Source organism: Chionomys nivalis, chromosome 9, assembly GCF_950005125.1.
Source record: "Chionomys nivalis chromosome 9, mChiNiv1.1, whole genome shotgun sequence".
Classification (NCBI taxonomy): domain Eukaryota; kingdom Metazoa; phylum Chordata; class Mammalia; order Rodentia; family Cricetidae; genus Chionomys; species Chionomys nivalis.
Genome location: NC_080094.1, coordinates 19,987,536 through 20,048,483, shown reverse-complemented (window position 1 = coordinate 20,048,483; position 60,948 = coordinate 19,987,536). Strand labels below are relative to the sequence as shown.

Sequence of the window (60,948 nt, the reverse complement as noted above, 5' to 3'; positions counted from 1 at the left end):
ACAGTGTTGCCAAACTCAGCTTTTTACCTCCCGAGCCGTCTCCCAGCCCATAAACACGTTTTTACTATAAGGTTTTAAAGTTATTCTAGGACTCACTGGAAGTGGACGAATGTGTACTTTTTTAATTCCTTAATTTTATTCCCTGGCAAGGCAACGGTAACTCTACTCTTCATTTGGCGGATCAGATTTAAGGAGGAGACTACAAAGGAAAATGATGAAGAGCCATTTGGACACAAAAGTAAATATTTAGTAAGACGGAAAAGAAACCACAGCAAATTGTTGGAGCCCTCTAAGCCGTGGATTCCTTTCTCCTGAAGTTTCTGAAGCTGTTTCCCAGGAGCACTTTCTCTTGCTGGGCCCACACAGACGCGCAGAGGTCCCAGCTGAGGTACCCTCTGCTCCCTAGGAAGTTATCTCCCCCACTCCCCTTCCAGCCTCCCCACCCAGCGGACAGGCTACCCCCCCTACCTCCAGCAGCCCAGCTGCCACACTCCCTGCTTGTCCCTGACCCATCCCCCTCAGGCCCTCTCCACAGCAGCTCCCTTGCTCCTGCCTGAGTCCGCCCAGTGTGTGTAATGTACATTATACCAACAAATATAGGTCACGTGCTGTTTGAGCTTACAGAGAAGCTGCCTCTGGAGGTGGGGTTCCCCCGTGTCTCAAAAAAAAAAAGTCCCCTAAGGCTCTTTGTCTGGGGATGGGCTGGCCACCCTAACTCTGTGACATGGAGTGAAAGGACACAGTAAAGCAGTCGGAGAATAAAAACACGTGTCCTTAAAAACAGACGGTAACTGTTTTTAGCGGACATTGCTGTGTTTATCACACAATACAGAAGCTCAGTTGATAACCCATCCTCAGCCCATCTCTGCCGGATGTTGTAGACACTCAGTCTGATGGTCTTGTCGTTTTGTTTTTGTTTTTTGTGTTTTGTTTTGTTTTGTTGAGGCAGGGTTTCAGTGAGTTATCCTAGCTGTCCTTGAACTCATAATATAGACCAGGCTGGCCTCGAACTCTCAGAGACCTGCCTGCCTCTGCTGGGATTAAACGTGTTTGTTCTTTTACGTGGAAGCCGTACCTGAGGGGACACTATGCTCTGCTTATGACTCTCTCTTTTGAGAACTGAAGTTGCCTGCCTCAGTCCAGCCAGCTTCCTGAGTCCATTTCGGCTGGATGTTTCAAACACCCAATCTAATTATGTTTTGGTCTCTCTCTCTCTCTCTCTCTCTCTCTCTCTCTCTCTCTCTCTCATTTTGGCTTGCTATCTACTTAACAAGTTCACTCATTCAAAATTTAAAACGTGACTAGCGTGGATTAGTCTCAGAACCACACAAAACAGTGTGGCAGGTGATGGCAGCTGGGAAGCTGGGACCAGTGACTGTGGGCCACCTTGTCTGGCTGATGCTCTGGGCTATACCATCTATTTCTAACCTGTGTGACCGTGAGCCTGTGCAGTGACCTCCCAGCCTCTCTTTGATCTGTTCTACTGCAGGACAGGGCTGTCAGGACCAGGACCTCATGCATGCATGACATTTAAACGAAGCTTGGCTCTTAGGCCACCTGGCCAGTGGGCTCCTGGGATCCATCTGCTTCCACCCCCAATGCTGGGGTTACCTAGGTGTTGGGGATTCAAACTCAGGTCCTCATGCCTACAGAATGGCTCTTACCCACTGAGCCATTTTCCCAGCCTCAGCTTGGATCTTAGCCACATCTCCACTCTTCTCAGCCCAAGTCCCTCTTCTTGGCTCATCTCGTTTCTCCCTGGAGTCTGCTCAGACACTCCATAGGGTAGTCTTGCCTTGGTGACCTTCTGTCCCTAAAGCCTAGTATAGCACCTATCTGTATTAACTCTGATCCATCCATGGGTCTCCAAGCTATAGCTTCCAAGATGCTCTGAACCCTGCCCCACCCCTCTGCCCACCCTGCTCCCGCTGGGCCCAGCAGTCCCTCTGCATTCCCTGTTGCAGGAGCTGATTAAACAAAGGAGCCCTGCCCCTGGACCTATACTGATCCCATCGGTGTGTGTCTTGGTCAGAGTTCCTGCTGCCCTCTGTGTTCTTGACCCTCGGTGATTCGTAAGGCCTCTCCTTTCTGTAATCTCAGTCCAAGATTGGTTAATAGGCAGTGTCCAGGTGTTCCATTATAACAGAGGCCCAGAGGGGCAAGTTACTTCCTCATAGTCACACAGCAAGAGAGTGCTGGGAAAAGCACTCTCAGAATTCCTCAGTGGCGCCATCTCACCTTGGATCCCTTCTAGGGAACTTAGCCAGCTAGCCATGTGGGGTCACTCAGCTCTTCCAAGAAGGGCAGGCTCAGCTTTTGTTCTTTTTCTTTAATGAACATGCTCTGATCCCACCTATGTCTCAGTTTCCCGGCCATAAAAATGGTAATCTTAGCAAAAGAAGGCGAACCACTGTTCTGGCTGACCTAGCAGGCATTTTCCCTTGGTCTGTCTGTCTGTCTGTCCATTCCAGAATCACTCCACAGGAATGGATGTTGAACTGATGAAGCTAGACTCCCTGCTCTTGCCTCTGTCTGTCTTTACTTTCTTTTTTTAGAGGCAGGGCCTCACCACGTGGCCCAGGCTAGCCTCACCATGCAGCCTAGGCTGACCTCAAACTCATCCTCCTCCTGCCATAGCCCCAGTGCTGGGACTGCAGGCCTGTACCACACTGCTCAATACTTCCTGACCTAGGGCAGTGACTCAGGACACTATCTCGAGGTGGCTCGTTGGCCCTTTGTGAAGTGTGCAGGTTAAGGGTGACCTGCAGGTGGCCAGAGCAGAAGTAGTGGTGAGAGATTAGGTCTGACTTTACCCTGGAGCACAATGAGACAGGTAACATGCTCCGGCATTGATGGCACTGCTCCCTCCCCCCTCCCTCACTTCACAGCAGCAAAAACAAAGACCCAGGGAGGGGATGAGATTTTCACTGATAGTGCCCAGGTGGAGTCCCTGAGACTGAGCCCAGGCCCCTGCTCTGAGCTCAACCCTTTTCTGCCCCAGGCTCATATTATCTGGACAGCTTTACTGAGATAGAACTCGCGTGCTTTCCAAGTCACCCGTTTAAAGTACACAGCTCGATGGCTCCAGTCCAGACAGCTGCATCCATCGGTACAGGTTACAATGTTTCCATTACCGCTTTGGTTCCTCAAGCCCCAGGCAGCCACCCATCGGCTGCATCTACTCCCTGTGAGCGGACCGTGCATTCCGCTAGCGTTCATTTCTGTTTTCTTTCACTTACATGATGTGCGCATCCTTGCTGATACAACATGTTTATCTGTCTCTTAATTAATGGGCGGGCATCCGGGTTGCTTCCACTTTGTGTCTCCTATGAATGATGCGACTGTGGACAAGACCGAACAACTTTCTGGGTTCATGCATGTTTTCATTTCTCTTGAATAAATACCTGCAGGTGGAATTTCTGGGGTGTGGGGTAACTCCATATTTATCTGTCTGGTCTTTTCCATCCTGGCTTTCTCAGCCCCTGGGGCTGCTGATGACGAAACAATATGTGGATAAACTCAGGACTGGATAAACTTCCAGGTTCGGGAAACAAGCCTACTCCTTCCCTGCACTCTCCACGTCCTCTCTCCTCCTCTTTGGGCCTTTCTTCAGAGAGTTGTGGGCCAGCCGGATCCCAACTCCTTTCTGCTTGCTGGGGCTTGGGTGAGTCTGTGAACTGTGACTCCGTTGCTCTGGTTGGCGGCTGTGGATTCGTGTGTAAAACAAGATGGTGTTTCGTGTCTGCAGTTTCTCTCAGCGCCCACTGAGAGTCAGGCCCTGCTCCTCAAGGCTGGACATGCCGTCCGTTGGGCACAGCTTCTCATCTGGATGGACTATTTCTTTATCTCTCTTGTCAAGAACCCACGGGCTGCCTGGGGTTCCTAGGCCCTGTGTACTTGCTCAGGCCTGAGCTCAGGAGGAAGCAGGGAGCCCCTAAATAACACCCCTGGCCTGATAATCGATACTCCTGGCATACACAACTTGTCTTTTCTCTCCTCCTCCACTCCCTATCCCCCAACCCCCCCATCCCCGGTGGCTTCCCTTTCCTTGTCTTCCAGAGAAAACATACCTTTTGGAACCTAATAATTAACTGTAGACTGAACCTTTACCAGGAAAAGAACCAAAAAGACTCCAGTCACGCACCTCCCTAATCAGTAACTTTTCTTTAGACCTGCTGAACCCAGAGTACCCAGTGGCCTGCAGATAAAGGCAGCTTGGGAGAAAGGCCGACCCCACCCCCAGCCGATCTGCCTCCACAGCCCTCTGTCTGGACAGGCACAGCGCTCGTGCCTGGAGATGCTTTCTGAACAAATCTTTTCTTTGTCCCAGCCGCATGTTCTCCAGCCGCTGGCTTTTTTGGGTGTCCCTGTAGTTCCAGCTTGGAGGAGGCACTGGCTTGGCCCCCTCTCTTTTGGACTGCATCATTCTAGGCTTGGCTGGAGGCTGAGGGGTGAGCTGGCAGACATCCTAGGCAAATAAGAGCAGCTGGAAAGGAAAGAGGCCCCTGGGGTAGAAGGACGGACCTGACCCCCACACGGCAGAGCTGCCAGGCCCGTATGAAGGCCTCCATCCCAGGAGTCCTGGCTCCTGGTCAGCATAGAGAATGCTGGGAGGAACAGGCCTTCGTGCCACGCTCTGTGCTGGGCATAGCTGCTTGTGTAGACTAAGGCTCAGTTTTGCAACCTGCCAGCTGTGTAACTCGGGGCAAATTGCTTAACTTCTCTGTCCCTCCATTTCTGTATCTACAAATAGGTGAAATAGCACAACCTCCAGGGTTTCTAAAGTCCCAGAGGAAGATTTGGGAGTGTGCCACATCAACACATTTGAGACAGTCTGCCTCTCCACGGAAGACCCACAACAGGAGCCAACCTGTGTGTGTCCTGTGCTAACACCTCTGTTTCTCTAGGCTCTCACTGCAACTTTCTCTAAGTAGACAAAAGACCTGTTGTGTGAGAGTGTGTGTGTGTGTGTGTGTGTGTGTGTGAGAGAGAGAGAGAGAGAGAGAGAAGAAAGAGAGAGAAAGAGACTGTATGTGTATGAGAGAGATTGTGTGTATATGGGAGACTGTGTGTGTGTGTGTGTGTGTGTGTGTGTATACGTGCACATGGAGGCCAGAGGTCAAGGTCAGGTTTCTTCCTCAATGTCTCTCCAGCTTACTTTTCAAGACAGGGTCTGTCACTGAACCCAGAGATCACCGATTTAGCTAGCCTGGCTGACCCTGAGATCCACTTGTCTCACCTGTTCAGCTTTGTCCTCCAGGACTGGGACTGCGAACTTGGGTGCTGTGCACCCAGCTTCTATGTGTGTGCTAAGGATCCAGACTCAAGTCCGCACGCTTGTGCGGTAGGCATTTTCCTAGCCGAGCCATGGCTCCAACTGTGGCTGTACTTTCAGAGCACGAGGAACAAGCAACAAGTAGAAGTGTTTATTGGGGAGACGGGGCTGGGTAAGCAAGAGAGGGGGCGCAAGTCAGCTGAGCTAGGTACAGCAGAGCTGGCTGGGGCAGCTTGGCCTCTCCGCATTAGGGATTAGGGGTGAGCAGGCAGGCAGGCAGGCAACCAGAGTTGGTGGCCTTGACTTCCCCTGGAAGCCTCTTGCTGTGAGTCTGCCCCTGCCCTGGATCACCCAGAACACAGGCAGGTGTAGAAATGGCTGCTCACAGCTCTGGCGGCCACCTGCATAAACATCTATCCAAGGCAGAAGCATCTGGCACAGCCTGGGAAGGCCTCAGAGAGGGGACCTCGGTGAGGCCAGGTTTCACAAGCCCAGTAAGAGTCCTCCGTAACGGAGTCAATGTCAGTAGGTCCCACCCAGCCCATCCTTCCCTTGCTTGACCACCGCTGCTTTCCAGGGGACTTTCCCAGAGTCCTTTGCCAGCTAGTCTCTGGTAAGGATCTGCCAGCAGGAAACATGAAGAAGGATTAGCTAGACCAGCCTGCTTCTGTAGTAATCCCTCAACAGTGAGACAGCCTTTGCCACTCAGGGCTTCCAGATTCCTGGGCCTTCAGTGCCTTCCAGGCCTTTCGGAACCCTTTTCCATGGGAGAAGACAGTTGTATATATTATATTAACTTATTATTCATTTATTTATTATTTATTGTGTGTATGCGTCCGCATGTGGAGATCAGAAGACAGCTTTCAGGAGTCTCCCCTTCCACCACGTGGGCTCAGTCACCAGGCTTGGTGGCAGGTACTTTGTCCTGTTGAGCCATCTCACTGGCCCTGTCTCTGACTTCTAGCATGTCACTTACTGAGACAATGCCTGAGCCACCCTAGCCAGCACAGGAATATAGTGTTCAGAAACTTGGCACCCAGGAAAGGTGATGTTGGGGTTTAATTTGCTTTTTGTGTGCGCGTGCATGTTTATATAGGTGTGCAGGCATGTGTTTGTGTGTGCGCGTGCGTGCATGTCTATACCAAATGCCAATCCTAGGTGTCATTTCTCAGGCACTGTTCATCTTGTTTTTGAGATAGTCTCTGGTTGGCCTGGAGCTCACTTAGTAGGCTAAACTGTTTAGCCACTGAACTGGGAGGGTTTATGGATGGGCACCACCATGCAATGGTTTGTTACCCTAGCATACAACCAAAGGTGACCTTCGTGTTAAGCCAAACAGTTGACTCCTGACACAGGGAACCACATGCAGAAACTAAGAGGTGCACGAGAGGGAAGGACATTGGGGAACACAGGAAGTCCTGGCTCTGTTAGTGGGAGGGCTTTGTGGGTAGAGCCTTGAGTGCCAGCAAACTGTGCGTCCGGGTTAAAGCGTGGGTGATGAAGCGTGGGCACAGGTGTGAGTGAGCCTCTCCACCCACCCCCTCAAAAGCTCCCAAAGGATAAGGGCAGACCTTGTTTGAATGTGAAAAATAGATCTTTATTTCAGTGCTCACACATGCTTCAAAAGCATGCCTACTCCTGCCTGGAACCCGAAGTTCGCAGGAACCAACGGAAGCAGAGCTGTGTGGGAATGGGGCAGATACATGGCTCATGGTGCAATTCTCTGTGCAAAGCGGAACGTGTTAAAGGCATCTGTGTGATTCTTCTCAAGCTCCTCTCTGGGATTTCAGGGGGTCCCAGAGCCTCTGACCTTTTTACCCCGAGACCCCCTCCACCTCTGAAGTCTTCCAGCTTGAGGGCCCAGCCATGGGGAGGTAGTAGGGGATGGTGACCCATAGGCTCCCATGCTTTTCTGTAGACAAGTGCTGTGTCTGGGGGTGCTGGCTGAGGAGGAAGGGCTGGTCGGTAGAGGCGTGGCCCTGGTGGGAAGTGACCAGCATGGACAGTTAAGGCTCCTCCTGTGAAGTCTAGTCTAGGCACCGTGAAGGCAGCTTCTGGGTAGTCCTGAGACTGCATCTGAGGGATCCAGACATAGGTGAGAAGCAGGATGGCCTGGATACAGGTCTGGGGCTGCTGTCTCCTTCCCAGAGTGTCCTGGGCCTGGGTAGCAGGTTTCAGAAGCAGAGGGACAAGAGACTCTGGAGATGGGACCGCCAATCATTGCTCTGGTGAAGGAACATCAAGGCCAGAAGAGGAGGGCAAAGTGTGGTCCTCCTTGGGGCTCAAACCTAGGCTCTGACTCCCAGCTCCCCAGCCTCTCTGCCTCTCCTTACCTCCTCACCCCAACTGTGTTCTTCCAGACTGGTCCCATATGACCTCTCTGACTCACTCAGGTCAGGGCTGATGTCACAGCGAGAGTACTAGAGTCCAAGTCAGATGGCGCAGGCCCTGTTTCCAGGCTCGCCCACTAGCCCTGTAAGTGGTGGCCAGCCTACTGGCACAGCGCAGCATGGGCAGCCTCAGTTTTCACCCTGCAGTTTCTCATGGACATTGAACAGGCTGGTGACCCTGTGAGAACCTGAGGTGTCTAGCACAGAATAGTTCCCTTTGGGGGGGGGGGACTGGGAGTAAGAGACCAATGGCCAGGGCAGCTGGGTTCCTTCATTGAGCCAGTGGACTCGCCATCCCTTTGTGCTTGCTCTGAGGATCTAGGGACAGTCCAAACAACACAGGGTGCTGACAATGGCTCTCCTCTTCCCCTAGCTCTGGTCTGCCAAGGCCAGGGTTCCGACTGTGTTGGCACAGAACATTCCTCACAGCTAAGGGGACAGATGGGGAACAAGACCAGAGGACGGGATGGATTAGGAGTACATTTCCTCCCAAAGAGCCCCAGGCAGCCATGTCAGCCTGAAGGGGTGAAGTTGCTCATTATCTCGGGATTAAGACCAGGTTGAATTGAGGGCTGGCAGCAGGTGGGGTGGAGCTGGGTAAAGGGGTCCCTTAGGCTGGGCCAATGATGACGTTCCGGTAACCCTTCACAGACTTCAGCTTGTCACACTGGAAGTTCACCACCAGCTTGTGGAGGCCAACTTCTGTCGGGAACAGGTCGATCCTCACCTTGACCACTTCTCCTGCTGGCACAGGGTCTGAGCTGAAGAAAGAAAGAAACAAAGAGAGTGAGAAGACAGGCCTGGCTGCCACATGAAGCGTGGGGCAGCAGTGAAGATACACAAGACTTAGGCCAGAGCCTCAGCGAAGGAGGACTAGGGCCAGAATTCATCACGGGTCCTGCTCATGGCCTCTGCAGGGCCTACAGAGTCGGTAAGGAGTTCCACACCTCATAGAGTGGTGTGTGTGTGTGTGTGTATGTGTGTGTGCATGTTTTTGAGTGTGTACACAAGTTTGGGTGTGTTTGAGACAATAAGTATATATGTTCATGTGTGCACAAGTATCTATAGGCATACGCAAGAATGTTGCTTGTGGATGGGCAATCATATGTGGTGAATAGATGTGCCCCATGTGCTGATAGTGGGGGGGAGGGGTAACACAGACCTGTTCAGTGGCTTCAGGAGAAATAATACATCGTGTGCATTGTGCATGTGCATTGTGCATGCGCTTAACTTGTTTTGACTGTGTGAGTTACATGGCACCAGAAAAGAAAAACAGCATGTGTGTGTACATTTACACATAGACATATGTGCGGGCATCAAGTTCTGTGAGGACTCTGGAGAGATGGCATACTGTGACCAATGGTGTCTCAGGTCAGGTGTGTGCTGGTGTGGCCGGCAGTTGGCACACTGTGAGAGTTGAAAGGCTGCCTGTGGGTACTCTGGCTTGGGGTTTAGGGTGAATGGGACGCAGGTGAGCAGGAGATGAGTGGAGTGGGCTACAGCCTGGGCTGGGTCCAAGGGCCTTGCCTCCTGGCTCCTCCAGCCTCCTCCTCTCCAAGACTTGGGTTCCCAGCACTTACACTTCCACAGACTTCTGCTCCTTGGTCAGGCCAGCCCCCTCCACGGTGAAGATGCAGTCATTCAGGGACTCAGAGAGTGGGTTTCTCAGGGACACCTCAGCCACCAGTTTGCGGTTCTGCTTGGGCTCCCCCAATATCTGGAAAGAAAAGAGATGAAAGTTAGAGCAGGGATTCAGGCTGGATGCCTATGGAATACATCCCAGTGTTTGCTAAATGAAGCTGCTCTCAGCTCTGACACTCCCAGAAGAAATCTTGGTGCCTGTTTCCTATCTGCAGAACACAGGTGATGGCTGCTCCCCAGGTCTCTTCCAGAGGCTTTACTGAGGCTCCCCCATGAACCTGAGGATGTGTGAAGGATCTTCTGTTTCCCAGAATTTGAAGTTGAGAGGTCAGGACTGGAGCTTACTGACCCTGCTCTTCTCTACTGTGTGATACTGGGCCCTCTCTGAGCTCTGCAAAAGTTACCAGTTCTTCAGAACAGGTGAGCTAAGGTGTGTAGTACTCGGCAGACCCTGGCCCATGACTACAAGGTACTCTAGTACAACTGAGTCTGGGGCTCAGGGGTACCTCAGAAGAGGGCTTGGAGGAAGATGGTGGTGATGGTGCAGTCGGCTTTTACCAAGTCTCCAAACATGCAGGGCACACCCTAGCTATTTCCTGTGGCCTTACTTGGATTCTCACAGCATCTAAGTACCAGCATTGACCGGGTCCCATAGAGGAATGAACTGGGGGGCTCAAAGGGTGAATTAGCACCTTTGGCACCACCCAGGCCCAAGCTGGGTCACCATGCTTGTCACCCTTCTCTGGCCTTAGCAGTATCACTGATCTTTTAAGGATACCTGGGTCTTAGATCCCAACAGTCCCCTGACCTCAGGGCTCTAGAAGCCCTTCCCAGAAGCTCCAGTCCTGCATTCTCTTATCTTTATGATACTCTCCTTTTATGAGGATCCTGAAACACAGAAGGGCTCCAGGCTGCAGGGAAGCAGGGGTATGCACGGGTGCAGGCTGCCTTCTCCCCAACCCTGGACTGTTCTGGGGCCCTGTCCACTCCTTACCCGGATCTTGATTTCCGGATTCTCCAGGTAGATGTCTCTCTCTGCCAGCAGGTAGCTGCTGGAAGCTGGCTCGACGAGGAGACCCCGCACCTTGATGAGGTTTGATTCTGTCAGGTACTCATTGTACTTCTCGTAGAGGATGCGAAGGGGGATGCTATTCTCTGTGATGAGGGAGAGAGGGGTGATGTGATGTGTGAGTTGTGAGGGCTGGATCCAACCAACTGCCGAGATTACGGACATGCACCACCACACCGGGACAGAAGCCAGAGTCTGTCTCATGCACGCCAAGCAAACACTCAGTCACTGAATTGTGTTCCCAGTTTGCCTCTGTTCCTTCTAGCTGATGACACATCAAGTGTCCACCTTCTGGGACCTATTAATAGTATCTGGGCAGTACGGGTATTTAGGAGGCTAGGAAGGGTTTCCAGAATGGGACAGGGAGGCACCTCGCTGCTGCAGGGGGTAGACAACAGCTAGCCACCAGACACCATGCCTCTCCCAATGCCTCCCATTTTACCTTCTTGACAACCCAAGCGTGGCTGTGTTTGGATCATCACCTGGCTTACACGCAAGGAAACCAAGGCTTGGGCAAGTAAAATGGTATTGTCATGCATCATCACACAGCTGAACATGCCACCCAGGCACCTGAATCAAAGCCCAAACATCACCTGTCCCCTGAAGGTGAACTCACTCCCCACTGGGCCCACAGCCTTGACCCATTTTACAGATGAAGACATGCCTCCGCCAGGAAGCACTCACCAACTGGCTGTGTGAGCCCAGGAAGATGACCACCCTGTCTTTCCCTCTGTTCCTGGGGTCACTAGCATATGCAGGGCAGAGCTCTGACCTTAACAATGGCACACAACCAAGGGACTGAGGGTGAGCTTAATCTCACTTTTTTTCAGGCAAGAAAATGGAGGCCTGAGGGCAATAGGATTCTGTAGGATGAAGGAAGGTTTGGAGAAAGGAGCCCAGAGCTGGGATCTACTGGCTTGCACAACCCATTCTGTCTCCTCATCTACTAAGACCCTGAGCAAATAAACCCCTTTTGCTACCAATTCATCATCGATACCATCACTATCAGCAGCATCACCATCTACATCAGCAACATCAGCACTACCACCACCACCTTCATCACCATCATCACCACCATCATCATCACCACCATCATCATCACCATCACCACTATCACCATCACCACTATCACCATTACCACCATCATCATCATCACCACCATCACCACTATCACCATCACCACCATCATCATCACCATCATCATCACCACCATCATCATCACCATCACCACTATCACCATCACCACCATCACCACCATCATCATCACCACCACCACCATCATCATCACTATCACCACCATCATCATCACCATCATCACCACCATCATCACCACCATCATCATCATCACCACCATCACCATCACCACCATCACCATCACCACTATCACCATCACCATCACCACTATCACCATCACCACCATCATCATCACCACAATCACTGCTACCACCATAATCACCATCATGATCATAATCACCACCACCACCATCATTACTATCATCTTTTGCTAAGAGGAGATCTTCAACATTATTTATAGCAAACTAACATAATAAATATAAATACAAGCCAACAAAGTCTTGCTTACTGCACTCTGGCAGAACATTCACGCCATAGGGGCTAGGGCTAATTGATAATGAGGGACTTGCTAGGCCTGGGAAGCCAAGGACAAATTAACACTGCTCAGCTCCTACCAGGGGACGGCTGCTCGGGTCAGCTGGAGGACTGACAAAGCTGGGAGGCAGTGGCCTGCTCATTGTTGGCTCAAGCAGCAGGTGGTGCAGGCTTTAGAAAACTAGGCAGTGGGTGGCCTTCCCAGGTGCATTGTCCCCAGAGGGACCTATTCCAGCCCAATGACATGATTGGGGATCCAAGCCCTGTGCCCATGAGGACAAAAATGTGGAATGAACAGCCCAACCCTGGGGGCAAAATAGAAAGAGGAAACACTGGACATTAGGAAGATGTGGCCATAATTGTTGGCTTTGCTAGAAGGCCAGGCCAGGCCAGGGCATGTCCTGGAGAGCCAGTGTTCACAGATCAGTGACCAGGCCTCAGCCTCAGTCCTCCCTTGGACATTATGCCCTGTTCTAGAAGGCCCCCTGGGGATGGTCAGTGAGGCACACTGACTGCTTTCCTGACCTACTGGTGGCTGAGGAAGGAGAGAGAGAGAGCAGGGTGGAGGAGGGGGAGAGCAACTGGGCTGCAGCCAGGCTGGGACAACTGGACTCCATTCAACTGTCCTGGGCCTGGTTTCCTGTCCATTAGCACATGGAAGTCCCCAGATCATATCATCAAAGAGCAATAAGCGTCAGCAACTGCTAAAGAGGGAGAAGAATCGGCCAGGTGCTCCTTGGATTTGGAAGCCCCACAGGCCATGTTGGACTAGCTGTGACTTCCACCCAGAGCCCAGCACACAGAGCCCCTGCCCTGTCCTCCTGTTCCCTGGGCTGTCCCTCATGGATTCCTGGCAGGCAGAACATCCTCAACTGCCCGGTGGGCCCGGCCGGAGCTCCTGCAGCACAATGCAGGCGCTCTGATGTTATCTGTGGGGCAGAGGTGATTCCGCAGCTGGGAGTAAGGTCTTGGCCGGGGTTCATCACTGCCTCCTCCCTCAGGGTAGCTCATAAAAGGCTCAAGTGAGTGGTACCACCTGCAGTGCCTCAAAATGGGGGCCTGTGGCCTAAATGGGAAGAGAACTGCCCAGGGCAACAGCACAGGTGGATATGGGTATCCAGGCTACCTTACATGGCCGTGGTGAAGAAGCCCTGCCCTTTACTTGGGATCCAATCAGAGAGGTGTCACTTGTGTTCTTCCCATGCCATCAAGGCTCACAGAGATACCCTGAGCTGATACTGCCTCGTGTCACCCTAGGGGTAACGAAAGACCCAGCCTCTCAGTCGCTCTGGGTCTCATACTGAAGCAGAAGCTTGGCACCAGGTCCTGGCCACAGTGACTCTACGTCTGCACTGAGTCCCCGAAGCTGTCCATCAGGTGATGGGCGTGGTCACCTGGCCAGTCTGTACATCATGTGCTGTGAAGGTGGCAGAGGCAAAGGCCCCGCAGGTCCAGCTGGCTTCAGAATGCATCTTTCCGTAGTGTCAGTTGCTGGGACCCTGGCCCGGGCTAAGGGGATTTTCCAGGCCTGGGAGTCAAGAGCTGGTCCCAAACACAGGCCTGTCTGTCCAGGAAAGCTGGCCTTGACAGTGCTGGCTAAAGAGCCGGGAGTGGGAGCAGGGAGAGTAACAGCTTGGCCGCCCCTTCTCCAGGTCACACTGCTCTCCATGATCAAGTATTGATGGTCCAACAGTACACGAAGTCGACACTGGCCAATGGTGAATGGGCTATGGAGCGGGACTGTGTCCTGGCACTGTGCTAGCTAGGTGTGTGACCTCAGGGTCCAGAACAATTTTAGGAGAGCACTGAGGAAGGGAATTGGCTGTGGAACACAGTGTCTGGGAAAGCCAGCAGGGTTGTGGGAAGATGCCATGAAATAAAACAGGCTCGAACCCCTGGCTTGACTACTGTGTGCCTCCATCTCTTCATCGAGAAAATGGGTGCAGGGACGGAATCTACATCTGCCCCCCTCCACATCACTATTTTTTCTTGAGACAAGATTTCACTATGTGGCCCAGGTTGGCCTCAGATTCTCAATCTTCCTGCCTCAGCCACCAGAGATCTGGGATTGCAGGAGTGCTCTGTCATGCTGGCCCCCACTTCTCTTTGGGCTATAAGAATTAAGCATGCTGGGAGGCTAGGGAGACCATTCAGTCAGCAAAGTGCTTGCCTTGCAAGCATGAGAACCCAAGCGAGGATGGGGGGGGTAAAGGGTAGGAGTGTCGGAAGGGAATCAGGGCGGCGGGGAGGAGGGGCGCTGGCGGAGCCTGGTTTGTAATCGCAGTGCTGGCAAGAAGGGACAAACAGATCCCTGGAACTAGCTGACCAGTGAGAGAGCCTGTCATATACAAAAAAAGGTGGATGGTACCTGAGGGATGACACTGTGGTGCCGTATGGCTTACACACGCACACACTCGCGCCTGCACGCACGCATGCACACACATACGCACATGCACACGCTTAAACACCACGGTACTAAAGAAGTGCTTAGCACAGGCTTGGCCCCCATGATGCCCGGCAAAGGGACTGGGAGGTGAGGTGCACATGTGAAGTACTGGATGCTCCGGGCAGGCAGAGCCTTACCAGAGTAGGGGTCCAGGGTCAGGCTGAGGTTCTCAACACCGCACTCGGGCCCCAGCACCCCGTTGTAGCTGACGGTGCGGGCGCAGAGCAGGAGGCGACAGTCACGGCTCTCGGAGGTGTCATTGCCGATGTGGGCGAACACGTCAAAGTCGTTGCCCATGCTCATGCTCTCACCCACGCGGATCCGCATGGACACCCCGGTCTCCTCCTTCTCGGCCAGTTTGTTCAGGTGGTTGGCCCTGGTGAAGGCTTCTCTCTCCTCGGGCGACCCTGCACAACAGGGAAGAGAACTCTGACCTGATCCGCAACAGTGGGAGAGGGTTGGGACAGGGCGAGCTGGCTTTTCAGAGTCCTGGTGATACTGACAGCCCAAGGGAACCAATCTCTCTCTACAATTCTGTGCCAGGAGGAGGCAATTGTATATTACTCTCCACAGCTGAACTCCTGTACTACCCTCAAGATCCAGCCTTAAGCTACCCCTCCGCCAAGAAAGCTTTTCTTACCACTGCTTCCTCGGTTGTTTTGGCTGTTTTCAGGTGTTTACCAACCCAACACCCCCCAGCAGCTCAAGGGTCAAAGGTTACATTTCTATTTTTTTTTAAATCTCCGTGCCACAGAACTGTGACAGTGGCTGGTGCACAGGAAACAGGGACACAGTGGTTTGTTTGGACCGAGACTACTCTGCCTGACTGCCCTTCCCTCCTCTTCCTCACTGAGTCTTCCTCTGTGTTCCACTCACCTCTCCCCCATGTGCTCTTTCTTTTTCTTCCCAGTGTTCTTAGGTACATATCTGTTCTTCATTTTTAAAAGATTTATTTATTGCATGTGTATGGGTGCTTATCTGCATATATGTATGTGAACCACATGCATATCTGGTGCCCATGGAGGCCAGAAGGGGGGGTCGGATTCCACGAAACTGGAGTTACCAAGGGTTGTGAGCCACTGCGTGTGGGGGTGCTGGCACTTTGGAGGTGCTTGGAACCAAACCATGGTTGTTGTAAAGGCAGCAAAGCCATCCCTCCAGTTCCACATCTGTTTTTCTATCGGTCTACCAGCCCTGGACCTTTTGAAGGCCAGAGGAAGCATGTTTTCTTCTGTCTTCTCCTTTCCAGCTATAGCATGTCCACACCGTACTAATCCCCAGGCAGCCCTAGACTCAGCGAGGGCCAGGCAGGGCAAGGATTACAATATTTCAGTCAGCTCCGTTAATGTCACGGAGGCTGGCACACAGTGAGACTTGGTACTGAGTGAGCTGCTGGATGTACTCAGTCTTGCAAAGCCTTTTCCTTACTGATTCTCCAGTAATGAGAAAAAGATGCTGCCCTCTGGGTGGGACTGAACCTGTTACTGTCAGGTTTCTAGGAATGCACCTCTTGGCCTCCCTGGACCGCAAGTTCTTCTCGCACAGATACACTGCAACAATGGTCTGTGTACAGCTAAAGACCCCGCCCCAATGCACCCCATTAGTACGTAAAACAACATAGACATACCACTTTCCCTCCTGAGATCCATGTCTCTCCTACTTAGCAGCTATGCTCTCCGGTTTTATTGAGACTCAGATCAATGAACAAAGGAGACTAACAAACCAGGGGGACAAAGGTGGGGGCATGGGTCATTTCACTTCAGATCCTTGGCACCCTTGTAAAAACCAGGCACGGTAGCGCATGTCTGTAAGCCCAGTCTCGGGGAGCTAGAGATGGGGGGCTCCTTGTAGTTTGCTGGCCAGCCAATTTAGCCAACTGGTGAGCTCTGGGTTTAGTGAGAGACTGACTTAAAGACTGGGAGATGCTCAGAGGTTAAGAGCACTTCCTATGCCACCACAAAAGCCATTTCCTGATTTCTCCACAAAGCCTTGTTGTGACTGTAGAACCTTCAACTGGTGTGAACTACATGCAGATATGTAAATCCTGAACTGGAGGTTAAGAAAGAAGGGCCTAGGCTGGAGAGATGGCTCAGTGGGTAAAGGCTTTTGCCACCAAGCCTGACAACGTGACTGAGTTCCAACCCCAGGACCCATAGGATGGAAGGAGAGAACTGACTCCTGGAAGTTGTCCTCCGACTCCCATGTACATGCTACGTCACACGTGCTCTGTAAAAAATAGTTACGGGACAGAGAATGCAATAAAAAATTCAAAGTAAAAAAAGAAAGGCCTGAAAATCTAATTTTTCTATCTGGTACCAGTCAGGTCCTCCAGGTGCTCCTGACTCTGCATGAATGATACCCTGATGAATCTTGTTTAACCTTGGTTGGTTTAGCAATGGAAAAATGAAAATACAGTGTCATTGGTTTCTAAATGCATGAGCGCAGGGGAAAAAAAAGAGCACTTCCTGTTCTTCCAGGGTACCTTAGTTCAGTTCCCAGCACCCACATCAGTCAACCCACAACTGTCTGTAACGCCAGCTCCAGTCCAGCACTCTCTTCTGGACCCCTTGGGCACACACATACACACTCTTCACATGAATAAAAAAATAAGTCTTTTTAAAGAATGGAGAGCAGTAGAGGAGGAAACTAACACCTCTGACCTCCAAATGCTTGCACAAATGTGCATATGCATATGTCTCATGGACGCACATATACCAGATGCATGCACACATGTACACGTGCATCTGTCACATGGGCGCACATGTACCAGATGCATGCACACATGTACATATGCATATGTCTCATGGACGCACATATACCAGATGCATGCACACATGTACATATGCATATGTCTCATGGATGCACATATACCAGGTGCATGCACACATGTACATGTGCATATGTCTCATGGACGCACATACAACACATTCTATCTCTCTCTCTTTCTCTCCAGATCAAATTCTATTTTTTTTTTTTTTTTTTTTAGATCTTGGAATTGAAGAGATGGTTCAGTGGTTAAGAGCACTGGCTATTCTTCCAAAGAACCTGGGTTCAAGTCTCAGCACCCACATGGCAGCTCACAACTGTCTGTAACTCCAGTTCCAGGGGGTCTGACACCCTCATACAGACATATACATGTAGGCAAAACACCAATGCATATAAAATAAAAATAAAACAAAGTATCTATAAAGCAAAAAAGATAAAGGACCTTGCTGTGTTGGTCTTGAACTCATGATTCTCCTATCTTAGCTTCCCAAGCAGTGGGGATTACAGGCATGTACCCATGTCCAGCTCAGATGAAATCTTTTTGTTGAATGAGTTTTCTAAACAAATCACCCTTTCCTACTATACATCAGTGTCTACACCTCTTCTTGAGGAGTTTCTTAAGATAGAATATAACACGTGGGTCAATGACATACATGGGTTGCCATGTACACATGTATAACAAGGCTGACGGGCTAGTAAAATTAGCTGCTCATCTGTACGGCTCGGTTAAAGGCTCTGAGAGTGCGAACACCTACCTTCCGGGTACTTGTAGGTGTGGGTAATGTCTTCCCGCTCGTCACGGCCCACGCTCTTAGTGCTGATCTTCTGCCCCACGATCAAGGAGCGATTGATGGACTTGTGCACAGACCCATCTTCCTGCCGGATCCAGTCCACCACATCAGCATTGACCTCGGCGAACACAAAGGGTGCGTCGTACTTGGTGCTCAGGTCACCCTCCTTGATGGCCCGCACTGAGACTGGGCCACAGCAGTAGGTCCCTGTTTGGGATAAGGGGAGAAGTAGGCAGAGCTACACAGAGGGTGACACCTGACCCCTCCATGATTGCCCCACGTGAGCAGAAGCTCTCAGGGCCAGACAACTCTTTGACCAGGAAGGTCTTTCCCAGAATGCATCTGGGGTTGGTATTGAAGTCCGAGCTCGGCCTCCTGTTAGCTGTGTGACCTTGGGCAAGTCAGTCACTTCTCCAAGCTGCATTTTACTGTGGAGTTCTGTCTGCACCCACCTAATGATGGTCCATGAACCACAAAGGTAAAGCTACTCTGTATGAAGCTCCACAGTCTTTGATAAGACAAACAGAGATGCACCCTAAGGCATCTTCAGAGCATCAGGAGACCAGGTCTCACTCCCACCTACTGGGTACATTGAGTGGAAATCAATGCCTGCGACAGTTTGGCCTCAGCCAATGCAGAATGTGAGATCTGGGTTTACGTGCCCGGCACTGTCCACACCTACACTGTTAGGGGCTAGAGATGGGTGGGAATATTCTGTTATGTCCTGAGATGGGACATTGTCACAGCAAATAAAAACACAGGACTGTCACACTAGGATACGGACAAGGTCACAAAAGGCCACCTAACACTGATGCTCTTCACCAGCTCCACAGTCCCTGCCCAGCTTCTTACAGAACCTAAGGGTCCAGTGACTTTGGGTGTAGAAAAATGATATCTTTATCTTACAGAACTTCAGCAACTTGTCCCCTAATGACAAAATCAAGTGACGAAGCACGGGGCAGTGACAACTGCCACGATAAGAACCACAGACATTCCCCATGACCTTGCAGTTGTCCCAGACAGCAGGAGCTATCACATACATGGGCCCCAGCCCTAGAACTCGCTCTATAAGGATCAAGTGTTACTATGCCATAAAGGGGGTTTTCTAGAACTTTGATGGTCTTTGTATCCCCATGCCTTGGATTCAATGCATTTAAAAAATATTCCGAGGGGATTTCCATGCCCTTTGTCAGACCTTGCCTTGGTGCTGTCTGTCTGTCTGTCTCACACGTACAATGTCATATTTGGGATTGCTGGAAGCAATTGATGAGGCTGTTTTGGGAGGGGAAGATGTTGCTTTTTCTTTATGCTCGTTGGCATTTGCCTCCTGCACAAGGGGTGTGCTGATTTCACAGATGAAGTGCTGCCGCGCCATTGCTGGCCTCCGGCTGGCATCTCAGCATCACTATGCTGCAGCTCCTCCATCCCAGCTCCCCTCTTGGGAATGCTGTCCCTACTAACCTTCGCTCTTCTCCTGCGGTGTGGGGTCAATGGCCTGCCACCCCTCGTAGCCCGGCGTCAGGTCCGGCCTGGTCATCCAGGACTCCACCCAACAGTGGAAGTTCCTAGGTGGGGACAGAGGCAAGGGACAGAGGCAGAAGACAGTTTTCCGGTCACTCGTCACTCCCAGGGACCCTACTCACCACGGCCTATGGGAGACCGGGAAGCCCTGAATCCACCTCTCTGGCCTCCCCTGGAGCTGTCTCAGTAGCAAGTTCTTTAGTGGGGACTCCTTCTTGTCCTCTGATCTTCCACAATCTCTGAAACCCTTTCTTCTCCTCTGGCTGACTAACCTCTCCTTCCTTGCCCTCACTCCCTGCCTGATCCAGGCCCCTCTCCACCCCCTGAGCACCCCAGCCCCAGCTCCCTGCTCCAATCCTGGTCTATAGGGATGGCTCAGTCCTCACCTACCCTGAAGCTGAGAGCAGTCCTGGAAGCCAGCCAGGATCCCAACTCACATTCCAGACCCCCACCCCCTCCCAGTTCCTCCGGCCATCCCTTGCAGGGCTGTCTGTGGTGGGCTTCCTGCCTCTCAGCCTCCACCCAGTTTTCTCCAGGCCAGTTCCCCTGCCCATTCCTGTTCAGCCATCGAGGTTCAGTTCTTGGTATACAGCCTGTCCTAAGAAGCTCCACAGGTTTCCCCTGCCGGTCTCAGCGCAGGCCCCTCACCAGATCATCTCGCTCTTGCCGCTCTCCAGCTCCCCAAACTCATTCCGGAAGTACTCGATGAGCAGGTTGCTGTTCTGGTCATGGGCTGAGTAGTAGTTGGTCACCACTCTGGTGGGGATGCCAAGGCACCGCAGCACTGGAGGTTGAGCAGTGGGGAGGTGAAGAAGAGTCCACAACGTTGCTGAGGCTCCGGACAAAGCTACCCTGCTCAGGCCTCCACAGGCCCATCTGCACCCCAGCGAACGATGAGCCCACTGACCATGTGGTGAGATTATGCACCAGCAACTCTTGCCCGGCAATGACGCCTGCCTGGCTGGTCACCCCATGCCCACCATGTTCCTCTGTCATGATTCTGAAATACAATCTCTGGTGTGGCCCCTGAGCCCTGATCACCTCCTTGCACATTTTACTCGAGCCACACCAACCTCCAGTACCCTCTGGCATGACAGCCCTGGAGCAAAGGGCAGATGGTAAGGGAGGTCAGACCTGGTCTGGAACAGCAGGGGGCGGAGCAAGGTGCTAAGTGCTCCGGGTAGACTAAGCTCAACTCCACAAGCTCAACACAAAGAGGGGGACAAGAATTGTGAATGCCCCTCCCCACTTTATTTGTTTTGGGACAGGGTCTCTTGTAACCTGGTTGGCCTAACTGCATAGTCAAGGGTGACCTTGAATTCTTGAACTTTGAATTTCTGTTCTTGATCCTCCTGCTCCCATCTCCTGTGTTCTGAGATTGCCGGCATTCACTATAACGCCCATTAATGTGGAGGTGGGGTGCCAACTAGGGTCTCATATATGTTAGGTATTCTACCAACTGAGCTACAGCCCCAACTCTTGTTTCTTTGCAAGTGCCTTGGACCCACTAGGCAAGCAGGGTAACCCTGAGACACACTCAGTCCTTACTATAAAAGGGACGGGTTCCCGGGGTGGGAAAAAGAATGTAAGTATCTAAGAGATAAAGCCAGACCAAAAGTTCACCGAGAGAGCCAGCCATGGGACTCCTGCCTTACTTTTCATTTTGACTGACTTAGAATCTTTGAAGGGGGAGGCTGGGTGTGGCCTTTGCCCTTTGCCTTACATTAGCTTGTGAAAGAGCTTCCCAGATGGCCCTGGCTTCTGGCCAGGAGACTCAGAAGTATTTGGAGGGGGAGGGACAGAAGTGACCTGCTACCTCTTGCCTGGGTCCTGCAGCCTCGCTGAAGGTGTTGTAAGTCCTGGCCTTGTTCTATATGCCGTGTGCCTCCGGTTTGCCTGGTTGCTGTCATGGAGGCAGCACCCTTCCTGTTCCCAGGACAGTGTCCTGAGAGACCTCATCTCCACAGTCTAAGGACTTGGGGCTTCCCCAGAGTCATGCGTACCTGGCTCAGGGCCAGACTGTGCCCTGAGCCAGCAGTGTGACCTTGGGCAAGTCACTTCCTCTCTTTCCACTTCCCACTGGGGAAGAGGAGCCTATAATAGCAGCTTGCTAGGATGTGGTGATTGGGAGAAGACATGGGTGAGGCAGTCTCTTCTGCCTGGTGCCCAGAGCAGCACTGGGAGGTACTATGGGACAGCCAGTGTGTCACACGTCCTCCAAGGCAACCATCAGTGTGGTTGGTGCTGCTGAGGGCCGGGCACTGATAAAATACCCAGGGGCCCACCAAGATGCCCTGGGACCCTTGATGCCCTGGGACCCCAGGCCAAACTGTTCTTGGCTTGAAGACTCAGCTGAGTGGCACTGTCTCAGAATTCCCTGTGATTAGTTTATCACTATTGCCTCTATTTCTCATGTGGGGAAACTGAGGCTTGGAGACACCGATTCTCTGGCCCAAATCCATCTGGAGACTAGAAAGTTAGACTAAGCATTGCTCCCGGGGTCTCTGAGCTGTGGACTTGACTGAAGGTTTGTCTCTTTAATACCAATCTGGAAGGTGGCCATAGCCAGAAACAAAGGCACCTAGGTGGGAGGCTGGGGTATGGGATCTCTCTAGGAGACTTCAGGAGGTCCCTTGGAGGGAAGGGGTGTTAGGTCCTAGAGAAAAGGGTTAGCGTATGGAATCCATGGGAAAAAGAGAAACAGGAAAGGGACTAATGAGTTGCCACATTCTCCAGGCCCCACAGTATCTTAAGGGCAGAAACAGTACTGACATCAGGTCTCCCTGTGTCCCCATGGGCTACCCAGCCGCAGCTTACCTGTGCAGGCTACAGCCGCAAACACCCAGCATTGCCCGTACTTCACTTGCTGACAGCCATGTTCCCTCCAGCGCCGCAGGATGTCCACACTGCCAATCCAGGCCATGGGACTGATACCATCCCCATAATTGTTGTCCCATCGACCCAGAAGTACACCCTGGTCATCATTGCAGTTGACCTGCAATCAAGAGAGCATCATGGGAGGCAAAGTCTGGGCCAGGGTAGAGGGTAGGTCAGGAGGAGTAGGCATAGAGCAAGGGATCAAAGTCAGGTCATCCTAGGAGGAAGGGTTGGAGCTGCAGTGTGCCATGGTGCACCAGATGGGGTGTTAGGGATAACTGGGTGTGCAGCCAAGGGCTCAGGAGACAGAGAGGAAGACCTAGCAAAGCCATGGGCAAGGATCTGATTCAGGGCCTGAACCTGCCTTGTGAATCCAGGGTCATGATGTGATTGATTTTCCCAAACACTCACACTGGCTCCACGTGTCTCTCAAGAATCCACTGCTTCCAGAACAGAATCCAACCTTTGGTCCACAGCCCATGGCTCTGGGTGCTCTGGCCCTGCCCACCCAGCTCTTTCTGCATCCGCTCGCTCCCCTTGCTCACTCTCCTCTAGCCTCTCTTCATGCCCTCAGCACAGGCTGTATATCTTTTCCTGAGCTCTGGGGACCACACCAGAGAGAGACCCCTCAGCCCGCCCTGTGGTGAGAACCTGTGCTTGGTCACTCACTCGCCCTGCCCCCCCAGCCCGTGCATCTTGATAGATGCGTGTGCACTCATTCCTCATGTTTCCACTAGTGTCTGCCTCTCTCCCACTAGAATAGAGTATTATGGGATTTAGGGCTACACACAGTTTAGACCCAGCTCTGCCCTAGTGCCTAGGACATTAGGGGCCGTTAGTCAATATTTTCTGAGTGAATGATTGAATTGCATTGGGAACCTTGTTTGTGTAAAGCTTTCTAAACTTCTTTTACCGAGACTTATCTCTGCTCCCAAGTCCTCATTATCCCCAACACAGAGCACGGCCTCATCATCCCAGAAGGGAACGGCCTGCCGAAACCCCCAAACTCACCATGCCGCTCACCACCCGGCCCACGTAGATGGGACTTTTGCGGCGTGAGCAGTCCCGGGCACGGTCCTTCAGGAATTTGGGGTTCACGTCCAGGAGCATCAGGCAGGTCTCTAGGATGCCATCTTCAAACTGTGTCCAAGCAAACAATAGAACAGGGAGTTGGGATGCCAGCCTCTGCAGGAAGCTGTCCTATACCACCACAGCTGCAGGGACCACACTCCCTCTCACTAATAGACGGGAGTCCAGCTGGTTCTGGGCGTTCTCAGGACTCCAGCTGCTGAAGGCCGAGGAGGGAACAGTGTGACATCTGGGGGGCATGGGTGTGAAGAGGGGGAGGGGCATGCCCATCTGGCACCTCAAGGGTTCTCCTTCCTTCCTCTGCTCTTCATCTTGTGCTGTTCGGGATCAAGCCTTGTTCCATGCGCCAGAACAGCCCTCTAGGGCTTGCTGTTGTCCCTATTGTCATCAGCCTGATGCCAGGAGATATTTACAGCCAGGACTTTCCCACCTCACCTCTTGAGGTTCCATTACCCACAACGTCTTTCTCAGACAGCGTTTACGTTTTCCACCTCTGAGTTCTCCCCACAGAGCTAGCCTCTTGTATGGCAAACTCTTACTTGCTCTGCAAAGCCCAGCTCAAACGCTTCCTATTTCTAGAAGCCCTCCCCAATCACCATGGACAATGAGGCTTCCTCTCCGTTAAGTCTCGGCAAAGGAGAACCATGAAGGTCAAAGCAGAGACGTGACCCTGTTCCTCAGAAGAGAACGCAAAGCCCTGGAAACTGAGACTGATTTGCGGTTTATGCGTCACGGAGACACGGCTCACTTACTCCCACAGCCAGGCTGCCTATGCTGGGTAGGGATCTCTGCTGCTATGATCCCTCAGGAGGAAGCTGTGGTCAGCATGACCCTGAGGCATAAAGGAGGACTTCGCTCCACCCAAGGAGGGTCTGAACATCAGACTTAGATCCAGAGACTGCAAGATGAGCTCCACCCTTGGAGACCTCCCCCCAATGCACCAGCGGCCGGGTGCTATGGTTCTGCTTTCTAAGTTTTCTCTACAGGATCGAGAGGTTTTCTGGGAGGCTGGGTAATGAAGGAAATGAGTTTCTGGGTTTACAGAACTGGCCCTGCCTGGGAACCAGAAACAGTAGGACAGATAGTTAGCCAGCTCGCTGTCTGAGTCCAGCCCAGCCGGGACTCCGCAGCCTTGCCATGGCTGGTCTCCATTTGTAAGGAGTCATGGCCTGGTTGAATGGTTATTACTTTCAGCCACTTATGTGGTAGGCTTGTTTGTTACTGAGCAGTGGCTGATACAAACACGTGTTCTCTGGACAGCATCAGCACCCTGGGAGTGCTTGAGAAGGTAAACTCCAGCCCCACCCAGATCTGTCTATCAAAAGCTAGGTGTGTGGCTTGGCCGCTTTGGCTTTCAGGTATTTCTGAGAGAGGCTCTCCTTAGGAATTATTGTCTCAACAAGGTCCTCACCCACTTCCTGGCCCAGGCTGAGCACACACTGATACCTGCTGAGTGCCATCACTATATCAAGGGTCCTTCACTACCTCCTCCTCTGAGAACCCCAGCTGGTTTCATTGTTCCCCAGACTCTCCTCATCCTTCTCCCTGAGCCCATGGGTGCTGACTCTGCTGTGTGACTTTAGGCAAGCCTTAGACCTCTCTGGGCCTGCAGCTATATGGGCACCCTGCATTCTAACAGGATGGACTGGTGACTCTGTAACCCCCTCGCATCTTGAAATCTCCGGCTCCCCCAACACAGGCTGGCTTGTGGTCACTGTGAGGGGCAGGTGCTGTCCTACCTGCCCAAAGTTCCAAGGCACACTCTTGATGAACTTGACGGAGCCCTGGTAGATGAAGCCCTGCTGGGCGAGGACGTATTCCCGTCGCTCCTCCTCTGAGTTTAGGTACACGTCGTCCGCTGTGGACAGAAGCAAGGGGGCTCAGCTTGAGCCGGCAAAGTCAGGGGCCCTGCAACATGACAGCTGGGAGCTAACTCCCTAGTCCAAGCCTCTCTCAATTAGAGAAACGAATCGTTTAGAGACAAGGCTGCCAACATCCACTTCCCAACATGCCCAGAGTTGTGATGAAAGCAGAACATATGTGAATCCATTTACTCTCCCTATCTTAAAGACAGGGAAACTGAGGCTCAGGTGTGCACCGCAGTTGAGAAAGCTAACATCCAAATAAGTGTTGGAGAAGGCTGGACTAGGAAGCTGTTTTGTTTTTCAAGACAGAGCTTCTCTGTGTAGCCCTGGCTGTCCTGGAACTAGCTCTGTAGACCAGACTGGCCTTGAACTCAGAGATCCACCAATCTCTGCCTCCTGAATACTGGGATTAAAGGTGTGCGCCACCACTCTGTGCATCAGTACTCTGCTCCGATGCTCATTTTCAATGTGACCTGGGCCTTTGAGCCCATCTCAGCACCTCCTGGTGTTGCCTGCAAGTGAAAGGTGTGGCAGATGTGGGGTGCTGGGAACAGACTCCTAAGTCAGCCTGGGAAGGTGCAGGACTCCCTGGGGAGAAGGTTCCAGAGCCATAAAGACACCAAGAAGGGTCACCGCCATCCTAGGGAGGCAGAGCTTGGCCAGCTTTGGTCAGGGATGCTCGGTGAGACATGACCGAGGAGGCTAGAAGGTCACAGCATAAGCCTAGGACACCTGCCAAAGCTGTGGATCAGAGAAGGTATGGGTTACAGGGTTCCCCATGACTAGTGGGGAGGAGACGGGCCAACAAGGCTGAGGCTTAGTGGTCAGGCTGGCTTTATGATGTCAGAGAAACCGAGGCAGGGAGGAAAAACCGAGGGCCTCATGATGACTCTGGTACCCTTAGCCTGGGTGTCTATTCTCTTTGAATTCCTCCTCCATCACTGAGAAAATTCAACTATGCTTGATGTCTTGATATCACACAATAAAACGGTTCACTTAAACAACAAAAACAGCAAACATTTTTAAAGGCAGGGTCTCATTGATCGCAGGTCATCTTCAAACTCTCTATGCAGCTAAAGGTAAAACCTCGCCTTTCTGATCCTCCTGTCTCTATCTCTTGAGTGCTGGGATCACAAGTGTGAGTCACCTTGCCTACTTTATGTGGTGCTAGGTATCAACCCTAGGGCTTCAGGTATGGTAGGCTAACACCTTATCAACTTAGGTGCAACCCCATCACCTTCCCCCCTTTTTAAAAAAGAAATTAAAGCATCTTCATGGTGTCTAAAAGAATGGCAAACTCCAAACTCCAGTCCCTGCTGAACCTGCTGGAGAAAGGGTCCTGGGGGCTACTACAAGGCAAGGTTAGACCACCAGGTAGACCTGTGCAGTGCCCAGCACCTCTGCATTGCAGGGAGGAAGGTGAGTGCGATGGCACCCTGGGCCCACTGCTCTCTGGCTCTGAAGCTGGGGCAGGGGTTGGGGGAGGGGGTCTTAGTTTTCCATTACTGAGTGCCACCATGCAGAGCGAAGAGGGGAGTAAAAGAGAAAGTGAAATTCAGGGTTGCCGCATGGAGTGTGGTTATCACATGTGGTATTGGGATCATAGCTCTGACTTCTGGTGACGTTGAGAATGCTCTGGGGACATGAAGCCGTACGCACGCCGGCACCATCCTGTGGCCTTAGATCCAGGGCAGGGGAACCCATTTCCCGGCAGAACCAGCCCTTTCCCATCTCTTCTCGAAATTTCCCCTACAGCTGTCCCTACCGGAGCCCAACTTCCTGTCTCCTCCAGACCCTGCAATGTGGGTCACCTTAGTCACTCATTGTACTGCTTGGCCAGGACCCACTCCAACCCTCAGGGCAGGGTGAGGCGGAGCCAGAGGAAGGGGGACATCCCCGGGAGCTGCCCTCTCCCTGCCCTGTGGGTTGGCAAGGGATCGTCCTCCACCCAAACAAACGGCAGTTTGTCTCAGCAAAGTCACCTCTATTCCAAAAAATCATCGTATTGTGTGCTCTGTAAGACACCCCACATGCCATTGGGGATGACCTCAAGGCCATTAGCAGGGCACTGGGCAGATGCAGTCCATGCTGGCAAGGACCAAGGCATTTGAACTCTTGGAAAGACAGGGCAGCTGTGTTCAGAGCACTGTGCACAGGTCTGAAGACGGCTATAGGAGAAACCAGATTTTAGCTGATTGGACCCAGGCCTTCAAGCATGCTAAGCAAGCACTCGGCCACTGAGCTACATCCCCAGACTTCTCTTTTTGAGACAGGGTCTCACCAAGTTGCCCAGTCTGGCCTTGAACTCACAATCCACCTGTCTCGGCCTTCAAGTATGAATATCAGGCCTGCAATATCAGGCCTGACCTTTCATGTTTGATAGAGGACGTCTTGGAAATAGCAATCTCCCCAGTGTGTATGGACAGAGCTTAGACTGACCTAAGCCAGCAGACAACAGAGTCCCCAGTGTAGTGTGTGTGTGTGTGAGAGAGAGAGTGTGTGTGTGATCGAGTGTGTATGCATGTGTGAGAGAAAGCGTGTGTGTGTATATGTGTGGGAGAGCATTGTGTACATGTGAGTGTGTGTGTGAGCAATCGAGTGTGTGTGTATGTGAGTGTGCATGTGTGTGAGAGAAAGCATGTGTGTGTATGTGTGGGAGAGCATTGTGTACATGTGAGTGTGTGTGAGCGATCGAGTGTGTGTGTATGCGAGTGTGCATGTGTGTGTGAGAGAAAGCATGTGTGTGTGTGAGAGAGAGAGCATTGTGTACATGTGAGTGTGTGTGTGAGTGTATGGGTGTTTTACTGGCATATATGTGTGCACACCACCAAGGGTGTCAGAAGAGGACATCGGATCTCCTGGAACTGGAGTTACAGATGGCTGTTACCCACTATGTGGGTGCTGGGGTTCAAACCCTGATCCTTTAAACAAGTAGCCAGTGCTTTTAGCCACAGAGTCATCTCTCCAGCCCCACAAAACAGAGTGGTCATTTTTAACTGGGTGTGGAAGCAGGAGGATCGGAAGTTCAAGGTCATCCTCAGTTACAGTTAGTTGGAGGCTAGCTAACCTGAATTATATGAGATGCTGCCTCTAAATTTTTTTTTTAAAAAAGGTTGTTCTGGCATCTGTTAGAATTAGACAAGTCAAAGTAGGCACAACAGAGGAATTTTAAAAGCCTCCAATAGAGTATGTCATAAAATTTCCCAAAATAGAGAAGAAAAGAATTGCCTAACAGCAGAGAGGCCAGACACCGTGGGGCAGGGGGAGGGGTCTATCCTGGAAGGCCACTGAATTCCCAGGCTTTACCGCCTGAGAGTCCCCTCCTGCCTCACCATGTCAGAGCAAGGAGCAAACAACTGAGATGGGTAAACTGAGGCTGGGGAGGTGCGCCCCAGCCTGACCTCCTCCCAGTACCCAAGCTGGCCTGGGCTTTTCCTAGGTCTCCTCTCTCACTTCCTCCTCTGCCACTGTCCCCTGCCGACAGAAGGAGCTTCCCAGAACCACTCCTCTGAGTCTCGGTTTCCTGTCTGAGCAAAAGGAAACTGCCATCTTCTTCCCTGGCAGCTACACAAGGAAGTGGTTACCAGCCCGACTCGACCCAGTTTCCCATCCTCACAGTAACCTAGATGAGTGTAAACCAGGACCTCGTGAACAGAATGAGAACAGTGCCTGGCACTGGCCATGAGCTGGGGGTGCCACTCCCATAAGGGAGACTCGTGAACCACACACCGCCTTGTACCCCCAACGTTCTTGCTTTGTAACTTAAGTCCAAGGTAGTGGTGTTAGGAGGGAGGTCTGACAAATGTGTCCTGTCCTTAACTGAGGACTGGGTTAGTTACCTTCAGGATGAGACGGCTATAGAAGACTTTGGTCCTCTCTCCCTCTCTCACTACGTGATGCTTTTCAGCATGCTGGGGCACAATAAGAAGGCCCTCACTGGATGTGACCCACGGTCTTGATCTTGTACCACCCAATCCCCAGAACTGTCAGTCATGTTTATAACTAGTCTATGGGATTCTGTTGACACCAGTCAAATGGATCCAGACACCCAGCTGCTAGTGCTGTTGGAACTCATGGGCCCCAGACCTGGACTGCAGCCTTTGGTACCGATGAGTCACCTGGCTTCCTGTCTATAAACTGGGATGCCAAAAGAATCCTTATTTTGAGGCTGGACAGGAGCTGACCCGTGGCCCCGCCCAATCAATCCTCTTTGACATTTCCTCTATTGGTTCCTGCCATTCCCCATCCCCCATAGATGGAAAATGGCTCACCTGGGCACCAGGCATTGAAGAGCAGGATGAAGTGGCCCAGCACGAAGCTGGAGCCTTGGTAGCCAGTAGAGGCCTCCAGGCTGAGGCGGTACTGGCCGATCGGGGCATTGGCTGGGGTGCAGAGCTGCAGTGCGAGGACGTTGTCCTGTTGGTCCAGCACTGAGGCTGTCCAGGATCCCTCCTCGACGTCATCAGAGAGTGGGAAGCGGACCTTGGTCCCTGTCTCTTCACTGGGAACTGGGCCTGCAGAGAGGGGAGGTGAAGCTGTGAGTGAAGAGCTGGCAGGATACTATCCAGGCTCCCAGGCCTGGGGTCAAGGCTTAGTTCCACCCTCAGTCACGGGAGGAACTCTGCCCTCTGCCAAGAGGCCCCACCTCCTTAAACCTCTGTTTTCTCATTGGCCAAGTAGGCATTGCAAGCCCACTTGAAAAGCCATAGGCATATGGTGAGTCTACAAGCAGAAAGAGTCTCCAGGAAGAGGACAGTACAGCCTGGGGGAGCTGCGGTGATCTACCTCAGATCAGAGGGGATGTTAGACAGGCCCAGCTTGCCTGTCTATGACACCAAGCAGGAATGATGACAGACATTACCAGGGACCCTCAGTTCTCTCTGAATCCCTCTCCTGCACACCGCTGCTCCCCTTCCGAGATAGCTGCATACTCCCGAGACAGAACCTGAACATCTGAGATCCTGGCTATAGGTTGGTGGAGGACAATAGCCTATCAGGGATCCTCCAGCTACGGGTTCAAATCCCATGGGCAGCACATGAGGGTCATCACTTCCCTACAGCCCTGTGCATCTTATAGACAGCTCTGACTCTCTGGGCTGGAGAGTGGAGAAGGGAAGTCTAGAGAGGAGGGCTCTTAGGAGACCCTGGGTTTCTGGGGTCTTGAGGCCCTAGTACCACCACACTGCTTCTTTTCCAAAGATGCTGCTTCCTGGTGGGCTCCAAAGGTCCTGTGTCATGGTCTGCACAGACCTCTTCCAGGTAAGGGGTGGGCTGGCCCACGCAGGCAGGCCTGAGTCACAGTGGGCAGGGCTGGTCACTTTGGCCTTGGGCAGAGAACCGAGAAACAGAGGAGCTTTCTGGCTAGCTGGGAGGCAGCCTGGCAGTTTATTTTTATTTCTCCACCCCCTCCCTGTGGCTCTGCCATCCACTGCTGACAATATTGGGGCCTGCTCACCGAGGGGCTCCCTTCCAGCCTCCACCCCTCCTCTCTGTCTGCCAGCACCACTGCACCCAGGACCAAATATAACCGTGAGCTAATAGGCATGACACAGGCCTCAAGAGGCTGTCTGGGTGCCAGGGGCTGAGGTGAAGGCATCCAAACCCTCCCTGATTTCCAGAGCTGACATTTGGGAAAGAGCCAGCAAGGCCTGGGACTCGAGAGAGTTACTCTGCGTTTAGTTTCCACCTCTACCGCAAACCAGCACTGTGCAACCTAAGCCAAGAACCCAGGTTTCTCTGACCCGCAGTATCTTCATCAAAGAAACAGGCTTGGACCACAGGCCCCACAAGGGCCAGCTTCAAGCCTGGAACTGGCTTGTAACCTTGTAGCAAGGGACTTTGTTTCTGTAAGCCAGAGTTCTACTATCTGTGACATGGGGCCTTTTTCTATCTATGAAATGAAGTCATTCCTCCTAAGGTTGCCAAGAAGCTTCAAGAAGGCAAGCCAGGCACACAGTAAGTGCTCAGTAAACAGTTACTATGGCCTATTATTCTCTCCCTGTGTCCTAGCACAGCTGGTGGGTTCGGTGAGGGCGCATGGAAAGCATTTGGAGCAGGGACTGTCCACAGACATGTTTCCTCCGAAAGGGACATGAGAATCTGAGTTCTCAGGCCAGATAGCAGGCTCCAAGGACCGCGACACAAGACAGATACTTTTAGCACAATGAAATAACTTCACAGATGTGGAAACTGAGGCAAAGACAGTCAGGCTGGTTAGAAGTGGGGGGGCAGGTCAGTCAGAATTACGCTTGCGGCCCCAGCGCAACCCCAACCATCGCCCTTCCCTTCTCAGAAATGTCCCTGTTTGGATGATCAATTATCTGGTCACTCTGGTAACCTGCCTGGGTCAGGTCCCACTGCCACTGTCTCTGTTGACATACCATCCCTAGGGCAGGGCAGGAAACACACATCCCACCTTTCTATCCGGGAACAGTCACACATGTACTTGTGTATGTACGTACACACACACACACACACACACACACACACACACACACACACACACCTTTCTTCCAGGAGGGCTTGCCGGGACACACTGTCCTGTGCTTCCACCACTGCTTCCGTAGCTTTCTTTGCAAAGTTCCTGGCTGGGGTTCTACAAGATAGTCTTGGTGCAGTCGAGAGTGCCATGAGATCCACTTTAGACCCATGTAACTCTAGACACCCAAGGGGTCTTGGCACTGTCCAGACCATGGTGACAGCCTGGGCTGGGGCAAGTATAGCTTCCAGGGCAACACCTTCAGTGAGCCTCACAACTGTTCCCTTCTCCCCCATTGGACTGGCTTCATCTCCTGCCTCCACCCTCCAAAAGGGGAGTGTTTGGTCCTTTAACAAGGGCTGTTTGTCCACTGTGGCCTGCGACTGCTGCAGAGCCCACCAGACCCCAAACTGCTTAAGGAAAATAAACAGTTGGGGTGGGGCCACACACCCCTTCGCTGAGTGACTTGACTAACTCTCTCCTTTCTCTGGGCCTCAGTTTCCCTGAAGTGGTAGGACAGGCTGAACATAAACTAGAGAGCTCTGCTGGATAAGGAGGTCCCCAGCCAGGCTTGGGCTGGGCACTGACTCAAGCCTGGCCTGGAGGTAGGAGCCTGGCTTCCTGGTATTGTCCCTCAGGCATCCCCGGCACCCGGGAGGGTCTTGGATAGTGGACAGGGAAGCCATGACTGCCTACAGATGGAAGTGACCCATGGGGACTGGCAAACAGAGATTAGCTACAGGGTTCAGAAGGTCAGTGTACCTTCCAGCACTGACTTCGGGATGCTAAGTGACTCTGTTCTGCTCCCCAGACCATGGAGATGGAGGAAAAGATACGTGGGTGCTGACAGTCTACTCAGGCTGACAGCTCACCGGTCACCCATGTCACAGAGGAGTACATCGAGACCATGCAGGTGGACACGGGGTTAAATGGCAGAGAGCCTCAACTCACAGCTGGGTCAGGGACTGAAGCCTGCTGTGCTGTGCATCTAACCACTGAGGGAGTGACTTGGCCATCTAGCCTTACCTCAGGCTCCCTGTCTGCAAAATGGGAGCCCATTATGGTTCCACCCTGGGGGCATTAGCATGGCATGAGCGTGGGCATGTGGACTACCCCGCTATATGCGCCACCTCTCCAAGCATGATCCAGGTCTGCACAACGGCATAGTGCCACCCTTCCGCTCTGCAGGGCCTGGAAGGCCAGAGACTGGCTAGGACCCTTTGGTGGGTAGAACGAGCCCTATAGGTGCTGGGGTGGGGTGTCCCTGGGTAATGGCTCCATCTGTGGATGAGGAGGGAGGAGGAAGGCATGGAGGGGATATCCTGGCAGCCTGTGAACCCCAAGATAAGCTTATCAAACAGCCCTCAGATAGAAAGGGCCTCAGCTGGGCTGTGTCGACAAGTCCTGCCTGCCACTCTTTCTGCCCCCAAAGATGGAAGAAAGCTGGCCTTTCTCACCCTTGGGCCAGAGTCCCAGTCAGGTGACCCCTTACTGACCCCGAGGGAGTGGTTCCTACCAGAAGTCAGACAACTGATTTGGCATTCAAGGCCAGTTTCCTAGGAATAGTCAACCAGAGAGATTGGGAACAGGGTGGACAGGGTCCAGCACTCTTTGCCTATCCCAGGAGCCTCTGGAATGAGGCAAGCAGCCATCAGTATCTAGGCATTTCCTGGGCCATCTTACTTAACCCTCCAGTGTGAATTGCTGATGAAATCAGTCTCAGAGAGCCTGAGGGTCTTGTCATACGTCACACCGCTGGTCAGCAGTCCACCCTTCCTCTAGAAGGCCCCTTTCGCCACTACCCAGAGCTAAGCTAGATCCCGGAGGTCTGGTGGGTTCTAGGAAGCCCTGGTGAGAAGAGACAGGAAGGTTGTTCAGTGTGGGAAACATTACGCTGCCTCACGCTGTGGAATAATCCTTTTGTACACTATGAAGATGCGCTACTCTCATTGTTAATAACTAATAAGACTCTGCATGGTTATTTGGGAACTGGCTGGTGGGACAGAAAAGTCACCTATAGGATTATGATGAACCTCCAAGGCAGAAAGCTGTGGATAGTGGCCTGGTGCGGCCACTCCCTCTTCTATTCTGGGCCTCAGTTCCTCATCTGTGAAATGGGGCTAATGACAGCTGAGATCCTCAGAGGATGGGAAAGGCTTTGGAAAGAGGTGGAATTCATCTGCCCCGTCCCCACCAGGAGCAACACAGAGGAGATCCAAGGTACCCACCAGTCACAGCACTAAAGGTAAGGTTGTCCACGCTGGACTCATAGCCGCGGCCCTCAAAGTACAGCGTCAGCCGGAAGCGCTGGCCACGCCGCAGGACCAGCTTCTCATGGCACAGGTCGGCCGTGTGATGGTCACGGCCATTGGCCTGTATCTCCAAGTCACACCTCTCCAGGATCAGCTCTACAGAGAATGAAAAAGGGGCATGAGCCACCATGGCATCTCTCTGGGGGCTGTGGTCGTCAGTGATACAATCCCACCACCTATACATGGGGTCTCGGCACCCCCATGACCTTCTTTAGACCCTGGTGATATTCTCTCACCTCTGTAAGGCACAGCCCTGACCCATTCAACCCCACAGCTTCCCATGGTCATAGGAGTCTGACAAGGCTAAGTGTCTCCTGTGTTCTAATCACAAGGTCATGCTTGCAGCAGAAGGGACCTGTGCTGTGCCCCAGTCATGGGATTGCCAGCAATTCAAAGTTTCTGTGCCTTGGCTTCTGGGACCTCACAGGGCCATGGCAAGCATTAAGTAAATTGATGGTGTGAAGATGCACAGGCACCTGGTCCACACGGCCTACCACATAGTCATAATCTCCAAGTGGGTTTTAGTGGGATCTATTGAAGTTACTCAACATTTGCTGCCAGAGCCAAATAATTTCCCGCTCACCTTCCCTCTCCTCCTTTCCCCTCCCCCCTTCCCTCCTCTTCTTACTTCTATTCCTTTCCCTTTCTCCCCTTCCCCTTTTGTTACCCAAAGTCTCACTATCTAGCCCAGCCTGGCCTTAAACTCCTGTTCCTCCAGCCTGAAGACAGCCTGTGCCTTCCTGTCTGGCTCAGACCCAATTTTCAATGTACAAGAAATATCATAGACTAAGGATCAGGCTAAAGGACAGGACCAGGGCACAGTCAACAAAATTCAGGTTCCGGGAGACCTCCAGCAAAGGCTCTGTTTTCCCTAACACCTCAACTGCAAGAAAGAACAAACAAAAAAGCAAACAACAACAAACCTAAAAGCTTGAAGGGAGGCCCCATAATGAGAAACCGAGGGTGGTTCTGCCCATTGCCACGCGCGGGGCTTACTAAGACTGGCTTTACAAGAAGACTTTAAAACATTCCCTCTGTGCAGGAGACAGCCGGGAATTGAATTGGTAACAGATCGGAGACCTCAGGGGATTCCGCTGACTTGTCTATTTGTGAAGCGGAGTCCTTATTTTTGATGGCATGTGTTGACAGACTCATGGCTGATACGACATGAGATTTTTCTCCCCAAGCACAGCAGAGGGGCCAGACACAGGAGCGGGTTGGATAGTGAGAGCAGAGGAATTTATTGCACCGCGTTATCCTCTCGGCTTTACAGATGACCAGTCGTCTCCAGAATAAAAGGTTTTAAAATGACACTTGGCGAGCACGGCAGACCTACATTTTCTTCCACTGTGCTGCTCTGTGATCTTAGACAAGTGTCCTTTCCTCTCCGTGCCTCCTTCTCCAACCCCTCAAAAGGGGCTAGGAAGTTAACAGAGGACCCAGCCCAGGCGAGGTGTGAGGAGCGGAAGTTCTAGTTTTCTGTTCCAGAGGGAGCTGAGGACCTGGGCAAGCACAGGTGGGAGGTGCGGAGGTCTGAGCAAGCTCATGGTCAGGACTGAGGATTCATTCCGGTCTGGAGTGGACACAACACTCTCAGAGTTGACTGGGGGGGGGGGCAGTGGAGGACCTGTGGTCCAGTGGAGGCCCAGGGAGTGGATGGCCCCCTGAGGTCATCCAGCCCAGGTGTTGGACCTCCTGCTGTGCAAGAATTCCAAACTGAGGGGAAGGAAATGTCCCGGAAGTGCAGAGGGCTGCTCTGGGAACCACCTCAGATGAAAGGCTGTGTGGTCCTGGTCTCACAGCAGGTGACTGCTTTGGTTTGGAGCAGGATTCAAAGGTGGCCCTGGTAATGACCTCACCACGTAGAGAAGTTAATGGCTCTGCTTTTGAGGCAGGACAGACAGACAAAATCCTCAACCATGGAAGGCTAGGGCCGGCGGGAAAGAGGCTGTCTCTCTAGAGACCCTGGGGGTAACTACCCCCCAGCCTGGGGAGACAGGGTGTAGGACCCCACCCATAGGCTGAGGGTGCAGCAGACAGCTCAGGATCATAGAACTCAAGGCCTCATGCTTCTGAACCAGTGGGACCCTGCTGGAGGAAGCCCCAAGGTCTAGGCCATCTTCCAGGTCCCCCAACTTTTGGAAATAGAGATGGAAAACTGCCTTGGGGTAAGTAGCCCCTTAGGTGACAGATCACACAGCCTGTTGGGGTTCCAGAGAAGGGAGTGACCAAGGCCACACAGTAGGGCTAGTCCTCTGGAACTTCCTTGTCTACATGCTTCAGGTCCCTCTTCGTGTCCCCTCTCCCCTTGCCCCGGGTCCCTTCCTTGGGGGTCACAGTGCAGGCAGAGGCCATCCCTGAGTGGACTTGACTCAATGGTCAGCTGGGATTCTGGTCAGACAGGAAGATCCTCCATCGTACCAGTCCTGACCCATGTGTGCCCGTGTGCTGCCTGCAAACATGTAAGAGCACATGCCACACGAAGGAGGCGGGCAGAAAATGAACAGAACCCTGGACCCTTTCCTCTCTTCTCAGCCCTCTTGGGCACTCCAAGGCTGGCACTATTGTCCCTAACCTATAGCTGGGAACATCGAGCTTCCAATGGCAGTCAAGGTCTGGGCTTGGAGAACAGGAAGATTCAAAGCGACCTCAGGCCTGACTTCAGCGGTGCTCAACCAAATGCTGGAATGCCCCTTCGACTTGAGGCCACAGAATCAGTCAGGAAGGCTGCACCTCGCCAAGGGGTACAACCTTCCAGCCAGCATCCCTGTACCTGGCACACAGTAGGGGCACAGATCTAAGCAGTCAGGGAAAGGTGACAGTACCTTACCCTTCCAGGTATACATTCCAGTAGCATTTTCACCTCATTCAGGGGTAGGGCTAAGAGCTGTGCCCTGGGGTTGGGGGAACTGAGCCCACAACTTAAGGCCAGCAAGGTTCCCTCCCCCGCCCACCTGTTGTTCCCCTCTGCGGACTTGGAGCCTGCCCGGCCTGGTCCCGACCCCACCTCCCTACGGCGCAGGCACTCACCCTCGGCCATGGCTAGGTTAGCGGAGACAGCTCGGACGCGACAGGACACTCGGGCGTGGACCACCAGCGCGGTGCTGCGGGCCAGCCGCCCGGCGCGAACTTATAGCCCGTGGCCGGGCGGGCCCGGGTGGGGCGGGGCGGACACTCGGGGCAGTCAGTTCAGAGACCAAGAGGGCCAGAGGCGCCCCCTGCCGGACACAGGGCGACTTCGGAACAGAACTCGCGATCTACACCCAAATCAGACCAGGGCCACTGGACATGGAACACACACGTATGATTCACAGGCCAGACAGACCAATGGCCAAGAACACGCAGCCCTCCACACACACATACGTACACATACCACACACCACTCATATCGCACACACAGATACACACGTACACACCACATGCATATGAGCACGTGCATATGCACCACACACACACACACACTATAGACACACATGAACACGCCACACATACGGACACAGAGCACACATACAAAACCAAGCATATAGACATAGAGATCTGTTCCTAGTCCCCCAGAATCCACCAGCAGTTTTGGACACGGTGATTTAGATCACCCCTGACATTAAATCACACTGGAAGCTTAGAGATCAGCCAGGATATAGCCACACCTAGACATGAGGCTGGATTCCCGCTAAGCCACATATAACCCTCAAATGAGTAGGTATCTGAATGTGGGTGCTTCCAGGCTCTTTCTTGGCAGACAGGGCACAGGTACTGGCTTGTGGACACCCACAGACACCCATATCCTTCCTGTCCCACCCAGTCACTCATTCCGTTAATCCCCCACCCACCCATTGCTTTCTCACCCACTCACCTAGTCCCTTCTTCTCTCCTTCCCTCCCTCTGCCCCCTTCTTTGTAGCCCACTGTGAACTAAAGCACAAAGAGTCCCCTTGCAGGGACCTCTGACCCTCCCCATGGACCAAGTCCCACCCTAACTCCTCTGGTGACAGCTGGCTACACTCCTTTACTGCCACGAAGCCTGAGTGGGGGGGATTCCTGAAGAGGCACAGGCCTGCGGGTCCCCCAGCCCTTTTTCTGGAACACTTTGCATGACTGGCTACTCTGTCCTGAAAGAACACACCGAGGATCTATTTGAATGTCACTCGGGATGCCAGGACTAACTCGCACAGTTTCTGGGGGCTCTGGGTCACCCCACTTTATGGCCGTTCCACTTTATGAAATTGCTCCCTGTGGCTGGTGAAAGATCAGAGGGAACATTTAGTGAGCGACTGCCAGTCAAGAGGCTGACCCTGAGTGCCCATGCTGGTCCTGACAGCTAGGAGCTCAAGAAGGTATCTCACCTTTGGGGGCTTCCTTTCTGTCCCGTGAAGAACAAGGACAAGAATTCATTCCTCACAGGTTTGAATGGGACATAGTCAAAATGCTCAACACCCAAGGACGCTTGAAGCCAGGCTGGCCCAAGGGCCAGGTGTCCCCAGGGTGTCAGCCCAGACAACAGAAGAGCCGAGATGCCTCTGCTGACCTTTTCCATTCCAGGAGGGCACATTCTTCCGACCTTTGTCTCCACCCTACGTGCCTCAGAGGACAGGAATGCCGTGAAGTTGTCCAGCCCCTTGCTACTACTGCCATAAGGCCCACAACCAGCCCCTCTGTGGCTGATGTGGAGGCCTGACACTATTGCCCACACAGGGTCGCTATTGTTTTGGAGGCTGCCCCTCCTCCTGAAGTCATGTCTGGGATCCCCTCACAATGGTGTGGCTTGGGTTTCCCTTAATCATTGTAGCTCAGTTTCCCACCTGTACGGTGGAGGTGTGCATGGTGTCACCGTGCAGGGCTTGAGAGGTCTGTGTGGGCTCAGACAGCGACAGGACCGGTGTAGGGGTCAGCAGGCAGTGACTCACTGAGCAGATTGGGGGAGGACTCCCCATCAGTTATTCCTGATGCCTGCAAGAAACTCAGCATGGAACTGCAGATGTGCCTCTCACCCCGCGGCCAGCCCTGCATCCTTACAGAACCATGGCCGCTTGAGTGACTCAGGACCTTGAGCCATACAGGGCTGGGTAGTTAAATCAGGGCTGGCTGCAGGGAAGGAGGCAGGTAGGGGCCAGGGTAGAGCTGAAACCCAGAGGCTTGGTTCCCAGTCCTATTACCAGGGTCCCTTGCCCACCTTCTGAGCTTTCTGAGATTTCTACACTCTGGTCCCATCCTTCCCTCTGTAAAATGGAAGGGTCCCCAGCTGGAAGAACTAGATGTCTGACTGGTGTTGGTCACAGAACTGGCCACATACACATACAGAATCAGTAAACATCACCAATGACTTCCTTAGGAAGGTACCCGCAAGGATCTGGTGCCTCCTCACACAGTGGGGCTCCCCATGGATGGGGAGCAGGTCACACATGCTGAACACGGCTTTCCTGGGGGTGTTCCAAAGGGCTCCCTGTGCCCCGAGGACTCTGTGTGTCTGGGTCAGAATGCTGAGTGTTATAGCCCTTAGTTCTTGGTCTCTCATCTGAAGGGATGATTGGGTCTCACAGTGGTGGCCAAAGGTGAGCTTTTGGATACTTGAATTCTCCATTTATGGTCATGTATCCTGTTGAAGCCTTGCTACATATTTTTTGCCGTTTGTTAAATGACGTAACAGAGGACCAAAGAGAGGATGGGTCTTGCCTAACTTCACATAGTCAAGGGCTTTAGATAAAAGGTTAGACTGACTCTTAGGGCTCAGGTCAGCCCTAGGGAAGCCGTCAGGGGCCTCTGTCAGTTCAGTCTTGAGCCCTCAGCAAGGGAGGCCCTCAGGGCTGCGGCTCATGAATTTGACGTGTAGTCTGTCGTATGCTGAGGGAGTCCAAAATGCTTGTGACATGACAGCAAAAGGGATGAGTTGGAAAAAAACTGAAGGAAAAAATAGCAAAGAACGGCAGAAGGGGAAGATCAAACTCAGAGATTGAGCAAACCTGAGGTCACACAGCATGACTGGGCTCCCAGACACCGTCTATTCCCGTGGGGCAAAGGTCCTTGGGCCAGAGCTGACCCTGGGTTGCCTGAAAGGGTGGGACAGGGATCGGAGGGGTACTAAGACGCCTTCACTCGTCTACCGATGGTGACTAACAGGGATGAGCAGTATCTGAAGTGAGGCACCCGGGACGGCTGGGCCACTCCCCTGAGCTGAGATGATGGTGCCATGGGGCCATTAGCATGGGGGACGTGTGGAAATGTCAAGGGGCTGGCAGACCCAGCAAGCCTTTGGAGAAGATGGTATGTCTAGGCCGCAGGGGTGGAGACAGTGGTGCTCTGCCTGGAAGGCCACCAGCATCCCTCCAGAGGTCAATGCTGAATGTCTTTATCTACACTCTACCAGCACTGGGTTCCAGGCAGGTGTTTACCATGCATTCAGCTTGTGTGTAGGATCAGCTCAGGTCCTGGTGCTTGCCCGACAGATCCTGTACTAACTGAGGTATCTTTTCAGCCTTCCCGTCTTCGTTTTTCTCTCGTTCCCGTGATGAAAATCCTCCAACAAGAGCAACATAAGACAGAGAGGGTTTACCTTAGCTCACAGTCCGAGGTTATAAGCCATCATTTTAGGAGGGAGTTTGTAGTCAGCAGCTTGACATAATAGCTCACCGCATTGCATCTATAGTCAGGAAGAAAGGAGGGATGAACACATGCAGCTCTCTGCCCCACCCTTTCTCCACACAGTCCAGAGTCCCATCAAGGAATGGTGCTCCCCACAGTGGGCACTTCTTCCCATATCAACTGACTATGACAACCAAGGTACTCCCCCACAGGCATTCCCAGGGGTCCATCTCCCCCATGATTCCAGATTCTGTCAAATGAGTAGTGACAGCCTGCAGATCCTTTTAACCGCTAACAGTGTCACAACCCAGGAACCCGACACAGGCTGGGGGCGTGACAGACCTAGATCCACGGTGAACTCTGCGAGCTACTTTCTGTAATCTGTTGTGTCACGGGGTCACTAGTCTTGGGAGAGGGAACGTAACACTGCCAGCAGGATTTTCTCACGGGGATGTCCACTCAGGTGCAGCTGGGATCGTGGCTCAGACAGCAAACAATCAGAATAAAGCCAAGTTGAAGTGTGTTAAGAACAGGACTGGGGAGCTGGCGAGATGCCTTAGTGAGTAAGGGAGCTTACTGCTCATGCAAAGGCTCTGATCTCAGTTCCCAGCACCCACAAGGCAGCTCACCATCTGTAACTCCACTTCCAAGGGTTCTAACAGCCTCTCCTGGCCTCCACAGACACTGAATACAGGTGGTGCACATACATACAGCCTCAGTTTCCTCCTCTGGAAAGAGGGCAGTGACCGCAGGACCGAACTCAGAGGCTTTGAGTCTAACACCGCACCTGGTAGGCCTTGCGCACTCACAGAGGGGGGCTGCTTATCGGAATAATAATAATAGTAATAATAATAATACAATACGCTGAGATACCCTAGCGACTCAGGCCTGCATGTGGATAGATGAACTAGCTGCCACTGACCAACCTGGTGCCACAGAGCTCTGCTTTCACGACACCAGGACAGGCAGATCTTTGGAGACAGAGTGGATCTTCACCACCAAAAGCCAAAGAATGATGGGTAACGAGTGAGGGATTTCTTTGGGCACATAAAGGAGGCGTTATAAAATTAGAGTGTGGTGGTGGCTGCCCACGCCTGGGGATCTGCCAGAACCACTTTAAGTGGATGATTTTTTTTCTCGTGTGTGATTTATAGCCAATGACGCACATTGATGACAGGATGCGAAGGGACCAGTGCCGGTCACTAAAAGCAAAAGCAGAAAGCCAGACCTAAGCCCGGAAGCTTCTACAAACATTGACCCACACACAGAGCGACTGGTGCACATCTGGCCAGCCGTGTGCAGCAGTTCTTTGACTGTGCTAAGTGCCCCTCACAGCCCTAGGTCTTCTTACACCTTTCTTTCTTTTCTTTTTTTTTTTTTTTTGGTTTTTCGAGACAGGGTTTCTCTGTGGTTTTGGAGCCTGTCCTGGAACTAGCCCTTGTAGACCAGGCTGGTCTCGAGCTCACAGAGATCCGCCTGCCCCTGCCTCCCAAGTGCTGGGATTAAAGGCGTGCGCCACCACCGCCCGGCTCACATTTATTTCTTTATGTGTGTCCATGTGAGGACATTTCTGTGCCACAGAACACTCATGAAGGTCAGAGGACAACTCGCGGGAGTCAGTTCTCTCCTTTCACGGTATGGGTTCTGAGGATTGAACTCAGGTTGTTAACCCGGGGGCAAGAGCTTATGTACCGGGGGCAATGTACCGCTGAGCCATTTTCCTGGTCCCTGTTGACATCTTCAGATCAATAGGCTCACCCTACCTCCTCAGGTCCACATCCGTGAAAGAGCTCGAATCTCACTTTGTACAATGTTGATTATTATATCAAAAATCAGCCACGACCTAAGGGCCCAAAGGGGGCTTTAATAAATAAGTCACACTCAGGAATATTATTTAGCAACTAAACAAACAAACAAACAAACAAAAAAGGCAGGGGAAAGAGGTTGGGGACTGATGAGATGGCTTAGTCAGTAAAATCAAATAAGCCGGAGGACCTCAGTTTGGATTCCTCAGAGCCACAGAACAGTTGGGCACTGGGCTCGGGGTGGGGCTGACACAGGCAGAACCCTGAAGCTCAATGATCAGCCAGGCCAGCCAAACTGTACACTTGAGGTTTAGTGAGAGACCCAGTCTCAAAAAAACAAAGACAGGTGTGCCATGCAGGAGGAGGAGCTCACGAGGCCTGACCCTTCACTGACGACGAGGGGTGGTACTTGGGTGGGGGCGATGGGGTCGTTTCACTCATGTTCACACAGAAACCACAGTTAAACCAAGTGGATCAAGGGTGGGGGCGAGACATTGAAGGAGGAGGGGACTTGGCAAGAAAGGGAGGGTTTTATCAAGAGAAAGAAATGAGAGAGGGGGCGAAGGGGTAAAAACTCAGTGTGTGCTTTATGAAAGAGTTAGACTGGAGAGATGGCTCAGTGGTTAAGGGCACTGATTGTTTTTCCAGAGGACCAGGGTTCAATTCCCAGCGCTCACAGATGTCTGTAACTCCAGTTCCAGGGGACCCAATACCCTCACATAGACATACATGCAGGCAAAACATCAATGCACATAAAATAAAAATAAATTATTTTAAAAAATAAAGATTGATCTTTTTTATTATTATTTTCTGTTTATGGGTGTTTTGCCTGCAGATGTACCATGTGCTGAGTCTGGTGCCTTTGGAAGTCAGGAGAGGACTCCAGATCCCCCAGAACTGGAGTTACAGGCAGTTGTGGGTGCTTGGATCAAATTCAGATCCCCTGCAAGAGCAGCCAGTGCTCTTCACCCAGCCACAGCCCAGGCCCCAATATTTTAAAAATGAGGTGAAGAGTAAGCAAGAAAAAAACCGTATGTGGATCTTGTCTCTGCTTGGATTTGCACACATCCAGACTAACAAATACGCACACACAGCACACACACACACACACACAAACACACACACATATTTTCTTTTTTTTTTAAAGAAGAGACAGGGCTAGGACTGTGGCGTCATCGCAGAACTCAAGCTTGGCTCTGAATTAATACTCCTCAGTTTAAAAAAAAATTCTGAGTCCCAGTGTTGAGCAAAAGAGCAATTTGCAGGGCAGGGGGTCGGGTGGGGTGGGGTCTCTGCAGACCGGCCTGTTGTGTGGGGACAGACAGTAAACATGCGCTCACCGTGTGAATGCAAACTTGCAGGGGAGGGTTTGGAAAAACCCAGCCAAGCTGCCCACAGTGCTGGGAGGGGCCCTGACCCGGCCTGGGGGTGGGTTGCTGCCCTTAAAGGCTTCAGTGTTCCTGGGGAGGAGAAAACATTTCTCAGTGGAGAAATGCTCTTCCGCCTCACTTAGGTGGAGGTTAATTTAGGAATGAATGGCCTGTTCTGCGCCCTCAGAATGGAGCTTTCAGAACCACGGGGATTCTCCAGGACGGAGGAGCTGGGAACGTGGGTAGATGCAGGACAGGGATAAAAAGAGAAGGAACACACTTACGCTACACCCACAGTCAATGCAGAAAATACTGCTGTGGATACTGGAGCCCTCTCTCCTGCCGAAGCCACAAGTGGAGCTAGGAAGAAAGAGAAGATTCAGGGTCCCACATCTGAAGCCTGCGGTTTCCTGACTGTACACCTCACAGCCCTGTGTTTTTTTGTTTTTTTTTTTTTGTTTTTTTTTAAATCAGTCAGACTCTCACTATGCTGGCTGGCCTAGAACTCATTATGTAGACCAGGCTGGCCCTGAACTTGCCCCGATCTGCCTCGCTCTGGAGGTTGGGATTAATGATGCTTGCTCCTGGACCACTCCACCTCCTCAGACTCAAGTCCCCGAAGGTGCTAAGGACCGTCACTTTCTATACAGCAAGGTTTAAAGAGGTGACGTGAATGGTCCAAGGTCACAGAGCACAGAAGAGACGAAGGATGGCCATTAATAGTGCTGAGATATAAGAGAAAGTCACCTGAGTATGGGCATAGGTGACCATCCAAGTTTCTAAGGCTCAGTGCCTTGGATGCTGGGATCCTCCGCCCGGATTCTGCAGGACTCTGCTCATCCCTCCCACTGACTCAGGGCTGTGTCTGCCAGACACACCCAGTTCAGTCAGACAGAGCCAAGCGTACTTTCTTTCATGGAAACAAACGAGCCTCTAGGGCCCCAGTTGAGGTTGTCCTACTAATTTAAATACATTCGCTACAATGTCTATCGCGTGTATCCTGAGCCTCCTGAGGGTTTGTCAATCTGTAGCGGCAATCAGTGAGACACACTGAGGCCGGATCCCAGTCGTTCTAGGAGAAGGGAGGTCTGGGGTGGGGACATAGCTTGAGCCCTGGATCAGAGCCCCCGGCACAGTGACTTCTACATTGAGCGCCCTCTATAGACACAGTAGGCCCAGGGTTTTGCGCTGGATAATGGTCCTTCCTTCAAGCTCAAGTAACTGACAATCAAGTGGTCTTACCCAATTCTACTTCATGGCCAAACTCAGCCAATCGGAAAGTCTCCTGGGACTTTGGATCTTTACAACAAGGACATAATTTTTCAGCAATTCAGTTCGAACTTTTCATCTAATTGGGCATATATATATATATATATATATATATATATATATATATAGAGAGAGAGAGAGAGAGAGAGAGAGAGAGAGTCTGAATTATAATTTACACGCCATCCTCCCATGCTGGATTCCATACAGTACAGTTCACTCAGGTCAGCTATGACTCAGTGGGGATGCTAGTTCATAGTCATGATCTAGATTCTAGAACATTCTTGTTGCTCCTCAAAATTGCCTCCAGGCTCTTTTACAAGCAGAGCTGCTCCCTCTCCTCTGTACCTGGCAGTCGCTGATCATCTACAATGCTGGATTAAAACTCACAGCCTCTGGCGTGCCAGGCCATGGCTCTACTTCCGAGCTACACAGCCCCGGGACTCCTTTTAAATTTTTTTTAAGATAAGGTCTCATTAAGAAGCCCAAGCTGGCCTTGGCCCACCCTATATCCCAGACAGGCCTCTAACCGGCAATCCTCTCTCCTGAGCACCTGGTAGGCTGAGCCACCAGGCCCAACTTGGCTGTTAGGTCTCTGGTTTCACTGTTTCCAGAGTGTCCTATGAGTGGAATCTTATGGACCTGTGGCTATCAGTGCTCTGCTTCTCTCACTTAGACTAGCATGGTGGATTCTTCCACTCGCTGCATACTTCATCGATTCCTTTTCATTACCAAGTAATATTCCACGTCATGGAGGTTCTACAGATTATTTCAGTGTGACCATGTGACTGGTTTCAGATAGTTCTGGGTGATGCGGAGGTGATGCTGTCAACCTTAGGGTGCTGCTCTGGGAGGACCAGTGTCTTCACTCTCTGGGTGAATGTCTCCTGCTGTCCTTAAGTCCCTCAGGTTGATCTGGGGGATGTCATCCAGCTGGAGACTGAGTGGACGCCCTCACAGGCCTCCTCATCTAGTGTAGCATGATGACTGAACCCGTCTCGCCTTCAATGATGCTGTCATCATTCTGCCCAGAAGACCAGAACCTCTGGACACTCATGGACACACACTGGACTTGGGGACTTCCTTGCAAGGTAAGGTGTTAGAGAACCATAGCCCCTGTCTGGGCTCCATGGCCTTGGAGGTAGGCAGGCACCTCCCCAGTGGAGGAGACAGAGAATGTCCTGAGACTTTCCATGGGCTGAAGGAATTCTTGTATATCCTTTCTCTGGGCTTCAGTTTCCCATTGTGAAAAGATTAAATGGGATCAAACAATGCATTTCCGATGGTTCCACCTCCTCCTATGTTTCCTGTTTGCCGTGACTGGGGTGGGTGGGAGGGGACCTCATCTGACCCTCTGCTGATTCCAGGGGGTTGGAGCTGCTGGGTGCCTGCCGAGTTAGCATCCCAGGCCATCAATCCCAGAAGAGCAATTTGCACTGCCTGCCTTTTTGGTTTAAGAAGAGAGATACCCCTGTCAGTTTAGATTAGTATCACTCCTCCAGAGGAACCTTCTAGCAGGCTCGGCCCCCTCTCCGAGCCAGTATTTTCAGAATGTTGGAGTTCCTAAATGAGACCTGACAGGCCTTTTTTTTTTCTTCTTCACCTTTTAAAAATAAAGCAAATTGTCCCTGCACAATCTGGAGACTCTGATTAGATTAACCCTGTCACTTCCTGGTGGCTGTATGCTGTGCAGTAGCTATGGCTGAATGAGGATGTGGAGATGCTAAGACCAGGGTGGTCCCTCCTGGGCAGGCCCTCCCCTCCTTTCAGTCCTTACTGACTCTTGCTTGTTTGCACCTGATCCCACATCGTCATTCTCTGGGCAGTTCTCAGCAAAATGGCTCCATGCCTTGTGTTTGTGGGGGAGGCTAAGGTTGAAGAGCCCAGGGCACCTGCCTATGGCCTCTGCTGGGATTTCCTGAGCTGGGCGGGATGGGTGCTGGATCCATCTCTGTGGATCCCACACGTCCTGCATCAGCTGCTCTACTCTTCCCATCTCCAAGTGAATACAAAGTGTCACCTCCCTTCCTTGCTCAGTCTCCTCAAAGCACCCCCCACCAGCAACCCCCCATGCTGGACTCAAAGCACCCCCCACCAGCAACACCCTGTGCTGGACTCAAAGCACCTCCCACCAGCAACCCCCTATGCTGGACTCAAAGCACCCCACACCAGCAACCCCCCCATGCTGGAATCAGGTCTGGTTGGTCTGAGACTGTCCCGAGTCATCCTCATGATTTTCACCTCCACAGTCCTCCCCACCAGGTAACACTAGCTCAGTTACCACTCATGCTCCACCCTCTTACAGACGGGAAAACTGAGGCACTTGCTCAGAACTAGGGTTGCCTGCTTCCCGTGCTCATGCTTCTCGGAAAAGAACAACCCCAGTCCTGGTGTTTTTCACTTACGTTAAATCTTCCTGCTTCCTGTTAGTCTAGGCTCCTCCGACATAGTAGTCAGAAGGATCCCGGGCCTGTTAGGTTTAACTGTCAACTTGACACAGCCTAGATTCCCTCCATCCGAAGGGAGCTCTAATTGAGGAATTGGTCAGGTCATGCTCGGCTTTGGTCATGCCCAGAGTCAACCGTCTTGGTAGTTAATGGGTGTCAGAGGGCCCAGCCCACTGTGGACGATGCCATTCCCTAGGAGGTGGTCTTTGGCTATATAAGAAAGCTAGTTAAGCGTGAGCCTTCTAGGGAGCCAGCATTCCTCCAGGGTTTCTCCACGGCTTCATTAGCTGTGAGTTCCCTGGCTGGAGATAGTGCTGCAAGCATGAAATAGCAAGTAGCCCTGCCTTCAGGCTCCTGCCTTGCCTGCCTCCCTCCCTCAGTGATGAACTGTGACCTGGAACTGGAAGACAAACCAAACCTTTTCCTGCCCTGAGTTGTCTTTGGTCAGCGTGTTTAGTCTCGGCAAGGGAAAGGCAACTAAAACAGCTCCTTAAGACCTGAAGCAGATTGCCTGCAGCAGGCAATGGCTCCTCTCCACTTCACTTAAGCCGAAGTGTTCACTGCCTCCTGTTATACAACACTTTTCTCTGGCCATAACAAGATGCCATTCTTGGACTTTGCTCCGTAGCCATGGCAACTAGAGCAGTACAACACACTGGTAGCCAGGTCTGTGGTAATGGGGCTGGAGCTACTGACCCTTCAGAAGGGGTCATCAGACCCTTGCCTGGCATTCCAGCCATTGATCCTTCCACAGCTGCAAGTGACCTTGGGAGATACGTGGATGAGGGCACCAGTCACGATGGGGTGGGACTTGGTGGTGATGCAATTGCTAGGATTCACCCCCATTCCTGTAAGCAGCTTCTCACCTGTGCTCTGCAGGAAAGCCAGCAAACTCATTGGTCCCACTCGGGTGGACGTTTCAGGCGCCACACCTGTCTAGGCAGATCAGACGTCCGCTTGCATCTGCCCCGCAGCGCCTGCGTGGCCTGACCATTGTTCTTGGTCCTCCCCTCCCAGCACGGTCCCCGCTCCCTTGACTCCAGCGGAAGTTCATCATTTTTGTGTTGGCAGTTTCCCTCTGTCTGGACAGGACAGACAGACACACTATCCAGTTTTGGGTCTCGTTGCGGGAATCTTGGAGAGAGGGAGCTAGCTCTACAGTGGAGATTTGACCCCACGTGTTAGGCCTGTGTGGCCTCGAGGTCAGCTTCACTTTCCCTGTTTCCTCTTCTTTGGAACTAGCTGGCAGCTTCACAGGGCCCAGGCTGACCTCAGCTGTGAGGAGACAAACAGAAATTGGACATCATGAGATCATGACCTCAGAAGCAGCTAGTTCAGTCTCCCCTCCTTCCCGTCTTTCTTCTACCCTTCCTCTCCCCCCAAATCTTCCCCCTCCTCTTCATTATTTTCTGGTGTTAGGTGGAACTCAGGGTGAACTGTGATACTGGGCCAGCTCTTTACCACAGTCCCAGGCCGGCAAGTGATAGCTCCCCTTGTCAGAGGCCCCCAGAAACTTAGAAGCAGAGCTGTGAGATGTTTTGGAGCTTGACTAACTGACAGAATAATTTCCTGAACATCTATTAAACCTCTTGTGTGTCCTGAGTTGTAAACAGAATTTTGTTGAGGAACTCTTGCCTCGGTGGGGTAAAGAGGCAGGTTCCAAGGTGCTCACTATGTAATGGGTTCGCAGCCTGAACTCAGAGCTACAGACAGGAAGATGTGAGACCCAAGGGACAGTCTGAAAGATCAAGACAGGCTCCACAGAGGTGACAGTCTGGGTGTTGCTGCTTGAGTTAGTCAGGCAAGACAAAGTACAGTATTTCCAACAACAGACCTAGATGTACACACAGGACTGAGTCCCAGAGCTGAGAAGGCATAAAGAAGCATGACAGTAAGGTGACAGACTATTGTTTACACTGTGAAGATGTGTCTCTGTCTAAGACACCTTCTGGTTGGTTTAATAAATGCTAACTGGCCAATAGCTAGGCAGGAGTGGTTAGGCAGGACTTCCGGGAAGAGAGAGGAGCTTGGACTGATCTAGGTGCGTGAAAGAGACGCCAGAGAGACCCTGAAGAAGTCGAGTATACAGCCCAGAGGAGAGGTAGCTGAGCCACGTGACGGAGGCGGCCTAATAGAAACAAAAAGCCTAAGCTAAGGCCAACTTTCCATAGTTAATAATAAGTCTTTGTGCTGATTTTTGTGAGCTGGCGACCCAAAGGAAAGTCTGACCATACAGGAGCTTCAAGGCCATGGAGGGAAGGAATAAAGAATGGAGCATAGATAACAAAACACACCAGGCTTGGGTTCCGACAAAGAGTCGATTATTTTGACGCAATGAGAGTGGCATGTTTGGGGCAGAGTCTGGGGATGATGACAGATCATCAGCTGTGGGCAATTAGAGCTGGATTTTGTGATGTCAACGTCCCTGGGCTCCTCTGAAATATGAATACGTGGAGGTCAATGGTGGCAGTGGTGCCCACAGCCACCCAAGGCAGCAGCTCCCACCTAGTCTGACAGGGGATAGGGGACATGTTTGAGGATGAGGTTGATCATCCCCTAGGCCTATGGTGACAACACTCTCCATATCTTCCTTTCGGTCCTGCCCTGGATTCTCAGAAGACCTTGGTGGGGACAGTAATCCTCACCGTACACTTTCTTTTCTCAGTGTGTGACCCTGGTTGTGTTGTTGCCCCTCTGGATGGGCATGATAGATGCTACAATGGCTCCAAATTTACAAGGGTACCAAGGAGGAAGAGGGCAGCTGTCACCAGGAGTCCTTTCTACCAGCTGACTATGGCAAAGGTGGAGAAACTGAGGCACATAACTTGCTTCATCAAACCCAGTGAGTTCTGGATAGCAGAAGCCTCTAGGACTCTGGTCTTGTGCCTCTCTCTAGCCCAACACAGTGGCGTGGGCACTCTCCCATGAGGGTCTTATGGGAATATGCTGGGCAGCCCTGAGGAAGGTCAGGCTTGCCTAACCTCCCATCTCCAGAAAGCCTCTGTCCCTAGGTACAGCTGGGAGCTTTGGTGTCAGGCCTGGCTTGGGAGCTGGCACAGCAATGGCCCAGGGCCCCAATGGGTGTATGGAGGAGCTGGACTAAGTCACAGATCCTGTCTTTCCAGACCCTGAGCATGGTCTGAGCCAGCCTTAGCAGTGCTTAGACTGGACCTTTCAAAGGCCCCAAGCTCTGGTGCTCAACCAATTGAAATACTACAAAAGAGTTAGGATCACCCTGGAAGCTCAGGTCCCCTCAGACACACACTACACACCACATACAGACACACACACACCACACCACACATACACCACACACCATAGACACACACACCAATGTCAAATGAGGCTCACATGGCTGCTTAGCAAACAGGGAGCAGCACCCACTGTGGGCCCAGTTTGGCCAGCCCTACCAGAGAACGAGCAATGAGATCAGTGTGTTTTCCCTCTGAGGCTCTTCCAGAACATCTGCGCTCTCCCTAATTGATACTGATGCCTGCTCACTGTTTGACATTTACAAAGTTCAAAGAGCTAAAAGAGGAGAGGGAAAGTCACTCTGAAAATCACCAGCAGAGAGCAACTGTTGACATCTCTCCTGCCCTGCTCTATTATATCCGGGCAACTGCAAACTTGCATAGCTGTGCATTGAGTTCCTAAAAACAGAATCACTACATCACTCAAGACCTCTGTTTTGAGGGCCTCCTCTGTGCTGAGTACGTGTCAGGTGATGGACAGGAAGGACATGGTGTCTACTTTAGTGAGAGTTGTCATGTGACGTGTGAGCCACCTGCCCCCTTTCGATGTGTCTACTGCTTTTCAAGCGACTTGCGTTTCTGCAGTGTGCAAATGCGGTCTAGAATTTCATGCAATCGATGCGCTCTTTTTTATCCATCTCATTTTATTGCACACTTATGTTGCTCATCTTTGTGTTCATTGCTGCAGAGACACCCCTGTAGCCGGAGGGTCATGTGGTACAGGCTGACTCATTTAAGTGTCCGTCTCAAGCTCCTTCTGTGTGGTTTCTGGCGTGCAGAGTCCGGAAGGAGAAAGAAGGTATTTCCCAGACTCCTTTGCATCTAGAGTTTGGAGGTCAACTAGGTTATGCCTGTTAAAATGCAACCGTGGAGGCCTGGAAGCGGGGGCAGGGGCAGAGAGATGGCTCAGCAGTTAAGAGTATTTCCTGTTTCTTCAGAGACCCTGGGTTCAGTTCCCAGCAACCATGTCAGGTGTTTCTTCCCAACTGCCTGTGACTCCTGTTCTTCTTCTGTCTTCTGTACCCCCACACACACACACGAGAGAGAGAGAGAGAGAGAGAGAGAGAGAGAGAGAGAGAGAGAGAGAGAGAGAGAGAGAGAGAGAGAGAGAGAGAAGCACATATACATAAAGTAAATCTTAAATACTGGCATGGAACGGACATAAATCCCAGCAACTGGAAGCAGAATCAAGATTCTTGGCCCAACTTTGAGTCCTGTCAGAGCTCATAGTACGACCCTATCTCTGAAAACGAACAAGCAAGCACTTGTGTGACATTCAAAGACAAAGGAAGGTAAGGTGACCTCTTCACATTCGTGGGGGTGGAGGCGTTGAAACTTTTTGTGGCTGGGTCTCAGTTACCAGCTCCTGGACTAAGCAGTGGTTTGGGGGTTCCAGCATTATCTCCGATCCTTAGATAAGAACTAAAACACACACATTACCAAAGATGATCCTTAATCTGGGCTGTCAGCAGGGAGAATGGCTTCTCTAAACAAGCCAGCTTTGCGGTGACATCTAAGAGCCAGTCCTAAAGGTCCAGAATCACTTCACCAGGTCTTTCGATGATTTCGCAAGAACCCAGTTTCCTGTATTAGATTACTTTTTGTTTAGGGCAGTAAATGTGGGTTTTCTGGGCTCTGGGTGTGAACCCCCAGTAAGAAGCCTGTCAACAACTCTCTCTTCAGAATGAGTTTCTGCCTGTGTAGACTTAGGTCAGGCTTCCTCATTCCCTCGGTTGTTTTTGAGATGTGAGGTACCTGCCAAAAAATGTACCACCACCGAGCCGCGTAGATTACAGAGCTCAGCTCTCCATTGTCATCAGTATTAGGAGACTGTCTTACTTCCGGAACAGGCTTCAGCGAACGGCGGCGGCACACATCTGTTATCCTAGGCTGAGTTATTTGGCTTCCTTCCCAGATGTAAATGTCTTTATACAGCCTGGATATAAATTCCTTGAGAAGCTAGGTGCTTTTCCGAGCATTTTTCTCTCATTGCCTTTTGACTTCCTTGGTGATACTGTTTGTAAGCATATTGTTATTATTTGTTTATTTTATTATCTATTTATTTATTTTGAAAGCAGGCCTCACTATGTAGCTCTGGCTGTCCTGGAACTCACAGAGATCCACCTGCCCCTGCCTACCGAGTGCTGGGTTTAAAGGTGTGCACCACTAACCTGGCTAAGCAAGCACTATCTCTGTACCTTCTATCCAGCTCTGCATAAGGACTTCATTGCTGAGTCCATCGATTTTCTCCTCTTGCTGTTTGTATTGTGCTTTTTGCTCTGATGTCTAAGAAGCCTTAGATAAACCCCTTCTTGTGCAGGTCTACTCTTAAGTTCCCTGGGAGTAGGGGTTTCAGCGTTTGTTGAGATCCACGGCTCATGTTGAGTTGTTTTGTGCACACGGTATGACAGATACAGATACCCCGCTGAGCTAAACCTATCCATTCAAACACTGTTCCCCTGGGCTGAATAGGCTTGGCTCGCCGTAGAAAATCAGTTGCTGTATATTTACAGGTTTATTTCTGAATGTTTACTCCTATTCTTAATCTATGTCTGTCCTTCTGCCATCTCACACAGTCTTAATTACTTTTGTTTTGTCATTTTAAAAGTGAGAAGCATCAACCTTCTAACTGGACTCATCTTTCAGGGCTAGAAGCTGAGTCTACTGCCACACACCTGTAATCCCAGCATTCAGGAGTTGGAAGCAGGAGGATCAGAAGTTCAAGGCCATCCTCCCACTGCATACCAAGTTCCAGACCAACTGGGCTACATGAGATCCCAGTTCAAAACAACTCACTCTCACTGTTTGGGGTCCCTTGCAGTCCTGTGTGAAATCTAAGACCATGTCATTTACTGTTAAAAGACAGACAGACAGGAAGGAAAAGAGAAACCAGCTGGAATTTTTAACGTTAAATTTAGCATCTTATTATATTGCTGTGTGTATATGTGGGTGCGTGTGGCTGGCTGGTTTTAGGGTATCGGCATGTGTGTCACCAGAGATCAACCAAAGTTGTCGTTCATCGGGAGCCACCATCCATTTTGTTTTTCTGAGACAGTCTTTTGCTGACTGACGTGGAGCTTGCTGGCCCCAGGGATCCACCCGTCTCCTTCCCAGGGCTGGGATTAAAAGTTCAAACCACTGTGTCCAGAATTTTTTTAAAAGTTTATGTAGTTAGTTAGTCATTTAGCTAGACAGCATGTAGGGAGGTGGGACACTCGTGTAGCCTGGCACTCCTGTGGAGAACGGGGGACAGATTTCAAGAGTGAGTTTTTCCCTACCTCCATGACTGCCTCTCTCTGTCCAGAGCCTCTCCCCCAACCCCTCCCCCCCCCACCCCCCACCCCCGCTTCAGCGATGCCCTGTAGTTTTTACTATATAAGCCATGAACTTTGACCACATTTGTCCCTAAGTATTTTATTCTTCTGGATGCTATTGGAACTGAAGTTCCTTTCATTTCAGACTGTTCTCTGCCAGTGTGTAGAAATATCATTGATTTCGTATATTGATCTTTTGTCTCTCAAGCCTACTGAACTGACTCACGAGCTCTAATAATCTCCTCCTGGTCCCCTGCCGTTTTCCCTATATAAGCTTATGGATATCTGCAAACAGAGGTTTTTTTGTGCTGGTGCGTCTCATCCCTGCCCCCAGAGGCACTGGCATGGTCTCCGCTCCTGTGCCCAAGAAGTTGCTGCTGATGGCTGGCATTGATGACTGCTACATATCAGCCAGGGGCTGCACTGCCACCCTGGGCAACTTTGTCAAGGCCACCTTTGATGCCATCTCTGAGACCTACAGCTACCTGACCCCCGACCTCTGGAAAGAGATTGTGTTCACCAAGTCTCCTTATCAGGAATTCACTGACCATCTTGTGAAAACCCACACCAGAGTCTCTGTTCAGAGGACCCAGGCTCCAGCTGTGGCCACCACATAAGGGTTTTTATACAAGGAAAATAAAAGTGAATTAAGTCTTAAAAAAAAAACAAAACAATTGAGTCCCAGTTTCCGAGTTAGCTTAAATTCTTTTAACCTTATCTTAGGAGGTGTGTTCACCAGTTTTAAAGTGCATGATAGAAGAATCAAACTTTGAACATATCTTAAGGTTAGACTAGATATTTTTGCCAAATTGCTTTGAGGTGAAAAACACAATAAGACAATCTAAAGTTTTAGAAAGGCACACAGTCGAGTGAGGAACTCGCTAAGGTCAGGGAACAAGAACAAAGCAGCCCAATTATCATTGGCAGATGTGGCTTTCTTGCTTTGATTGGTTAATGACCAAAGGTGGTGATTAATTCCTTACACCCAGTTTTTCCTTAGTCTCCAGATATAAAAAAACTGTTGATGTGTAGGTTTGCACTCTAAATGTTTAAAATAGAGCTGACTGATTCTTTCTCATAAATAAAAGTTTAGGTTTGTGATTTCTTGAAGATTCCTTATAAGATTACCTTTCAAGATAAGTAATAAAGTAACTGTCCCTTTCTTTGTAACTGCAAAATGCAGCTTGCCAGTAAAAGACCTGACTGAGAATATCTTGCTGCCCACACAGTCAGTCTATAACAAGTTGCTTGGGTATGAATGTATGTGGGTTCTTGGGATAATTTGTTTTCACTGTAATATGTAAAATGTTTACTCATGTAAGGGATGTGGAAAACAAGTTGTATTTACTATTTGTTTTGTATTCATTATAATCATTCACTTGAAAACCAGAATGTAACCACACTATCATTTTTATGTTGTTTGAAAGATTTTGCTGGGCTGTATAAGCTTCCCTGACAGAAGGGAGTTTCCGGGATCTCTTTTCAATGTGACCACACTGAATAAATCTCTTTCCTGCTTTCCACTATTAGTTTTGGCTCTTTTGAAAAATATTTTAGATTTATTTTATCATTTTATGTATGAGTGTTTTGTTTATGTATATGAATGTCTATGCATGGTGTCCTTGGAGGTCAGAAGAGGGCATCCGGTCTCCTGGGACTGGAGTTACAGATGGTAGTGAGCTGCCACATGGATGCTGGGAATCAAGTCCAAGTCCTTTGCAAGAACAACAAGTGCTCTTAACTGCTGAGCCATTGTCTCTCTAGCTCATAGTCTGGGTATTTTAACTGGCTTGTTGAACACGGGTTGCTGAACCTGGCTTGGCGCTCAGCTTATGATCCCCAGGTTTATAACAAAGGCAGCCACATTTCCCCAGGTTTCATTGACAAGCAGTGGGGGCTCATGGGCACACACTCTCCTTGGATCTAGTTTTGACCGGTCTGCTCAAGGAGTGGACAAGGCTTTGCAGTGACCGTAACTCTAATGAGGCTTTTTGGGAGCATTTCACATTAGCTGGTCTCAAACCTGTCAACCAGAAGCTATCCTCCCCTTAATAATTGCTTCATTGACTAGCAGCATTGTGCTGGTTCATTTTATGCGTCCAGTTGATTAGGTCATGATACCCTAGGTGTGATCCCAGATATTTCTATGAAAGTCTTTTGTTTCATTGTTGTTTCAGGCAAGATAAACAACATCTAACATTGAAATCAGTCAACTTTGAGTAGAACCAATGGGCCTTCATTCAATTACTTGGGAGAAATGGAGGGAAGGATACCCATCAAGCAGCCATGTCACCTCCTGCCTGACTTCAGCCTGGTCTGAAGAGCAAGCCTATATCAATACTCTATCCATCTATCTATCTATCTATCTATCTATCTATCTATCTATCTATCTATCTATCTATCATCTACTAGCTATAAATATAATCTATTCTAGCATCTATTTCTCAATTCATCTCCTCTATCTATCTGTCTTACACACACACACACACACACACACACACAGAGTTCTGCTTTCTACTTCTCTGGAAAACTTTAAGATTGGCATATGCACAAGGAAGTGCTCACACGTGCGCACTTGTCGAGTTTTTAACATTGTCAGACAGATCAGGAAATGGGGCAACAAGCAAGTACCTTCCTGTAGATCTGTCCCATTTACTTTCACGGGTCACTGGCCACAAATGCAGGCACCTCCCTCATGTCTGGCAGTACAGAATAACCCATGCTGCTTTGGAGCTGTGTCTAGAAGGATACAACCTTGTGTCTGACTCTCCTACTCTCTTCTGTGTTGGAGTGTGATCTTTCCATTTGTGTTGATGTGAGCAGTGATGCATGGCTCCTCTTCCTTGCTATAAAGAGTTCACGGGGTTGGGGATTTAGCTCAGTGGTAGAGTGCTTGCTAGCAAGTGCAAGGCCCTGGGCTTGGTTTTCAGCTGGGGGCAGTGCAAAATAATAAAATAACTAGTGCCGGGCAGTGGTGGTGGTGGTGCACGCCTTTAATCCCAGCACTTGGGAGGCAGAGGCAGGCGGATCTCTGTGAGTTCGAGACCAGCCTGGTCTACAAGAGCTAGTTCCAGGACAGGCTCCAAAACCAGAGAAACCCTGTCTCGAAAAACCAAAAAAAAAAAAAAAATAATAATAATAATAATAATAATAACAACTAGCAGGGCAATGGTGGCACACACCTTTAATCTCAGTACTCGGGATGCAGAGGCAGGTGAATCTTTGTGAGTTTGAGGCCGGCCTCATCTACAAAGCGAGTTCCACGACAGTCGAAGCTGTTACACAGAGAAATTCTGTCTTGAACCCCCTCCCTCACTCCCAAAAGATTTCACAGTGTGCCTTTCCTTGGGGAACACATCCCTTCAGCTCTCTTGGGCTGTTTCCCACTTGGGGCTGTTATAAGTGCTGCTAACTCAAACCTTCTGGCGTATGTAAACAAACTGTTTTGTTTGGAGACAGGGTCTTCTGCAGCTAAGGGTGACCTTGAATCCCTGACCCTCTTCCTTCCAGCCTCCAAGCCTGGAATCACAAGTGTCTGTCACCAAGTCTGTTATTTTTATCAAGTGTTTCATCTTTCTTTTCATTTAAATTTTCTGAAATGGAACTCATGGGTGGTAATATGCACATGCTCCAGTGTAATGCCTCCTCTATCACACACAGAAGGAATAAGATGGAAGCTACCTATAATAAGATAATGTTTTTCATTATATTCTTGGGAACAACCACCAGGAAGGCACAAGAAACAGATCCGACTCAGGGCCACCCATAATGAGTAAGTTCAGATTCCAAGGTTGTGGGCACGCAGTGACCCTTAGATCCAGGAAGCACAGGAAGGTGAAAGGACAGGGGCTTCAGCTGGAAATGAAAATAGAGCCCAGCTGGGCGGTGATGGCGCACACCTTTAATCTCAGCATTCGGGAGGCAGAGTGAGTTCGAGGCTGTCTGGTCTACAGAGCTAGTTTCAGTACAGGTTCCAAAGCTACAGAGAAACCCTGCCTCGAGAAACAAAACAAAACAAAAAAGAAAAAGCCTGATGCCAGGGCGGGACATAACAGCATGCGCTCCTTTGTGTGTGAACAGAGGAAGCTGGGAAAGGAAAACACACAGGAAAACACATGGCCACCCGTCACTTGGAGAGTTGTCAGCACAGTGGTGAGCAGTTCCCAACTGATGTCACAAATCTTCAGAGACTGTCCAGCTCAGAGGTTAGCGGCACACCTCGTGCGGGATGCTAGGCTGCAGGAGCCTCGTCTCTCCTCTGCACTCGCAGTTGGTTTTGCTGTTGGCGGTAATTACAGCCACGCTCAGAATCCTTTGACTCTGCAGCAGGAGACGGTTCAAGCTTTTTGACCAGACAGGCTGTGTGGAATGAGAAAGTGATTCAGAAATTGAGTCACTGTCCTTATCCCATACCTACTTCCCCGTCCATAACAACCTGTTCCCTTCCTGTGACTTCCTGTGAAGTCGTTTGGCTCCGCTGTGCACGAAAGCCTGGCTTGTCTAGATTTGCAGTGGGCTTTTGTTAGTGGACGTTTGTTGACCGTAGTGAAGGAGTAGGGCGAGGTTCGGTGGGAGGAGACTGTTCCGGACATTTTGGGAGACCCAGGATCCCTGATTCTTGGACCCAAAATGTCACTCCAGCCCTTAATTGTTGTGACACACAAAATAACCTTATAAATTGTAAAACGCCCCTCAGAGACCTCCTGACTTAAAGCTCACACTGCCTCGGAGTCCGACTCCAGCTGGCGGTTGAGTCCAAGCCCCGGCTGCTGTAGTCACTCGCTCCCTGTGTTCCAGCTCATCGTACCCTGCCCTCCAGTCCTGCCACCCCAGGTCTTTGGACATTTTGGTTCTCATGTCCTATGACATATCGCTTCTCATGACTCAGCTTTCTATTTCCAAGCAATCTACAGACAATTTGTTGACCTCAGAGAGTGAGCCTGTGCTTCATCGACTTGTTCTGAGGAAAAGCGTGGTTGGATGCTAGAGTTCCGTGGTGGGCATGGCGTAGCTGTGAGTGGAGAAGGGGTTTGACCAGGATGGCTCAGTGAATCAGCATAGCCGGGACCCAGCAGTCTGCCTTAGGGTTAACCTATTCCAGGCCCCTGGGGAGAGGTTAATTCCTCTGATGGTGACTCAGTAGCCTGGAGTAGGACCACACACTGCTCAGATCTGGCCTAAAAAGGGGTGGAATCCAGGGACCTGCTCCGGCCAAGTGCACAGTGTCCACGGGCTGATTGCAACACCTGGCTTGACGCCATTGAAGGGCTGTGAGCCAGAACTTTGCAGAGGGGATACGGAGAACAACCCTGCCTGATTAGAGACTCCAGCAGATGCCAATCAGGCGTCAGTGTCAGAATGGTGGCTAGGGCAAGACTGGCATGTGAACCCCACAGTGCCCTGGACTCAGTTTTCCCACCAGTATAGTGGAGCAACCCCTCCAAGTTGGTTGATACCAACTTGACAGAAGCTTTCATCACCTAGGAGACGAACCTGAGACTGAGTTAACTGAGGAGGGGAGCCCCAGCCCTGGTGTGGGCAGCAACATGCCATGCATTGGAATCCTAAGAAACTGAGTGCATATGTTCCTCGCTCTCTGATTCCTGACTGTGAATGCAACGTGACCCACCACCTTCAGCTCCTGCCCTCCCCAACCTGCGTCCTCCCCACTGTGATGGAGTGCACGTTCTATGAGTCAAATAAATCCTTCCTTCCTTAAGTTGTTTTTGGTATGTATTTGGTTAAGGTGACAAGAAACACAATCATTATACCCCCCTCCCTTGCTTACCTCCTAGAAGCTACTGTGAGAATCTGAGGAAGCCTTGGCCGTTTAGACTGTCTAAAACCATGCCAAAGATGCTGACTTGTTCTGAGATGGGAGCCAGTGAAGCAGAGCTATAGGAAGCAATGCACTTTAGTCAGGTTTTAGCAGAAGGCTCTTGATGCTGGGGGAGGGGGCAGAAAGCACTGAGGGGAGCCTTGAAACCACTGGGCAAGTGAGGGGCTACAGCCATAATCCAGATGTGCAGCAGATGTGGAAGGGTCAGAGGTCAGGATCTGGGTATCTTCAGTGTGGTGTGAGAGACAGCTGCCAAAACAAAATGGGAGGATTCTGACCTAAGCAGAAGGCAGCGCTCACTGTCTGGGACAGGGAGGTACTGAAGGAGACTTAACCCTGGGCATGGGAAGTGTAAGTTGCCTCAGACACCCAAGTGGGAATATCCAGTCTATCATAATTGGACAAATAAGACTGCTGTCCCTCCCTGGTTAGCCAGTGACCTCAACATTTTGTCTTCGACTTTCTGAGGAAGGGCAGTGTGGTCACAACGTCTCTCTTGCGAGCACCCATCCAATGGGCACTGTTATTTCTCCCTACTGGGCTCCTTGGTAGGTTGGCCTCCCCTCCCATCAACTTCCCCTTATGTCCCAGCTCCAATCTGCCTCTTCGTGCTGTGTTTCCTCTGAGATGCCCCAGGCAACTCCTGGAAGCCCAAAGAGCACTCAGTGGTCTAGGCACTTGGTACTTAAAATGAGACAGATTGGGGCTGGAGAGATGGCTCAGTGGTTGAGAGCACTGGCTGCTCTTCCAGAGGACCAGGGTTTGATTCCCAGTACCCACATGGTGGTCTGTAACTCCAGTCCAGGAGATCCAACACCCACCTCTGTCCTCTGTAGGTACCAAGTATGCATGTGGTGCACAGACATACATGCAGAGAAAACACCCATACAAATAAATAAATAAACACTTCATTTCAAAATAAAAACCTCCAGGCAGTGGTGGTGCACGCCTCT

At 51.2% G+C, this 60,948-nt stretch overlaps 1 protein-coding gene across 1 annotated transcript; it reads right to left on the bottom strand.

Moving 5' to 3' along the window:
- Positions 1-6,853: 6,853 nt before the first annotated feature.
- On the bottom strand, positions 6,854-37,290 carry Tgm2 (transglutaminase 2). Its single transcript, XM_057781749.1, has 13 exons — positions 37,159-37,290; positions 34,045-34,224; positions 29,610-29,852; positions 25,213-25,331; positions 23,396-23,524; positions 22,325-22,502; positions 20,156-20,291; positions 19,448-19,551; positions 17,951-18,193; positions 14,567-14,836; positions 10,301-10,461; positions 9,246-9,382; positions 6,854-8,426 (listed from the first exon to the last, which is right to left on the bottom strand). Exons 1-13 carry the CDS (start codon positions 37,166-37,168, stop codon positions 8,276-8,278), a joined length of 2,061 nt encoding a protein of 686 aa, XP_057637732.1. The 5' UTR covers positions 37,169-37,290; the 3' UTR covers positions 6,854-8,275.
- Positions 37,291-60,948: the final 23,658 nt, after the last annotated feature.

What these genes read in the sequence shown, in the direction of transcription:
- Tgm2 (XM_057781749.1), bottom strand. An exon ending in TACCTTTAGTGCTGTGACTG is followed by an intron (nt 29,853 to 34,044) that starts GTGGGTACCTTG and finishes CCCTCTCTGCAG; the next exon opens with GCCCAGTTCCCAGTGAAGAG. An exon ending in CACCTACAAGTACCCGGAAG is followed by an intron (nt 14,837 to 17,950) that starts GTAGGTGTTCGC and finishes CCTGTTGTGCAG; the next exon opens with GGTCGCCCGAGGAGAGAGAA.